The sequence below is a fragment of the Nymphaea colorata genome, chromosome 13 (assembly GCF_008831285.2).
Source record: "Nymphaea colorata isolate Beijing-Zhang1983 chromosome 13, ASM883128v2, whole genome shotgun sequence".
Taxonomy (NCBI): Eukaryota; Viridiplantae; Streptophyta; class Magnoliopsida; order Nymphaeales; family Nymphaeaceae; genus Nymphaea; species Nymphaea colorata.
The window spans coordinates 5,169,858-5,226,028 of NC_045150.1; the positions used below are offsets into that span (position 1 = coordinate 5,169,858).

Sequence of the window (56,171 nt, forward strand, 5' to 3'; positions counted from 1 at the left end):
ACAGATGCCACATATTAATGAACAATTTTGCACATGCTGAAATAAACGACATCATGTTCCGCTTTAGTAATGTGTTTGGATCTGGATCTAAAATCCAAACACATTTTCTTATCACCCTCCCTCAAGTTGTACATGGTCTTGACCATGAACAACTTGCCCTTTAGAAACTAGGATCGATGCTTCATTAATGCTTTAGTGAATAAGTCTGCCACTTGGCCAATTGATCTCTCTCTCTCTCTCTATATATATATATATATACACACACACACACACACACAAAGTTGTAATATGTCAATCTCTCTAATCTCCACCTTTTGCCTGATAAAATGCTACTCTATCTCAATATGCTTGGTCCAACTATGATGGATATAGGGTTAAAAGCAACGTTGATGGCACTTTGATGATCACACATCAATGATGAACCTTTGATCCGCTAGTAGATGTCTAATCTATATTACTTCACCTGTGTTTGCTGAGTGCTGACATAGATCTGTATTCAGCTTCAATACTGCACCTTGCCACAACCTTTTGCTTATGACTACTCTATGATATTAGATTTTGACCAATGAAAACACAAGAACTAGAAGCCGACCTCCTTTCATCCAGATCTCCTACCCAGTTAGTATCTGTTTTAGTGGTGAGCTGATGTCCTTCATCTGCCTTTTTTCTTCGACTTGTTTTGGATGTTAAACCCCAACCTGCAGCTAATGCAGGCCTATCTTATTCTTGCCTCAAGTTTTGCTAGATCTTCAGAATGAATATCTTGTCTCAGGCATTTATCTGTCTGCTTTCAGTGCAAGATGCTTGTTGCTTCTCTTCATTGATATCCTTTTGGTGTCATTGAAATTGAGAGAATCTTGTCTTTGATTTTGTTCTCTGATTTCAGGCATGTGCGAAGAGGATTCAAGGAGATGAAACAGGGCACAAACACTGTACAGGCCAATACTTTGACTACTGGAGATGCGTTGATAACTGTGTAAGACTTCATTAGTTCATTCCATCATATTCATATTTTTCCTTTTTATTCACAAATAGTCATTGCTGACTTGATTCTTCTGTATTTGAAAGACATGATGGATCCTGAAATTGGAATATAATCACGAATTGGAACTGTCAGATGGCATAAAAAATCATGGAAGAAATGAGCTTGTTTCAGCAAAACATTAATGAATAGCGAAATGGTAAAAGCATCTCTACCTATATATAAAGTTGATATCTCATGAGACCAGATTTTTAAACAGCAAGATAGTATTTTGTATGTTTTGGATATAGAAGCTGGTACACTAAAATCCAGTACCTTTTTTAACCTTTGTTTAGTGGAAAAGGTGAGCAAAATATAGCGATATATTTGTATGCAGAAGACCTTATGATGACATGAACTAGAAGTTTGGATGGAAAAAGGATGAAGTGTCAAATTTATACCAGGAAAGTATCTGAACTGCATTCAGATAAATTAGGTTGTCCAATTTAATAATCCCAAAAGCAAGGAGTATTTTCATTAATGCTATATGAAAATTTAAATTAATGTTTTTTTTTTCTCTCTTTTGCATTTTTCTGTAAATGGTTGCCTGATTAGAGAGTGGTTTTCCTTTATCCTCGAAAAATAGTTTTTTGTTCATTATTTATAGACTTTAAATACTCCAAACTGCAGGTCGCGCCAAAGCTCTTTAAGAAGCTCAAATGATTCTTGGAGGTTGCTGATGTAGTTTCACTTTTCTGATTATTCTTGATCCTTGAATTGGAATGCAATGTTATAGTTCCTGACCATCTGCATAAAACCCTTAATAGCTGTACAAGTCCCTCTATCTGAACCGGAATCAAATGAAACCAAAGATAGTTTTTTTTTGCTATCTTGGGACATTTTTTTTGTGTTTCATCAAATAAAAAGACTGTCTAAAGAGACTGTTTGTTGCTAGAGACTGTTTGTTGCTTCTGGATACGACTCTCTATGGCCGTGAAACTGCGACTTATAAAAAGTAATAATTTTGCTTGTAATCAGTTTAGGTTGCAACTAGTTACCGAGAAGTAATAATACTCCATCTTCACCTTGTGTTCGTCAATGTTTGAGGCTGCAAATGGGGATCAGATGCGGAATGTATTTTCTCTGGTCTTAATTTGAATTTGAATGTTCTGTAGCCAATCCATATCCATCTCTAATTTGAGACTTATATGTTGACCTATATGTTGATATTGGATAAGGATGTGAACAGCTTGGATCTATCCTCATATCTGTATCTATGTAGTTGGATTAAGGATATTCACATCTGATATCGTGTTAACCTCAGTTTGGGCAATATTGATGAGATTGTTTCCATTTACATTGATCTAATCCATGCCCTTGAGCGCACCCACTAATGAGCGCCCAAACAGCAGGGTTGCGTTCCTTTGAGATGGGTTGAATCCAGACGTGCTTTGTTCCGGTCAGGTGTAGCCATGAGTAGATCAGAGGAATCTGGATGGTTTGCTGTGCTCGACTTGGTCGGAATTTGGTGGATAATCATGGTAGTTTCGTACTCTTTTAAGTGCATGGTTATATGAAGCTCTTATCAAAGAGGATATATATATATATATATATATATATATATATATATATATATATATATATATATATATATATATAAAGTTTTAAACATCTATGTGATCCGCTCGTTGCGCATGATATTACGTTTTCAATTAAGGAATGAAATAGTTCCAGGATACTTTAACATGTGCCTGAATCATTCTACTATTAAAAGTCATTGTTTTAAAAATATTTGTCCTAAGTTAATTTTCTTTGTTATGGAAAGAAAAATTAAGACATATATTGCTAAATAATTCTTATATATATATATATATATATATATATATAGAGAGAGAGAGAGAGAGAGGTTGGGGGGCGCCTGCGCTTTTAACCTAGCGTCTCTTTTAGTTGAGCTTCTAGATATAATTTACACACAATCTTCATAAAGGTTTCAAGTTTTCTTGTAAGTTCCATTCTAATTGGATCTTCATTTGAGTAAAACTTTGTCTATTTTTTAATTGTATTTCTCTCTCTCTCTCTCTCTCTCGCAAAAGAGGGGACGCATTGGTGTTCATGATTCATACTTTTGAAGCATAAAGTTGCGCATATGCTAACAATTGTGAGGGAGACAAGAAAGAAGGAAAAGCAAGATCGTCACTAAAGACATGCCATCCCCACCGAAAGGTCTCTCTCTCTCTCTCTCACACACACACACTCACACGCACACACACAAAATAAGGTTGCTTCCTTCTTAAGACTATTCAAACTCGTACGGTCTCAGCATTCCTACTGGCTGATCAATGATAGTGACGTTGAATCATAAAACAGCCTAATCTACCAGCAAACGGGAGAATGGTTTTCAATTCAGCATCCAAATTCCTTCACATTCACTATTTTAGATTACTTGTTCAAATAATTGATAATCTTAACTAGGTGTCACAACCAACAATTTTTCCTCCAAAATGCAAGAAATGAATATGGTCGATATGGTTGGAGCAATGTTTGGTAGAAGGCCAGTCCCTGATTCGATTTCCATGGCATCAGCTTCCTACATAAATCGATGTATCTTCAGACCCTGGGGAAATGGGGTGTGAACCATATGTTGGATGAGTTTTTTTTTTTTTTTTTTCAATAATCCAGTACAATTTTCTTGAACAGAATGCAAATGAGGACATTATAAAATATATTAAGGAGGCATTTGGCAACAGTAGCAGTTCAATGAATATGCCCCAAAGATTGGGGTAGATTGAGATTGACAGTGTTTTAAGAATATGCCCTAAAGAAGTGGGGAGCCAGAGATTTTTCATGAGGGGGGCTGAAATATTATTTTTAAAAAAATTTATATTAGATAAATATTTTTTTTAAATTTTATATGTATTTAAAAAAAAATTGAGTGGGGCCAAGGCCCCTACCAGCCCCCCTTGCTTTCATCCCTATCCTAAAGATTATGGTAGATTCATGAAAGCAGACATGAACATAAAACCAGTAAGTAGGCTTGGAACATAAAACCAGGAGACACAGCAAAAACAGTTTAGTTTTCATGCCTTTAAATCTAGAACCTTGTTCTCTAAATTAGTATAGTAACCTCTTCCCTCTGCATGCCCAACACATACAACAACCACCAACATAAAAAGAAAAAACTAAAAGCAAAAAGAGGACTTCCTCCAATGCATGTGTGAAAGAAATCAATGCATTCAAGCTCTTTCCTCCTATCAGATTCTGGCTAAAGGAGACAATCAGGGCTTAAATAAAAAATTTCTAGAGCAATTGTAGGGCACAACTTCTTATGCTACGGATAGCACTACCAAAGCAGGCGAACAGAAGCAATTTGGAAGTAGAGCATGATCAATAGTCCAAAACACTGACTCATTAACATAACACAAGCTTTTAATCTCCATGCCACTGAATGAGAGCTTTTTCTCATAACACGGCGCAGAAAATTAACTTTGTTTTTACTTGCAGCTGCTGCATTATGTGACCTGGCATCTCATTTTAGGATATTTCTTTATTGAGAAAACCTTCGGCACATATGATGGAAACAACTCCGGAAAAATGACAGAATGCACAAAGAGCCACTGGTGGCTACCCGTTACTGATTAATCAAAGATTGATTTTACAGTAAAGTCACATTTCAAATTAGATCAGGGGCGGAGGCAGGTGTAGGTACGGTGTAGACAATTGCTCACATAGACCAACAAAAAATGCTCATTTTGGTATTGATACTTTAGGGAAGTTCTTCTCGTTTACATATTGGTGCCTCTTAAAAATTAAAAATTTTAGAATTACCGCCTTTTAACCAATATTTTCTGACTCTGCCTCTGAAATAGATAGTCCAAACATCATTATATGAAGAGCAGTTATAGATGGCACTAATGTTTATGGTGTTATGGATTTATTTCTTGGACCTAGGTTATGCTTCAGATCCAAATGTCCATTATCTTCATCATGTTAGGTCTGACTAGGTTGAAATACAACTATGACTTCCTCGAGCTAAATGTGAACAAACACATGACTTTAGGAATGATTTCGGCAGAAAAGTATGAATACAATGTGCTGTCGTAATGTGAACCAAGATAAAACCTGTAGAATGAAGCATCGAGAATCATGCACATCATAATGATGACCTAATAACACATGAATTGGCAAAGAAGGTGTATGTAGACCAAAACTAGTCTCTCCACGTAAAATGTATTTCTTTTCTTTGTTAGTGCTTTATTCTATTGTGGTATAAGAGCCTGCATAAGCCCATTTTCCACATGGCATGAGCATGCATCAGATGGTGCAACTTCCACCAACACCAACAATAATGTTGGTAGACTCATTTATATTTTCCTTTATTGCACGCAATATCCAAATAGCATTCAGAAACTGCTTTATGTCAAATTAACGGCAGAAATTGTTTAATATGGGAGTCCCAAACAACTCTGTCGATCTCATTTGACCTAGTGGGATTTGTTGATAGATCAAATCGATCATCTCCCAGGCTGAAGGATTGGAACTAGTGAGAAACGACCAATATATTAATTGGCTCCGACGAGGCCAACTCTTACTAAGCTGGATCAAGTCATCATTGTCAGAAGAAATTCACACACAAGTTATTGGCCTCAAATCTTCTTCTTCTGAAGTTTGGAATGCATTAAGGGAGTCCTATGTTGCTCATTCAAGGTCACACATAGTGCTACTTGAGTGTCAGTTGCTAGAAATGCGTATATCACTAAAGCTCAAACCATTGCTCATCAGTTGGTCATTGCATCCAAAAATATTGAAGAAGAGGACTTAATGCTTCACATTCTTAAAAGGGTGGCCAAATGAATCTCCTGCCTTCCACATCAACATGAAAACATGGAAGGAACTTTTTTCCATGAAGAAATTCATGGTCTCCTGCCCACAAAAGAGTCCAATCCAACACCCATGAACATGTCATGCCTTCCACATCAACAAGAAAACATGGAAGGAGCTTTTTTCCATGAAGAAATTCATGGTCTCTTGCCCACACAAGAGTCCAATCCAACACCCATGAACATGATTTAAGTAGCTATCGAATCCAACACCCATGAACATGATTTAACTAGCTATTGAATCCTTTACATCGGCCACCAACAAACCAACCAACCAGAGTAATTTTTCGAAGTCTGACCTATAGCAGGAACATCGGCAAAATTATCAAGGTAAGAACAAAAATTATTAAGGTAAAGAGAGGCCAACTTGTCAAATATTTGAAAAAGAGGAACATGCTACTAAAAAATTTTGGCCCTATGCCAATTTGATCAAAGGAAAGGCCAACCTCGTTATTACCAAACAATTAAGCAATACAAGAATATTTACAAACAAAGAATGAAGAATGGACTAACCTAATCCTCAACAATGCGTTGAGCCAGGGAAAATAGTCCCATTCTCTTACAGATTCAACATCCCCAATTCTTACTCGGTAGATTATTCACTTCACCATCTTCACGGGTACGATTATAGATATCCATCCTCTTTTGTACTTAAACATCAAAAGTCTCCCACATTAAAACATTCAGGTATCCAATAAGATTTCAGATTGGAAACCATGTACGCAGCACCTCGATCTTTAATATCTCTAACTGTGCAGCATCTCCATTGCTTGAAAATATAGTAGTCATTGGCTGAAATCAAATAAGAGAGGAAACCCCACGACCACTAATCATTCCAGAAATTAACCATCCCACCATCACCAAGTTTCCAATTAATCGCCCACCCAATCTCTTCCCGTCCCCATACTAAACCCTCCCACATCCAAGATCTTTCTGAATGAATTTACATGTCCACGAACTTTGTGCCTTTAGATTCTTCCTTCTTATCAATGATGCCCATCCTGAAGTTGAGGTCAAAATCTTTGAAAGCATAGAAGATCATATGTGCTTTGTTGAAAATTCTCAAATTCGAAAGGCCGATACCCTCTTCCGCTGCAGATCTGCATAAGCAAGACCGACTTATCAAATGCGTTTCCCTTACCTCGTCATTATCTCCCTTATAAATGATAAATCCGCAACATCCTTGTTCAAGGCTAGGAATGATCTCCCCTGGGAGCCGGAAAACCATCCGGCAACCAACAATCTGGTATATTACATCGTTAACCAGGCAAATCCTGCCTGCTGATGATAACAGACGTCCCTTATACGTTTGTGATGAGAGTATCACCAAATTACCAACGTTCAACTCTCATAATGGTGGGGATCGAGATCGAGAGAGAGATATCCGGGGGAAGAGGGGACAATCATATTGGTGGGGTTCGAGATCGAAGATCGAGATATATGGGGAAGAGGGAGGGACAAGAACCGATTCAGTTACTCTCCAGCACCTCTAATTTAAATTTAATACCACCAAGATAGCACTAATTAGGCGGCTATCCAAAGAGAAAGAGAGAGAAATTGGTAGGTGTTTGATGGAAAGGACCAATTTCAACTTTTCATCTTTTTCAAGGCGACGGTTGATGGATAAAATTAGCATCCCGGCGCATACCGATCTCTATCTTTACATTTATTTTATTTCAAAATTAATATCTCAATCCTTTCCAAAATTGACAACCATAGGTTTAAAAAAATTATAAAAAGTGGCTAACATTTGAGTTGTTGAACTTATGAAAGTCAACAAATAAATGCTTTATTAAAAAAAAAAAACCAAATGAACTGCATAATGTTAAAAAAATTAATTTTTGATTTGAATTAATAAAATATCTCATGTAACGAAAACTTCCCCCTCATAAAGCAAACATAATTTTGTCCTCAATTGGAGGACTTTTATAAAAAATAAATTAATTGGCTGATTTTTTAGAATCTGTCTAAAAAACATAAGCCTATTTGTTAAGTTGTAAAAGTTGGGAGAGGATTTAGTATTTACTTAAACATGATGCCATGCAGAATAAATAAATAATAAATAAGTTAATACCATAAGTTTAGAAATATAAAACTCATTCTTAAAAAATAAGCCAAAAAGGTTTGCCGATTAATATATCCGGAATTGAATATTTTGAACATGTAAAAGTAGACATTTATCTGGAATTAAATACTCTGCACGGTGCAAGTGGCAAAAGTCATTCTGTTTCTATCCTCTCCTCAAAATATTGAGATTGAATCAGCTTATAAATATCCTCATTTAAAATAAATTTCCTCAGCTAAACATTTGGGGAAGGAAATACTGCAGGCGATCTAAGCGGTATATACCAGAAACTGTTTATTTATTATCTAATCTTTTAGGAAACGTACAGATATAAATAATCAATCTTCTTTCCCCTCTGAAATCTGAAAAGAATGAAAATTGAATTCTTCTCGTTTCCTTTTTTCAAACTTCGTAGAGGTAAACCCTTCGTCTGAACTCAAATTCCTTCTCTCTCTCTCTCTCTCTCTCTCTCTCTATCTCTTTGTGTATCTCTCTCTCTTGCTCGCTCTCTCTGTTCTTCTTGGTAGAGAATATTGGATTATTTGAAGCTCGATTCTGGGTCTTTGGCATAATCTAGTGTGTGTATAATCCAGGTTCTTCTTGGCGATGATCTAGAGTTTATGGAGCTCGATTTTGGTTCTTGGTGATGTAGAACTTTGGGGCTTCTGGAGTTCGGTTTAAGTTTCCCCGGTGTGAATTCTGATGGTTCTTTGAATTCGTCCCGGTGGAAATTTTGTATCTGGTGACTTGAATTCTGGTACTAACAGTGTAAAATTGGGGAATGTGGGGTTAATTTTGATTCTTAATAGTGGAAATTGTGGGCTTATAGTCTTCGGCTCTCATCTTGTTCGCAGAAGGAGCTTGTGATGTAAGTGTGTCTTCTTATTATCAGAGTGGTTGGGCTTCTTTTCTGTAACTTTCGTTCATATTTCAAGCATTTGGTGTCTCAATGGCATCTCATGGCAACTTGAACTCGGAACCGCATAAGAGTGAGCAGATAATTACAGATTTTTTCTCGAAAACTCTGCATATCATACTAGAATCCAGGGCTCTCTTTGTCTCGTCGAGGAATTTCAGTGGTGAACAGGTGGTTTCCTCGCCCTCTTCGTCTTCTACATTGTCGCCGAGCATTAGGCCGCGGGACAGATTGTTCGGTTTGGCGCTCAGAGACTGCTTCCCAGCCATCGACAGTTTCGACGTTTGGCGCCAGAGCGGCCGAGAATTGTTGGTCATTGATATAGTCCTTGTGCAGCGGTCTGCGTGTGATTCACCCATGGAAAAGAAAACCCTTTCGAGGAACTCGTCTCTTAAGGGCCGCTTCTTCAATTGTTGCAGTGCCGGCGATGAAGACCCGTCGCTTGCCACGGAGATGGTTGCTGAGCGGTGGGTGGTTCAGTATGAGCCAAGGAAGGAGACCGGTAGAGAGATGCGTCCTGGTAGGGCCAGACATGAAGAGGGAAAGAAAGGTGGCGGTCCGAGGCTTGCCAAGGGTCGGGGACATGTGGCTTCTCCGGAAACTCAGAACTTGTACTTACCTTCGAACGAGTCACTATCTTCGGCATGCAAAAAAATGGGAAAGAGATTGAGCATACTGCTGCGGTCCCTGTATCTGACGGTTAGGCTATTACCTGCATATCGAATCTTCAAAGTTCTTAATTCATCTAGTCGCATCTATCAATTTAGTCTTCGCTATAAGGTCTTGCCATTTGCAGAGCCTTTCTCTCGGGAGGAGGAGGCTGAGATGAAGCTGTTCAGTTTTGCACCCGTTGAGACTCCTTGTGGCAGACTCTGTTTGTGTCTGTGGTATCGTCCAAGTTTGTGTGATATGAAGTTTGAAAATCCAATACCATCATCCCCACAATTGATAATGGATTATGTTGGGAGCCCAAGTGCTGATCCTTTGAAAAGGTTTGCATCTGGATCATTTAATTCATCCGGAAAGAAAGGGACAGTTGGTCTTTCATGTAATTCACCTTGTTCAAAAGTTCCGTTTGCTAGAAGGCATAGTTGGAGTAATGACCTGAACAGAGCTGTTCCTTTGCTCTACTCGAACTCACCTCCTTCTCGTGCCAGTAATACTTCTGCTTCACCATCTCCAACCGACTCAGAGTCTCGTGCATTGCCTTCTCACTCTACGGCGCATCAAATATCACTTCGTAGGCAGCTGCATCCGGATAATTCTCCATCTAGATCACCGGCTCATCCATTGGACATGCCAAAAATAACAGGCTTTGATGATTACTGGCCGTCTCCTTTCTCACTTTCTCCTTCACCTTCCCCCCCAATACATCAATATCTTTCAAGAAATCTCATCCGCTGTGAAAGTGCTCCACTCAGCAGCTCTTCAGCTAGGATTTGCAGGGGTATGGGATTACCAACACCAAATTCTCATGAGCGAAATTGTAACCTACCCCCATGTCCATCTCCCAAAAGGATAGCAATTGGTGGTCCATCTCAAGGCGAGAAAAGGTCTTCTATTAGGGCAGACGAATTGCAAGCATTAGAGGTTCATTCTACTTCACCCGCCCTCCCCACCTACTGCAGTCCGAAGGTATTGAGGAAGGAAGTTGATTATGCTTGTTCTGTATTCAGAAAATGGTTGCTCCAGTTTGATCTGCGTTTTATTGATATCACTTTGAGTTCTTAATTCTTCAGTGTCATTTTTCTATTGTCACTTATCCCCCTTGCTTTTCTGTTTCTGTTTTTAGCCTTTGTTGTATGGGAAGGAAGACTTTGGAGGCTTATATGGAGCACGGGTGTCAGGTAGTAGTTCTCCCCGTGTTTCAGTGTCAAGGAGCTCCAGCAGACTGTCCTTCCAAGAAGAATCTGACTGCGAATCTAATTGTCCTTTTGCTATAGATGATGAGTTGGCATATCCATCCAATAGGTACATTTATCACATCAACAATGGCTCTTTACTTAATTAGCTGAAAAGTTCATATGAAGTGCCTTTGATACTTAGTCACTAAGTTAATTTATGTACTCTTGGTTCAAATGTGAGTTCAAAACTATTTTTCATGAGTACGAAAGTCCAGTTTTGAACGTCTCATTATGCACAGGAGTCCCTCTGCCATTAGCATCTTTCTTAGTACTCCTTGAAGGGTTCCGGAAAACAAGAACTGCATTGCTTGAGAAGTGCCTAAGGAAGCACAACCTGTTTTCTTGTGGTTCAAATGACTACAACTCCTATCCCACCTGAAATCCTGGGAATTTTTTGAGATTTGGAGTGGATTTGTGCCCACATACCTGTTTTGCTGATATGCTTTAAAGTATTTCCATGTGCTCCTTTCCTATTTCTTCTATGTCATGGGGCTAAAACCAAGTAATCCATGTTGTTTTCCTGGTGCTTCCAATATTTCCTGTCAAACCTTCTTGTAGAAGTATTTCAAATGTTTTCGGTAATATTAGTGGATGGTATTCAAACCTTTCCTTTTTCATCCACATTAGCAAAACTTTTAGAGTAGTGTTAAAGCTAGGGTTTCTGGAAATGACAAGTGCCATCTGTCATGCTTCTGAACCACTTAGGGAAGGGCCATCTCAGAAAGGGAAGTTTGCTTCCTGAAATGAGAAGCAAGCGTCCAATATAAAGGAAGTGCTTGCAATATAAATGAAAAATAGTTCCCTGACATGTGAAGCTCATTTTCTATTTCATTGGAAGCGAGCTTTCTTCATAGGAATGGAAATTCTTAAATGGGGAATCTCACATCCCCTATGCTTCATGTTTTTCTTATATTTATTTTTATTTTACAATTTTATGTAAAAAGGGATTATATTGTTAGGAACGATAGTCAATCTCAGTGTGTTTCTCTTTTATTTGCATTGTTTGCTTCCAATTCCATCCCTTCTGGCTTCCTTTTTGCATCTTTATTCATTTCCAGTTTGCTTTATTATCTGCTTCTGGTTCAATGCCAGGTTTGTGTCTAATTTGCATTCCTCTTGCTTTGTAAGCTTTTAAGTACCTTGCTTCCCATATTGCTTCTTACTCAATAGGTTGTAACTTTAGTTAGAACAAGCTAAAAGCTCACTTTTCTATTTGTGAGAAGCTTTGGACCACTACATGCAACAGTAGGATTTTTCTTGTGGCACACCTATTCTTCTACGAACCTCTTAAGCATGATATGTATCATTTATTATGTATCTGAACAATATAGTATATTGTCTTGTCTCATTTTCTTTATCGCCTTTATGTTGTTATTCCATGAGGTGAAGTCTTTGAAAAGCCTGTTACTTTCTTCATTGGCATGTTTAATAATTTTGTGCTATTAGTAAATAGTAACTGCAATTGAAAAATTTTGGAGATCATAAATATGGGTTTCAGTAGTATGAACCACTGTCACAGATATTGCGAGATTTTCTAACTCGTGATATTTACGAGAAGAACAGATAAAATAAGAAAGAGGGAAAAAGTTGCGGTATTTGGAAAATCTCATAAAAATAAAATCTCGTTCTTTTTCGCCATCATGTGTTTTCTTGCATATTTTGAATTTTTTTTAAAAATTTACGAAGATTTTCTTGGGAAAAAATGATTTTGCCAAAAAATAACTTAGGATAAGATCGCTGATATTTTTTCGAAGATGACATTTGCGACAATGATATGAACCATGAACCTATCTTGGCTCCTGACAGATGTTGAGGTAACCAAGTTATCAAAGAGAATCTGTATGGCTTGGTAGATAATCTCATTCAATCTCATATTGTGTTATGATTTTTGTCTTCTCAAGCCTTAAGAGAACTGCATCAGGAAGGACATTGTTCCTACAACCCATAGAAAGAAGAAGAAGCTAAATAACGAAGAACATGTGCAAGATCCCTGGACCTTGTACTGAGGTCCAGGTTGCGTTTGAGCTTGAACCCTTTAACCCATTGTGCTGGGTCCTTATTCTTTGAGTTGCCTCTTGTGCTCTGAATCTTCATTTGTTAATTTCAAGAACGTTAGTCCATTATCCTGTGATGTTGTTTGGGCTGGGAAAAGATTGGTGATGGATGGCTTGTATCCCTTATTTGTGTTTGTTTTAAACTGAAATTGTCCCTGCATATATCAGTTTTTAAATTCAAAATAAAATGGTCATCCTGTTTATTTTGATTAGGGTGCTTCTGGCTGTGACATGTCTATTGGCAGGAGTAACATGAAGCTCCAAAGTTAGTGTGTCCCTTCAAGTAAAGGAGGCTGTAAAGTAGGTTTTGTCAGAGTAAAACTAGGAATTGCTAGTTGTACGTCGTGAAAATTTGTAGAATGAAAAAGATCTTGCTGCTGTGAGTTGTGGACGTTTAGTTGAGATTCAGATTTGCTAGTGTTTTGTCCTGATCGGTGTCTGAATGCCCAGAAGACTTTGACCAAGTGAAAATTCGCTTGATTTTTGGTGGCCCCTACCAGCATAAATGAAATATGAGTGTGGGTAAGTTGTCACGCCTATCCCAGATATTTTGGACCCCAGGACTTTGACTTCACCTGCTGAAAATTTGTGGGGTCCAACTTGTTTCACCTGTTGAATATTTTTCATCCCTCCAAGCTACAGTTACATGCTTAGTTGTCAAAATCACAACTAACCTGCTGACTAGTTTGACTAGTTGGTTTGAGTCGGTTGTCGATGGACTTGTGTTTCAAACATAATATCCAGTTGTCCAAACTAGTCAATTGCTCAGCATAGTTAGTCAACCAGTTAAACTCTGACCTATAAATGGATGTGATCACCCTATATATATATATATATATATATATATATATATATATTCAGCATAGTTGGTCAACCAGTTAAACTCTGACCTATAAATGGATGTGATCACCCTATATATATATATATTATATTTACTTGTACCATAGTAAAAAATCCCAACTAATCTGCTGACTAGTTTGAGTAATCAGTTTGAGTTGGTTATCAGTGGATTGTGTTTTAAAGTTCAAACTTCACAGGTAATTCCTAGTCTATGTCATATGGTTACGGCCACGGTTGCTAGACTTTGTCACATGGGTACTGTTGTAAATGTAGCGTACCCGTACCGGTCAGGTACGACACTGATACTGGTACTGTCCCGGGTACTTCTTGGGTACTGGTCAAACAGTACCAGATACGGTCAACATACCCAGGATCGTATCCGTCCAATTTAGGACTCGGTCAAAGTTGACCGAGTCCTTTCCTATCCAAAATTTAGGATTTCAGTTTTGTTCTTTACACCATTTACACTTAGGAAATGCATACAGAGCTGTGTTTACATATTTTGTTCAATAGTTTCTTCTTTAGAATCTATAATTTTTGAATCATGAATGTGTTATTTTGTTTGAATGATTATTTTATGTTATACATACATACATACATACATACATACATACATATATATATATATATATATATATATATATATATATATATATATATATATATATAGCCGTACCCCTGTATCCAAGTTTTTTGAAAATAGCCCGAACCCTTATCAGTATTTATGTGACATCATATATATATATATATATATATATATATATAAGAATTTAAAGTTCGAACAAACAAAGCAACACATTCTGATAATAAATTTGCTGTAGAGCACAAATAAATAAGGCAAAAGAGGAAGAAATAATAAAGAAACTATCAAGGAATCAAAGCGTGATTTTAATATGTTATGTTAGGATTTAAGAACTTAACAACAGCTAGATAATCTGATATTGGTAAAGGATGATCTATTCCAACGACACGGTCACACAAATTTATTTGAATTTCAAGTGAAAATAAAAACACATGATTCAGCCAAACTTCAACAAAGTGTTGACCCATTCAGCCATTTGGTGGCATGAAAACAATAAAAAATCACATATTCACAAGAAAAAAATAAATGATAGCATACCCAGTTCCACATGATGCTAAAACAACAAATAATCGACTGAAAACAACTTAACAACGAAACACACAGCCCTTTGTCAATGGGCAGAAATGTTCACTGGCAACACAGTCCCACCGGCAATGCATAGTCAGTCCCACAAAATTACATGCTTATGCTGGAACTGATAAAGAAGATAAGAAATCGACTGCCAAACTAGGGATCATTGGAGCAAGGGGAAAAATCTACTTACTGGAGAAGATACCGCTTTGCCGGAGGTCACTCAATGCTCAGGTGGATGCTGGAGACCCCACTGCCTGCTCCTCCAACCCTTCAAATTTTAGTCGAGGGTTGGAGAATCAATGTGTTTATTCACAGTGCATTAAAAAAAAGGCCCAATTTTTGGATAGTCTTGGACTCAGTCAAGTTTGACCAAGTCCAGAAATTGATTGGTTTGGCTTCAGATACATTGACCGTACCTGATACAACCTTCATTGTACCCGAGGCATACTTGAGGCTGTACCAAGGTTCAACATGGGTACTGCACCATTTCAGCAGTGCCCATGTGATATAGCTACTATTTACCAGTTTGGTCAAATGAGTCAATTGGTCAGCCTAGTTGTTGGTCAAATCTCTGACTTAAACATGTGTATGTGCATGTGCATGTGCTGTGTGTGTGTGTGTGTGTATATATATATATATATATATATATATAGGATTTTGTGAATTTCTCCATGGGTTTGGCAGAGAAATCCCCTGCCCTCTTACAATACACTGATTGTATTGGGCTCTATGTTTAATTACATCAACCCAATGCATTACATCGGGCGGCCATGATTGGATGGAGCTCAAGATGGCCTGGAGGATTTCAGCTCATATATATATATATATATATATATATATATTTATTTATTTATTTATTTGTTCATTGTCAATCGACTTGGACCAAGTAAGACCATATTTGTGACTAGTTCTAATTAGTCTTTTAAGGGTCCTGCATGACCTATTTTTGAATTCTGATTCTGGCAACTTAGCCTCCAACTATCATACAGACCCTTGTGAGACACCATCTCAATGGCCACCTTCTCCTCCGCTTGTGTTCTTTCCTAAAGCACCACATAGAAGAAATACAATTGCCTTCTTAAACAAGGTATTGTATCATTTTTAATGAAATATATCTTTTTCATTCAAACATAGGAAAAGGTTTCCTGAGAGATGACTCTTTCTAAATGCTTTTACCTTGAATATCCTACTGAAATTTTTCCTGAAATTTTTCTTAATACGTCAGATTGAATTTTCATGCATTCGAACATGGCTTAACTTTGTAAGTGATCTCTACGATGGAAAACCTTGTAGTTACATCTTAGAAAGCAGAACTCTATGAACTTTTTGCTTATGCGTTCCTAACTTCCTACTCAAATTCTGCAAAATATTTCAGTATTATTTTGCTAATATTATAATAGGAATAATATGAAAAATATCTGAGTTTGTATCTACATGTTGCAATGACTTACTCTTGTTGTTCAAAAGAGTAATAAGACTTTTTTGAAGAAGGCCTTGTATTCTCAGTGGAAATGATTGGTTAACATTTTGCCAGACAGGCTGGTGAGTGCCTGAGTGGTGACCTATGTCTCATAAATGCGGGTTTTATAAATTTATAACTGTATAAATAGACAATATATATTACATATAACATTTATAAGACTGATTAACAAAATCAGTATATACATATATAGAACTTATAATCAGCATATATATATATATGTATATATACCATATATGTTGTTGCTGTCTATAAGTTTCCTCAATTTCACAATATGTCCCCTCTCCCTCCTCCTCCATCTCCCTCCCCCTCCCTCCTCCGTCTCCCTCCACCTCTGTCTCCCTCCTCCTCAATTTCACAATATGTTTTCTTATATGTATTAATTGAATATGCGTCGATTCATCACTATTAATGTCTCTAATTCAAAACCGAACATGAAACTTTGGTTTCATTCGGCTCCTTTATGGAATGGGAGCGGAGAGGGAAACGGGAAGAGAGAGGGAGAGGGAGTCGGGGGCGGACTGCAGAGAGGGAAACGGGAAGAGAGAGGGAGAGGGAGTCGGGGGCGGACTGCGGAGAGGGAGGGGAGTCGGGGGCGGACTGCGGAGAGGGAGGGGAGCGGGGGACGGAAGCCCGAGGGCGGGGAGTCGGGCCGGGCCGGGCCGGCCCGGCGGCGGCCTGGCCCGTTGCCCAGGCTTAGCGGCAACTGCCATTAGGGTTCTGATCGATGTCATTCTAGCAACATGAGCAAATGTCTCCTTATAATCTATGTCATATTCTTAGAGCATACCCTTTAGCAACTAATCGAGCTTTATACCTTTCAAGTGACCCATCACTTCTAGTCTTAAGTCTTAACTTTATATACCCATCTACATCTTATTGTCTTTTTTCCTATGGGAAGAAAAACAATGTCCCAAGTTTGATGTGTAATTGGATGTCAAAATTGTGAGAATCTTCACTAAAACATCACCGAATCACGTCTTTCCGTCTGAAAATAAGGAGGATGGAGAATAGAGAATAGAAGAAGGCAATGAAGGTAAGAGAACCGGCGGCCAATGCAGCCACACTATGCTTGATCTCTATTATTAAAACATAAACCTAATTAGGTTACAACAAAAAGAGGAATAAAACATGAAGTAATTACAAGAGGTGCCACCACGTAGACGTGAAGACATAAAAACGAAGTGGATCGGGTCTGAACAGACCCGATCCAGACCCGATCCCTTTACATTGATGCGTACAGACTTAACAGCCCCCCTCAAGTTGTGCATGAGATTTGATCATGCACAACTTGTTTTTCAAATCCCAAAAATGCTGCCCTGTAAGACCTTTGGTAAAAAGATCCGCTATTTGTTCACTGGTGGATATATAAGTAGGCAATATCTCGGCTTCTTCAACCTTCTGACGAATGAAGTGTTGATCAATCTCAATGTGCTTGGTACGATTATGCAAAATGGGGTTGAAGGCAATTTTGATGGCGCTTTGATTGTCGCATAGCAATGAGGACTGAACAATAGATAGATGAAGCTCTCCAAGCAAATGTCGTAACCATGATGCCTCAGCTGTCCCTGCAGCCATTGCTCTATACTCTGCCTCAGTGCTAGATCGTGCAACGGCACGCTGCTTTTTACTGCTCCAACAAATGAGATTAGAATCAAGAAAAAGGCAGAAACCTGAAACTGAGCGTCGGTCATCAGGATCTCCTGCCCAGTCTGCATCAGTATAAGTATATATGCTATGTCCAAGAGAAACATTGGGACACTTTGTATAGATCAATCCATCCCCAAGAGTAGCTTTGAGATACCGTAAGATCCGCTTAGTAGCATCCATATGTCCTTCTGTGGGTGCATGCATAAATTGAGAGATCTGATTTACAGCATAGACTATGTCTGGGCGCGTAAAGGTAAGGTATTGTAACATACCAACAATGCTGCGATAGAAGGTAGGATTTGAATAGGCAGCAGTTCCATCAGAGGCAGCCAATTTAGTGTTTAGAACACTAGGAGTAGTTATGGGTTTGCAATTAATCATACCTGCCCTGTCCAAAATATCAAGAGTATACTTATGCTGCGTAAGAGTCAATCGATCATTTGCTCTATCAAGTTCAACACCCAAGAAGTACCGAAGTTCGCCGAGATCTTTCATCTTGAATTCTTGCTGCAACAGATCCTTAACATAAGATATATGAGAAGAAGAATTCCCAGTTATAACAATATCATCTACATAGATAAGTAACCAAGTGGTAGCTTCTTCGGTATGATACATAAACAAGGAATGATCTAGAGAGCTTCGTAGAAAACCAGCTTGTTGTATATGATGAGAAAACCGATCGAACCATGATCTAGAAGCTTGCTTCAGCCCATATAAAGACTTGTGTAACTTACAAACCCATTTTTGAGGATCATGAGTATTGTAGCCGGGAGGTTGCTCCATGTATACCTCTTCCTTAAGAATCCCATGTAGAAAAGCATTTTTGATATCTAACTGATAAAGAGGCCACCCATATGAGACTGCAAGAGAAATAATCACACGTATTGTGCCCATCTTGATAACCGGACTGAATGTTTCATCATAATCTTCCCCATATTGTTGTGTGAAACCACGGGCCACAAGACGTGCTTTATGTCGATCAATGCTACCGTCTGGCTTATATTTCAGTTTGTAGACCCATTTGGAGCCCACAACATTCTTATCAGTTGGACGAGGGACAATCTGCCAAGTCTGACACTCATGCAATGCTGCCATTTCCTCATTCATAGCTTCAACCCAACATTTTTCCTTACTTGCATGGTGATAGGATTTTGGTTCGACCTTCTTGCTGACTTCTGTCATAAACAACTGAAAATCTAAAGAAAAGTTGTTATAACTTACCCACCGATCAATGGGATGTCGCACACGTTGGGACTGACGTGGGGCTGCATTAGGAGCTGATCGCCTAGAGTACACAAGGCCTGAGAACCGACTATGTATAGGTGAATCATGGGGTTGTGAGGATGAGGGCATGCTGTCCAAGGAATCTCTCACAAGTGTCTCAGCCTCATTAACATCTTGCTCCTCGTGCTCAATCAAACGGTCAGTCCCTTGTCTTAGGATTTCAGCATGCAGCCAAGTATCATAAATCTCATTTTTATCCTTGAGTGTCATGCAAGTAGCCTTGGGATCTTGTAACCTGTTTTCATCGAAAACAACATGCCGTGAAATATGAACACGCCCAGTTTTAGGGTTGTAACATCTATAACCCTTGTAGTTTTCTGCATACCCTACGAATCTGCACAAAATAGCATGATCTTGAAACTTGTTACGTAAGGAAACATCAACATGCACATAGCAAACACATCCAAAAACACGCAATTCCTCATAGCGTGGCTGCTCTTGATGTAATAAAAAATATGGGGATTTGCCATCAAGCAAAGCCAATGGCAGTCGATTTATAACATGCACAGCCGTATGAAAAGCCTCAGTCCACAATGTCATGGGTAAGTCTGTGTCATGCATCATGTTGAGCGCGCTTTCAACAATATGTCTATGTTTCCGTTCAGCAATTCCATTTTGCTGAGGAGTATGTGAGCATGAAATCTGTCTAGTGATCCCATTATCTAGTAGATACTCAGTAAATATAAATTCACCACCACCATCACATTGAAAATGCACAATATTACTGGAGTATTTATTTCGAACCAAGGCATGGAATTGAGTAAACAAACGGAAAACTTCAGATTTGTGTTTCATGAAGTGTATCCAAGTATGTCGAGAATATGAATCTATAAAAATGACATAGTACCTACTCCCAGAAGAAGAGGGAATTGGAGCAGGCCCCCAAACATCAGAATATATGGTGTCAAAAATCCTTGAAGCTCTTTTATTAATTGACTGAAAAGGAAGAGCATGGCTCTTACAAAGATGACAACTCGAGCACATGCTGGACTCACTGACTGAACTCAGACTGGACTTATCTAAGAGTCCGTCTGCAACAAGACTTCGAACAAAAGACTGACTACAATGAGCTAACCGACCATGCCAAATGGATGGCTTATTATATTCTGCGACATTGACTTCATTATGACTTGAAGAACATGAATCTGGAGGGTGAGGTTTGGACAGCTTTGGAGCTTCTTCAAGGACATACATATCTCCTTTGCGAGTGCCCTCAGCGAATGTCTTCTTGGTTTGAGCATCCTTGACATAAACAGAAGATGGTGTGAATTCAACAGAGGAGTGAGTATCATCAATAAGTTTGGACACTGAGATAATATTTTTCTTGACACTTGGAACAACAAGGACATTCTTTAATGGAATGGAAGAAGAACCCATGGATATTTGTGCATTTCCAATGTGCGATATTGTGTGATGGGAACCATCTCCTGTGACTACTGAGCCTTGATCTAAATAAGGGGAAACACTAGAGAGATTACCTGTGTCACCAGTAACGTGGGCTGCTGCTCCAGAGTCCACATACCACTCTCCTTGCTCATTTTGCTTCAAGTTAAGTTTGGATAAGGCTGTCATTAGAAGTTGCTGCACGTCTGCTGAAACCTTTGAAGTTGGATTTGATCCAGACGAGGATGGAGCTGACCCCGCTACTGTCCTATTCTCGCGCCTGACCTGACTATTCTTGTTCTGAGGATTGTGCCAACATTCTGATTTTACATGCCCCTTCTTGTTGCAATAGAAGCATGTCGGGATTCTCCTAGATGTGGCAGAGGTAGTATTCATGCCTGGCGGTGTTGGGAGAATCCCTCTTCCCATGCCTGTCTGAGGAGTCCAAGAACGAGTGCGATTTCCTTGCAGTGCGTGAGTTCCTGTGATCAATACATTGTGGCTGTTGGAAGGAACCAGATTATGTCGTTGAACTCGACTAGCTTCATGTTGAAAAAGCTTGGCCTTTAGATCTTCAAAAGATGGGAGAACAGGTAAGACTTCCAAGGCTGTGCAAAAAATATCAAATTCCGTTCCCAGTCCACTCAAGGCTTGTTGGACTTTGTCTTTGTCGCTGACGGGATGTCCAATTGCAGCAAGCTGATCACTAACACTCTTGATTTCATTCAAATACTCCAAAACTGTACGCGTCCCACGCTTGATATCCTAAAATTGCCTTCTTAATTGTAGAAAACGTGCTTCCGAGACTTGAGAATATGTTGTAGCAAGGGTAGACCACAACTCTAGGGCAGTTAAATCATCATCAATACCTCCCAATACCTCTTCTGACAAGGTAGAAGTGATATAAGCAACAAGAGACTGGTCGTGAGCCAGCCAAACTTCATATTCGGGATTGCTCTCAGGAAGAGTTTCATATTCAAAACTGATTTCACTTCCAGCCGAGGCCCCAACACCTTTATCTCCCACGACTGTCTTCTTTATTTCACGGTTAACATACTTTGGAGGTGCTGGAGTAGTCCCATCGATGTGCCCATACAGTCTATGGCTCTTAATAAATGGGACAATTTGGCGTTTCCAAGTCAAATAATTACTATGGTTCAGTTTTTGAGAGATGAGTTGTGAGAGAAAACTAGAGGATAGAAGAGAGGGAGCCGGCTGGTCCATGATTGAAAAAGAGGATTAGAACAGACGATTTGGGCAGAATTTTAGAGGTCACGATAGAAATTAGGGCAAATTAGGGCAAACCGTGTGACTTAGGGCAAAAAACAGAATTTAGGGCAACAGAAATTAGGGCAAATCGTGGGATTAAGGGCAGAAACAGAGTTTGAGGATAACCACGGTAGAAAATAAGATTTAGGGCAGAATACTCCAAGCACGGCAGAAAATAAGATTTAGGGCAGAATACTCCAAGAAGAAATCACTCACCGGAGGACGATGTAACCTGGCTCTGATACCATGTGAGAATCTTCACTAAAACATCACCGAATCACGTCTCTCCGTCTGAAAATAAGGAGGATGGAGAATAGAGAATAGAAGAAGGCAATGAAGGTAAGAGAACCGGCGGCCAATGCAGCCACACTATGCTTGATCTCTATTATTAAAACATAAACCTAATTAGGTTACAACAAAAAGAGGAATAAAACATGAAGTAATTACAAGAGGTGCCACCACTTAGACGTGAAGACATAAAAACGAAGTGGATCGGGTCTGAACAGACCCGATCCAGACCCGATCCCTTTACATTGATGCGTACAGACTTAACAAAAATGGCTTCCGTTAAAAAACTTTTAGGAACATTTTTTAATTTAAGAAGAGCTCTTGTTGTTCCAAAAATATGTCTATGTTTCCTTTCGGCAATTCCATTTTGTTGGAGAGTTTTGGGATAAGACTTTTGATGTATAATTTCTTTTTCTTTTAGAAAATTTTCAAATTCATTGGAAATGAGTTCTCCCTCAGAATCACTTCTAAAAATTTTTAGGTTTGTGTTGAAGTATGTTAGATGGGTCTCGGGACCAGGTCTGGATCCGGATCCGATCCAGCTTGTAGCCCTTGTTGGGCATTATTTAAGTCGTGTAACCCTAATCCTTAAGGTGTGAATGAAAGACTAAGGAGAGAGAGAGTCTGGCGGCTAGTGGGCACCGGCTCCTCCTCATTCGTGGTTTTTTCCTTCTTGTTGAGGGTTTTCTACGTTACATCGTGATTGTTGTTTCTCTTCCTCTTCTTGTTCGTGTTTCTACATGGTATCAGACTTGTCATGAGACAATGTGGATACCATCAAGGGAATGGAGATCATACACTCTTTGTGAAGAGAAATGAGCAAAAAGTTACTATTTTGTTGGTATATGTTGATGATATGATTGTCACAGGTGATGATGAAGATGAAATAATGAAGTTAAAGAAACTGTTGGCGATCGTGTTTGATCTTAAGGACCTTGGTAAGTTGAAATACTTCCTTGGCATAGAAATTGCTAGGTCTGGGACTAGCCTTGTGCTAAATCAACGGAAGTATACTCTAGATTTGTTAAAGGAGACTGAGAAACTAGGGTGTAGACCAGCTTCTACTCCTCTAGATGCTGGCCATAAGCTAAGTCTTAGAGATGGGGAGCCACTCCGTGAAGAGGCAAAAAGAAGATATCAATGTCTTGTAGGGAAGTTAATTTATCTTACTCTCACTAGACCTGATATTACCTTTGCTGTGAATGTGATGAGCCAGTTCATGCATGCTCCCACGGATGCCCACTTGAAGGCTGTTGACAGGATCTTGTGCTACCTGAAGAGGAATCCTGGCAAAGGTCTCTTATATGTCAAGCAAGACACTCTTGGGATTGAAGGTTATTCAGATGCAGACTGGGCAAGCTGTATTGACACTAGGAGGTCCACCTTTGGCTATTGTATTTATTTGGGAGGGAATCTCATAGTGTGGAGAAGTAAAAGGCAAGATGTTTGTTCGTGTTCCAGTGCTGAAGCAGAATACAGAGCTGTTGCTATGGGAGTTTCTGAGCTTTTGTGGCTGAAAGTATTGTTGACTGATATTGGTATAAAGGTTGAAGAACCAATGAAGATGTATTGCGATAACAAGTCCGCAATTAACTTGGCCAACAACCCTGTGCTTCATGACAGAACAAAGCATGTTGAGATTGACCGGCATTTCATTCGAGAGAGAATTGATGCTAAAGATCTTGTACTTCCTTACATGAAGTCTGAAGACCAAACCGCTGATGTTTTGACGAAAGCTCTATCTTCAACTTCATTTGAGAGAAATGTATCCAAGTTGGGCATGTTTGATATGTATGCCCAACTTGAGGGGGGGTGTTGAAGTATGTTAGATGGGTCTCGGGACCGGGTCCGGATCCGGATCCGATCCAACTTGTAGCCCTTGTTGGGCATTATTTAAGTCGTGTAACCCTAATCCTTAAGGTGTGAATGAAAGACTAAGGAGAGAGAGAGTCTGGCGGCTAGTGGGCACCGGCTCCTCCTCATTCGTAGTTTTTTCCCTCTTGTTGAGGGTTTTCCATGTTACATCGTGATTGTTGTTTCTCTTCCTCTTCTTGTTCGTGTTTCTACAGTTTGCATCAAATTATGTTTTAATCATATTGTAAAACTTTTTGAAATTCGTAAAGGCTTCCGATTTGTGGTTAAGAAAATAAACCCAATTATATTGAGAATAATCATCAACAAAAACAACATAATATATTAAACCACCGTTAGAAACAGGTCTCCATACATTCGAATGCACTAATTCAAAAGTTGCTTTTGTAACAAAGTTTCTATTGCCAAAAGGTAAAGCCTTAATTTTTGCTTTGATACAATCATCATAAGAAATCATTTCTCTACATTTGTCCTCTAAAAATGTGATATAAGACATTTTTCCTAAACTTGAGTGTCCAAGTCTTTGATGCCAAATTTGAATGTCACTTTTCTTGATAATGTTGCAAGTGGGGTTGGAGAGGTTCACAAATAATCAAGATCATTTTTCCTATAACCTTCCTCCATCATCTTCTTGAAAAGATGGTCATCTATAAAAAATTTATTTTGTGAGAAGAGAATATCACATCCATAATCAGTTATTTGAGAAACTGACAAAAGATTCAACTTAAGTTTTAGAATAAATCTTACTTTTGATATTTTGAAAACTTTGAAATTAAAATTTTGATCAAGATTTCCAATGCATTTGATTTCAAGAGGAGTTTCATCGACAGTTTTAACCAAAGGGCATGATTCTTCCTTCTTGTATTTGGTAAGTAGTGAACTACAAGGGGTCATATGAAATGGGGCTCAGAATCAAGTATCAATGAGTATTTACTTGATGATGTAGATGCTACCGTTGCTCCGAAAATTGGAGAAGCCTCTCCTTTGAAAAACAGTTGAAAAACATCAATGAGCTTTGGTTGTACAAGCTTGTTTAGGTCGAAGTGGTTTCTTTCTTTACTTTCTTCATGCATTACTCCAGCCACACTTGGACATCCAGGTTTAATATGTCATTCTTTTCGACAATGAAAACATATGATTTTTTTTGTTGCTATCTTCATGATTTCGATTGAAAGGAGGAGACCTATAAGTTTTCATATGACCACGAGATCTTGAGGTGACATGAACACTTTTCATTCTTTTCCCTAGAAAAATTAAGTCTATTCTCTTCCATTTGAAGCTCCACTATGGTTTCGTTCATGGATTGAACTTTATGTCTATGAAGTAAGGAGGTTTTGACGCCATCATATTCTCGTCTAAGTCCAAGAACAAATTTATAAAATTTCTCTCTTTGAATTTGTTTTTCAATCAACACTATGTCTCTTGGATCAAATCATTCGGGTTCAAACAACACAAGTTCATCCCATAGTTACTCCTTCTCTCCAACATACTTCTTAATAGATTTATCTCCTTGTTGGTAATTTGCAATCTTCATTTGAAGGTTGCACATGTAGGCCACAACCTTCATAGTATGAGTTTTCTTGAGGAATTTTTATGCTTCATGAGTAAAGTCGTGTTTGGCTATTTGACTCATAGTTGTTGAATAATCCATGTAATGATTTTGTGGTGTCCTATCTTTCATTCTTCTTATTATTTCTCACATTCCTTCATAATTTTATCTTTTTCGATTCCATCTAGTTAATGGGTTTTTCCATCTATGGTTTTGGTTAAGACTAGTTGTGTCTCACTTTTAGTCTCATCAATTAGTCACCACAATCATTTACTTCTAATGAAGTGTTCCATAGTTCTTACCCACTGAACATAATTAGATGAAGTAAGCTTAAGGAGATGAATGAAAATAGTTCTCTCATCCATGATGTGTACCTTGTATTGATGTAATTGAGTTGTTGAGACAGTACCAAGATGAAATCAGATACAAAATCAGCTATAAGAGAGCTTGAGACAACACCAAAACAATCCACAAAATCAGCAACAACTTTAGCAAGAAGACAACTCTTCTATATGCAAAACGGCGGCCACCACTTTCATCAAACAGTTGGTGTGCTTTACAGCCAAGAAAGCAACAAGTGCTGATTCTTCAAAGCCTTGAAAATCAGCAAAAGTAGAGCCAAACCAATGCTCTGATACCATGTCATCCAGGCCTCAACTTAAGAATAAAAACACTTCAAGAGTCGCACTCTTGAAGATACCAGCTACTCCAAGATATCACACAAAGAGAAACCTCAAACTAGAGATGCAACAGTTCTAATTAGTCTCAAATAAAATACAGAACAAGCCTTAAAGCCTGTATCTAACTATGGTACAACAGTCCCTTATTTATAGAAGTTAGAAAGGAAAAGAGAGGGTGGAAGATGGCTGTTAGGCCAGTCTCCAACGGCTAGAACGTTGGGAACTCGCCAACAGCTAGAACCTCCTTTTAATAAATACAAAAAAGGTAAAAGTAAAAAAATAGAAAAAATACATAAAAAGAAAATGAAAAATACATAAGAGACCTATGCACACACACACACACACACACACACACACACATATATATATATATATACAACCATATATCAAACACCCAATGGTATATGATATGCGAAAGTATATATAAATATATATATGTATACATTAAGTAATCTAGTCTAATCCTTAAATTCTAACAATAGTTTGTGAGAACGCAACGCCTCTTAACACATTTCTCAAGTGATCACTATGCTTCTTTTCATCAGCTGTAAATTTAAAATATCACCAAAGAAGACCAGCACGGATTTGTGCAAATATAAATGAAAAACATCATTTATCAACACTTGAAATGTGGCTGGGGCATTTGTCAATTCAAAGTGCATAGCTCTAAATTCATTATGTCCTTCATGTGTCTGAAATGCTGTTTTAAATGTATCTTTGGGGCCTTTCTAATTTGATGGTACCCTGTCCTCAAATCTATTTTGGAAAAAGTAGTTGCACCATGTGGCTTGTTGAGTTGTTATTTGGTGATTGGAATTTTTAACCATCGCATTGAGGGCCCTTTAATCCACACAAAATCAACATGTTCTATCCTTCTTTATTAACAATCTAGGTGATGAATAAGGGCTTCTACTTGGTTGTGTATCACGTTTTGGTTGTGTATCTTGTTTTGGACCTTTTAGTGGATATCCCTCATCAGCTTTTCTAGTTCTCCTTTTGAAAAAAACTGTATTGGTAAGGCTTCAACTCAACTGGTTGAGCTCCTGGTTCTATTTCAATTTGATGATCAAATTGGCATATGTGAAGAAGCCCTTTTGGTGTCTCAAATACATCTGTGAAGTCTTTTGGAGTAGATTGCTGTATATCAGTCAATATTACCGTTGATTTTAGTGATGTTGGTGCTTTCCCTGCATCAACTGTTGTAAGTAGTAAATGCAGGCCTTCAGGACAGTCCTTAAGCTCATTGATTTGGTGTTTTTCCTCCTTTTGGAGCTGCTTGTATATTTCTTTCCCCTTCTTTGCCCTTAAATCTCATTTTCATCTTCACAAAGTCTCGTTCTACACTCCCTGAGTGCGGTAACCACTGCATGTCTGATACAAGATAAGCTTCTCCCATGGCTGACGTATGTCCACTGGAAAATGTTTCCTTTGTGTCTTGACTACTTGTGGGCATCTCTCTTTACAAATAAGTTGCCATTTCCAACTGTGACCTTGAAGTTAGGTTTGACTTTGAATTCAGGTAGGTCTAGCACCATTAGCAAGCTTTTGCTGTCATCTCACTTATGAAATTCTGGGTGGACCCTGAGTCTACTAATGCATTAATTATGCATACCTTACCCTCTGGTCTCATAACCTGTGGTACGTTGTCTCCAGCCAGGATGTGTAATGTGATCTCAGACATCATCTCTTTGCTTGCAATCCTGCACTTCATTATCTTCTATTTTTACTTGGGTCGTCTAATTCATCCCCAACCTCATCCACCAGGTGCATATGCAACCTCTTATGCACGTGGCCATGTGTTCACTTCTCATCACATTAGAAACAATCCTTTGCTTCTTTTCTCCTTAGTTTGTTCCAATTTTAGCTTTTTAATTAAAATTTGTCTACCGTTTGAATTCCTAGGTGCAGCAGCAGGCGTCTTACCAGTTTCCTTGTTGGAAGCATGTGACTTCTACAATAGAACCTTAAGTCCTTAACATTGTGCCCATCCCTAACACTTAATCCCAACCTTTTGCTTTTCTCTTTAGTCACACGAGCCAATTCAAACCTCTCCAGCAAGGTCTGTGAATGGGCAGTGTACACTTCAATACATGTCTCGTCATGCAGTCCTATGAATGCCCAATTAGGTCTTTGGTCTGCTACCCACGAAGCATATTGCTCATTCTTCAAACTCCTCTTGGTATTTGGTGATGGTCTCATTTTCCCAGACTTTGGACAAGTCCACATCAAAATCTAATCAAGCTGAAGGCCTAAATCTGGTTGATAGGGCCTCAACAAACTGCGCCCAATTTGCTCTACCCTGTTCAGGTTATTTACTCCTTTTGAGAAACACCATTTGAGACCCACAAACCCAGATTTGGTTGCCACCCAAGTATGCCTTAAATGGCGTTTTAGAGGCAAAACAGTATCCTTTAAAATGCCATTTTATATATTTTGAGTTCCCAATTATCTGAGAAACAAAATCTTAGAAAAACCTCAACAACAATTTTCTTGACAAACTGCCATGATCAACATTGGTGATTAGACTTTGTAAAATTTGCAATCTGTCTCACTCTCCAGTTTAGATGATCAAAAGTTCTTTCTTGATAAAATGCCAAATATCATGAACAAGCTGAAATTGCAACATGGAAAACATGATGATACTTCTTAGTTATCAGTTTTTTTAATTTAATAAAGTGATTTTTGTTATTGGAGGAGTTCCTAACTCTCTCTCTCTCACAGGATCATGTTGCAGAATTTTAAGAAGAATGTTACCCTGAAAGGAATCATGATAACAAACTTATCTGTAATTCATTTTCTGTGAGTGTGCTCCCTGAGAGCTTTATCTAATGGCGGAATGATCCATTTGTATCTTCGTTTAAGGCATTGAACATGTCTATGCTTGACCTAGGAATAGGAGGCCTGCATTACTGATAAGAATACGCTGGACGATCTGTCATGAGAATTGCCACAATGATTTGTTCAGTCATCTGCAACCAGGAGCAAGATTTACTGCACCCAAATGGGAGTTTCATTATGTGGTTGAAAATTGAGCAGATTATTGCTTTGGACAAAGATGTGTTTGTCTTTTTTCTTTAGTGGAGTTTAAACCTTGTGTGGAAAATGTAGATTAGTCTGATATATGATTTTTTTATTTTGCTTTGGCATCTGTCTCTTGCTGTCTCTCTGATATACGGAGTTGCCATTAGTAACATTCCTAAAGCATACTTTTTCATTTTCTCCAGGAATGAGTCTTTTGACAGGAAAGCAGATATTAATGAAACTTCTAAAGGTGGACAAATATTACCAGTCAGAAAGTCTAAATGTGCTGCTATAGGTGAACTTGTTGAGATGTTGCAGAATGCAGCCCCACTGAGACAGGAGGGAATTTGTTCATCCCAGCAAGCTCAAGCCTCAAACTCACAAATTTTGGACACAAAATCAAATCACACAGAAAATTCTGAAACTGGACAAGCTACCTGTACAAGTGGTGGCTCGCATTTAGGAGTCAGATCTTCGGTATTTCTTTCAAGGACCAAGGCTGATGCCATGGAAGAACTGAAGAGCTACAGTAAAATGAAAGACTTGTTGCTACAGCAAAGTGGACCTTGAGTGGTCAGATGCTAAATTTGATTCCAGTGAGATGTTTCATTTGTGTATATAATATGTATAGTTCTTCATGAATTTGGTGTTTCAGTTTGGTCCTATTATTTTAATATGCTGCCATGGTATGTTGGTTGAGGTACTAGGTACCTTTTGAGATCCTCAAAATTATACGAGATGGTATACCATGGTTTCATATTCTTAGATCCAGAATAGCTGGTTAAGCTTTATTCTTCTTTATGTATATATAATTGAACCTTTTTATTTTGGTTTCAAAAGATGTAGATAATGCAAGTCTGTCTATCTTGAGTACTTCATACATGTTGGTATATATGCAGGTCATGATGCTGACTTTGCTGGTCTAAATGTGTTTTCGAAGTTTAGTGTAAATATTTTTGTCTCCGCTGAAAGCAGAACAAAGGGATCCTCTTGATTGTAAATAATACTGATATATGTAGAGTTGAATTTCTTATATTACATTGTTGTTTTCTTTTCTTCATTCTCACATTTCCTGAGGGCGTTTTGCTTGAAATGTCGGGCTAGGTGATGCTTGTTTCCCATTTCATTTGCAGCGTCTTGTGTCTGGTCTTTCTCTGATGCAATGAATGCTCGTGCATGGTTCCATTGTTCAACTGTGGCATATGTAGGCATTCTTGAGCCTCTCCTCAAGGGGTCATTTTCGCTTCATGGAAGATGATCTGGTTTAATAATAGCAACCTGAAACGCGCACATTGAACTGTTGGTCTGCAATATGCGGACGGGCTTCCTTTCCATCAAGAGCTCCACCCGTCTTCAACTCAAAAGGACTGCCTGACGGGGAAAGGTTGAGTTTCAGTATTTGAATTTGTATTCTAGAATTTTGTTGGACTGTCTATGCCAAAAAAGGAGTATCCTTTTGGGTCTGTTTGGCAAAAGTAACAGTGTTACTGTTCGATGTATTTGCCCTAATGTGGTTCCAGGTGTTCCATGAATCTACTCCAACATTTAAGGCAAATACATAGGACGGTAACATACTTTTACCATCGCCAAACAGTGTCTTCGGAACCAAAGCTGTCCTTTATCAGAGAATCCCCATAGTGCAAGTGACAACTAATCTTTAAGTGATTGTGGAAAATGCATGTATCTGAGAAGGAAAATAATGACGTTTCTGCTTGTTTCATGCACAAATCTATGCCACTAAATGGTTTAGTGTAGCGGGAAAAAGGTCTACCATCATATGGTTGATTATTTTAATATGGTTGTCCCTCTTTTGTGCTCGCGGATTTCTGCTATGCCTTGGGGTATACAGTCCTACCTTTGGAGTTTTATCATCTTGAGGGTCGATCTACAATCTATATCTTGCCACTTTGATACCATAAAAACCGAAAGTAAACCAAGACCATGTATTTTGACCAAGTTAGAGCACACTAGCTTGAAAAGCATTTCCTTTCTCAGGAAAAGCCAGGGCAAATATGGTCATCAAATCTCCTCAGAAGATAAGTGGAAAAAGTCCATGGATATAATCCACCAGGTCTATAAATTTTGACAAAGCGAAATCACTTGTTAGAAAGAGTTTTTGTTTTAAAGAACAAGGGAAATCTGGGGCAGAAATCTCTTTTTAACTAGTAAAACCCCAGGGTTGTGCCTTCCCCATCCCAAAAGGTGCACGAGGTAGGATCCATGGGAAGTGAAGTGTTGCAGCCCACTAAGCAGCCACATCCCGCCCCTCGCCATGCCAATCCCACTGGGTCTCTACTTCAAGCACGTAAGGAGCTGGCACCCATTGAAATGGAACTATTACTCTCTGTTAGGAAGCCAACGCCCATCCTGGCCATACCAATCTAGTTGGGTCCGACTTGATGGAAAAAAAGAAGATTCGATGCGTGGTAGTTGTTTACTTCATCTACATTGTCTGCAAAGTTCAAGTATTTTATTAACTGACCTGCATTTTGATCTCTCTCTCTCTCTCTTATGTATATATGTAAGGGAATTCATTGTTGTCATGTGCCGGATACTGTTAGATGATTAAATATAGAGCAAAAAAGTCTTTTTGAGCATTCACTTTTAATTTTAATTCTCAAAGTAAATGTCACGTTACCAATTTTATTCATTTTACAATGAATAGACAATCAGTTTTTATTGAGATAACATATTAACATCATTTCTAGCCAACAATATATCGTCCACATACAAAGAGAGAATTATATAGCTTTTCCAATGTTTTGTACAAACAATGATCTTCACCAACCATGTTATATTCTTCGTCTACAATTATAACATGAAATATTAAGTACCACAATCTAGATAATAGTTGGAATCCATAAGTGGACCACTTGAGCTTGCAAACTTTATACTGTTGTCCTTTAGTGAAAACTCTCCGGTTATTCCATATAATTTTCCTCATATATTCCTTCGTTGAGAAATGCTATCTTTATATCCATGTGATATAATTCCATATTCATATATGAGATATGGCTAGTATAGGGTGATTAAAGGTCATCTTGACTATTGGACAAAAAGTTTCTTTATAGCCTATGCCTTCTATCTCTTTGTATCTTTTTTGCAACCAATCTAGTTTTGAAACTTTTGGTAGATTCTTTTGCATTTTTCTTAATATCTATAACTCATTTGATAGCTTTTCTTTTTTTTGAAAGATCAACAAGGTCTAGACCTTATTTGTTTCATCAATGTCACCTCTTTATCCATATCCTTTTGTCATTCCAGAGAACTACTTTTGAGGGTTAGATCCCCTCTTTTATTAAAACAAAACCAACAGAAATGTATACAACACAAAAATTTCAATCATAGTTTTGATCATACCCCTAGTATATCTGTTCTCAAACTGAATGCCAATCATTCTCAAGGTGGCTCCAAAGTTTACAGCTACTAGGATAGTAATAAACAGTGAGCAGTTGGATGGTCTCTGGGGCTGGCCATCCTCTTGCAATTTTGAGTATGTTCACCAGCCCACGTGAGTTTCTGCTTGCTACTAAGTTGCTCTGCCTCCATTGGATTTCGTATGTCAAATTGTTAATCCATCCAAATTGTTGGCAACGACAAAAAAATGCCCACTCTGCCCGGCATTACGGGAAATGCATTCCATGCACCTCTTAAGTTTCCAGTCCTTATCAAAGGGACATTTGCCGTCATCCTGTCATGCTAAATCAAATCTGAAACAACTTTCATTGTTCTTCATGAGAGCTACAATTCCAACTAGTCTCCCACTATGCAAATTAACAATATCGATGTCCATCCATATTAATACCCCATATCCTAGTTCCCCATAGTAGTCCCATGCAAAGCCAAATTTGGATAGAACACTTTTCCTGTTATGTAACTTTTTCAGTTCTTTGATAGAAAGTAATCATTGTAGAGATTTCAAATCCATCTCTGGTGCTTTGTCAGTCATTGCCTTCATGCTGCATATTGTTCCTCATTTTCTAAATATGTCAAAAAAATGTGCAAGCGTTTCTTCAACATTTTATAAGAATCATGTTCTTTATTTGCCTTCTGCACCACTACTCAATGGTGTCATAGTTGATTTTGGCTGAAACTTGGATTGACCAAATTTCCTTAGAATAGTGCTCCAAGTACAACTCTTCGCTTTGCTTTGATGAAAGACAAGATGGACATCAGTTTCTGTAGCCACCTTGCATAGATAGCAGTGACTATGTCTTGTTAAGGTCGATTTTGATACATACAAACTTAGCTTTTTTTTTACTTAAAATATGAATTATCTCATGACTCAGAAGAATGCTATTCTGGATGCACCTGCCCATCAAGAATGCATTTTGGTTCTTGGTTAGTATGCGACTAAGTATAGGTCTCATACAATGAACAATAATCCAAGTCATGAATTTGACAATGCTAGTGCATAGGGATATAAGACAAAATCCATAGTGCATGTTCCCATTTCCTTAAGAATTAGAACAATATGTGTTTTATTTATACTATTGACAATGTGCATCATGCAAAAAAAAAAAAAAAAGGATCTTCGATGGTAGCACTAACATAATCATGAATGATATTCCAAAACTTTTGGTAAAATTGGTTGTTGAATCCATCTGGTCTAGCTGTTGCATCTCTATTTGAGTGCAGTACATCTCATTGAATCTCATCATCAAGTATACCCTTCATAAGCATAACATTTGCTTTCTCATTGACTGTAGGGCCTATACTGACCAGAGAAGGGAAGTTACATAATGTCATATCATTACCTAGAAGGTTGTTGAAATAATTGTTCTTGGTAGCAAAAATCTCTTCTATTTCACTCGTAGTCTTAGCCTCAAGCATAACTGAGCTTATTCTATTTTTTTTTTGCCTACCTTTTACCATTGTGTGAAAAATTCTTATGTTAAGGTCTCCATGCAAGTCTATTCTCAATTTTTGTTTCTCTAGGTCCTCATCCAACTTAAGTAGATTGTGAAGCTCTTTTCTAACTTTGGCCTCACATTTCTGGCCCCAACATCTGCCTCATGTTCTCTACTCTACACCTTACCAATCTGGTTCTTTAGTCTCTCAATCATCTTTGCCAGATCATTTCGGCCACTTTTAATCTATTCACAAAGACCATACCTAACTGCTTTCTTTTTAGCAATATTGAGGTTAATCATCGCACACCATCTCACATATAACCTCTATTTGTTAGATATCCCTACTACCTTGAACTTGCTCCTAGGAAAGGTAAATATTGGATTCTTAGTGGCCTCTAAAACAATCAATTTGTGGTTGATGTCAATCGAGATAGAATGCAAATCTTCAAGGACTAACTTCTATCGTCCATCAATTTTAACAATACAAATCAATGATTTAATTTGTACATCACAGTAGCATATCATGACCTAAGTCACATGGGTATGGGTATGGGTATGGTTTGGGTACAGGTACAAAGATACAGGTATGGACATGACAACTTTAAAAAATGTGGCACGGGGGTACAACATGGTATATGTATGTATGTATGTATGCAAAATAACACAAAACAATCAAAATGAAAGCAACATTTTAGTAAACAAGTGATATAAATAAAAACATTAGTATGTTAATGAACAATAACTCTAAGAATAGATTGAAAAGTATGGTGAAAAAAATAAAAATCAAAGCAAATGTAAGCAGTTTAAATCTAAAGGTATCCGAGTGTGTCCAAGTACCCATTTTGGGTACGAGTACAACGACACGGGTACGTGGATCTTACTGAAGTAACCATGTGACTTAGATCATGACCTGTTATTGGACCAAATATACTTGCAAAATTGGTCAAAGATTTCCATGAATTCATTGTAAGAGATAAATTTTGTGAAAGTAAGGCATGACCAAAGGGCTAGTAGTCTCCCAGTCTTTTCCCATGACCCACAAGCTAAATTGAAATAACGGTGTATAACACTGAGCACTGCAATCTCCTTATTTCATTAGTAAGGTTAGTAAATTGGCTTCTTCTAATTCTTTAGTTTGGGGTGTAGATAAACCACTACTACTACAAATGCCCTTTGAGAAGCAGTATCTTTAAGCTGGATTGTGATCCGATAATGGCTTGCTTGCTAATCATGAGTAATAATCTTCTTTGTTCCATAGCTCCAGATTTTAGTCCACAAACCATTCACCTGAATATTAGAAAATGAGGTGTATCACAAGAGTTTTAAGCCTCACTCCTCAACTGTTTATTAGAAAGCTTAGTGATTGGGCGGTGCATGCTGAAACATGTCGCCATGTTGAAGTAGATTCTCTACCAGCCCATGGGCATTTCATGCAAAGATCCTCATGGCTCTATCTCTGCAGAGAGCCCTCCCCCCACATAATGTACAGCTCCTCCCTACTGCCATCTTTTTCTTTATCTTCCATCATCATCTCCACACGAATCAGTATTAGGCTTTGAGCACTTCGATCTATGGTAGCACCATTGAACAGATCAGCTTTGAAGCTTGTTTCATATGCCATGAGTTCCATCACCTCACTTTTATCATGATCCCTCTAATTAGCAATTCAATTGATTTCTGTCAGCACTTCTTTACTTTTATTATATTTTGTTGGACTGACTTCTTTCGTTGGTTGGGGAACATTAAATATTTTCTCCTCATCAGATATCACTATACTCTTCATGCACAATCTAGGATTGCGTTTTGATGTTTAAACTAATATTCACTATTTTCCATCATGGATAACATCTATCTCCACTTCAAAAAATTGCTTTTTTAGCTCCTCACAGGCAAAGGTGAAGCGGCTGGTTGCACCACATTTTATGCAGAACCGCAGTTTTGATTCATATTCAATAGTTGGTGACAAGAAGTTTTCCTCGTCAAAAGTATGTTTAACTTCAAACATTGGTTGAATGCTTAACGAGTCTGCGATCAAAATTTTAGCGAATCCTAAGCTCGTGACTTCTTTAGTGTATGAATTGGCATCAACAAAGGATCCTTTCATAAATTCTACTATCGAATGAATATTCTGGTTTTTCGAAGGTCAACTCAAAGATTCGGTAGGTGCACCCAAATATGAACCTTATTTCTGGCCACTACTTTTAGTGGCATTCCAAGGTACCACTAACTAGCAGTGAGCAATCTGCCCTTCAACTTTCCAATGACCAGGAGACGAAATCAGTTGCAGATTGGCTTCTTTTGAAGCCCATATGAGTAACAAGCCCTTGCCCACAAAGGTGAACTTTAAAAAAGGCATATCTTGTCATAAGCATTATAGTACTGAGAATGTGTTGTTGTAGTCAATCCTGCTTTGATCCGACCCTCATGCCAATGTTACAACTGCAGTGAAGTTGAATGGCTTCTTCATATGCTCATGTGCTGATTTAGAGATGCACAATACTCGTTCTCCATTAACTTCCTTGATTGTTACCTCAGGATATTCATGCTCGAGCTGCCCAAGATATCCTTCAACAATAGACGCCCACATCCCCTTGAATGTAAATGAGCCATGCCTGACTGGGAGGAAGGCTTAAGCGGTCACCAGTGCCATCATCTTCCTTGCAATGCATTCCTGATTGATCCCCTCACTGAACCACACTCCCAGAACCTTTTCCCATCACCGCCAGCCAGAAATGGCTGCCAAAGGCTCACCCTCCCCCACCCAAAACACCTTCTGGTCACCAACAACTGCTTTTTTCTCAAGAAAAGAGAAAAATTTCTGAAGGTAGTTTTTTCCATTCAAATTTTTTTGGGTGAAAAGAAGTTTGTCATATATTCTTAGGTATATCATCTTTCTGCGGTAAGAGAATAAATGTCTCACCTTTATTATCAAATCTTCGTCATGGTACCTTTGCATATTATGTCAAATTGATGAATTTAATATTGCCTTATTTTAATGCAAAAATCACTTGCACTATCTTGCACTGGTTGGGACACTTCCTCAAGTATCTCAATCACTTGAACATTTTACCATCTTTCTATTTTGAACGATCCAATTCATAAAATTGAATACCCTTCTCAATGTCTCCCACTGTAGGAAACTTATTGTCCAAAAATGTGTCATCTCTTGAGTATATTTTTATGTCTCATTCCCGTCAAGAGTATATGTACTTTTGAATATTCATAATATCTGATAAAGACATATTTTTTCCCTTGGTCTCAATTAATTTTAATTTTCCATATTTATGGGAAAGATCACAAATATAAGTTGCAAACTCTAGGGTCTTAAGTAATTTAGGTCAATTTATCTACCTATTTGCAGTGCATATGAGATGTGTGTGTGTGTGTGTGTGGCGATCAATAAACAAACTCTTCAAAAAAAAAGATTGGCATGCTTGTTTGCACTAACAGACTTAACCATCTCCATTAGATTCCTTTTTTTTTCTCTCTCTCTCTGCAATACCATTTTATTATATCATTCTAGGAGTGGTTTATTGTTCTTGAAAGCATTAGTCTTTCGGCTAGGCAGCTTCTCAACCATATTTATGAACCATTTATAACAATCCAATGCTTCATTCTTAAGAGATAAAAAAAATGTAATTGAATCGAGTGAACTCATCAATAAATGTCATAAAATAAGATGCATCATGTTTAAAGTTACATGTATTGAATTACAAATGTCTCAATGGATTAGTTATAATAGGTAAGTTGCTCTAGTTACCATAACAAATGGTTTTCTTGTAGTTTTTTCTGTATGGTAAAGTTCATATATGGGAATGTCATTGTTTGTGATTGAACCTGGAAGACCCTTTGTTGTGGGTCTTTTTGTCTTAGACCCAATACATCGAGTGCGTGTGCCATATGGATACATCCATGTACATAGGCGGAAGCAATAAACTAAAAACTATCATCAGATACATTCATGAAGTCACGTATAACTTCTAATATAAAAGTTCGTTTATTTTTATAGTGTTGTCCAATTAAATGTTCACAAATGAGTCTCCAAAAAAAATTTATTATCCGAAGTCAAAAGAGTATAAATACAAACATGATTCTTATCAGTATTCAAAGCATGCAATACATCATGCAGTATTTAATTTTATATGTTCCTAGTTATTGGGCAATGACCTAATCACTATTGCGCCTATTGTTCATTCATCAAGATGCCTAGCTGAATTTAATTCTTTAATCATACTTTTCATCTCCATAAATGCTAGCTCAAGATATTTTGAGGGGGTTCTTGGTAAGAGCCAAAATTAATAATTAATTTCTAAGTTTTCTCACAGATGTCCCACCAAACTTGCCTTTCAATATTAGCCACATTTTAGTATTTTAAAATTGCTAAAACATGTTCAAGAGTGTCGAGAGCTTGAGCCTCTCATTTATCAAAGCAGAGTACGTCACAACTATTATTGCAGCATGTAAAGCAGTTTAGTTATGAAAAATTATTTCAGACCTTTAGCAAAAACAATAAAGTTCAACCATTATCTACTGTAATAATAAATCTGTCATTACCAGGACCAAAAAACCAGTATCTGAAGCATATTGAAATTCTACATAACTACACTAATCGTGATAGAGTTAGTCACCAGTGCGCATATATTAATCAATCTTTACCACCAAACAAATTTGACTTAATTGACACTTACAAGTTAAAGGGAGGTGTTAAAATGCATTTTTTAAATGGATTTTGAACTTGAGATCCAAAGCCAAAAGAAAAATGGCAAGGACGATGGAATGAATGAGGGGATTTTGATCTTCCCAAAAAAATTGAAATTTATAAAATGCTTAGCAATTTGAAATTACAAATCCTTAAGCATTCCTTGAAGGTGATGATTATATTTATGATTCTTGAAAACATCCTCATGTAAAGCCTATATAAAAAATATGAAGGCTATTGCTTTTGTGATCTGTAAAAAGCAAATCAAAAATAGAAAAGTTCTCCTCTCCAACTTTTTTTTTCTTCTTTCTCTTCTCCTCAAAACCCAATTTAGCGTTATCATTGCTTGACAAGCCTCTTCCTTGTCTTCCCATATCTCCTTCTCAACTTTCATTTCTAAATTTATTTTTTCTCTTTACACGTCCACTTCTCCGACACATTCTAGGTCAAGATTCTCTTTTGAACAATATCCCTTAGAATCAGATGCTCCAGAGTGATGTCATGATAAGGAGATCTCTCACAAGCGATGAACCCAAAAGAATAATGGAAAGAAAAATTTTGGTAAGGGGAATTTTGTTCCTTTTGCTACTCACTCAACGTTGTCCATATGAAATCTGAGACGTTATGTTAGGATTACTTTCTTAGTTAAGCTGCTTTCATGGAAAATTTAAGATGGTTATTTTAGAATTACTTTCTTAATTAAGCCGTTTTTTTTGTGATTGTTTCAAACTTTGAGTGGTGATTTGTAAATAGTTCAATCATTTGGCAGTTTGTTTAATGTTTACTTATGAGATATAAAAACCCTAAGGCCATACCTTTATACATTTATGTCTCCAAGGTTTCGATTTGCTTTAAGGTTTGGACGAACCTATAATATACCATTCAATTCGAGTATTGAGTTCACTAATGTTTGCAACTTAGAGGAATAATACACCTGGTTGTGACAATACCATGAGATTAAAACCTCAAACCCGCCGGGTTACCACCCAAGTGTGCTATGCCCTTGAGGCAATCATTGGGCCATTGTTGATCATTTTTTCAAGAGGTTGCTCAGTCAAATGATAGCAAATGAAACCAAAACAAGCTTGTCAAAACTTAATTAATTAAGATTACTTTCAAACAATTCTCTATTTGGGAATCATGCAAATTGAGCATCATTCCAAACTCTCGCACCTATGAGTGATTTCAGACTTGTTGACCACGATTGCAGGTTTCATTGGAGACTGCCACAAGAATTCCTTCCCTTACAGCGAGTTCCTATATGCTCATTTGAGATTTGCTCACGCACCAAACTGTATTTACTAACTACTCCTTCAACCACCCGAATAGAAGAAGTCAGATTCCATTTATGTGGGCTTACCTCATATGCCGACTCATTTACCTTTCCTCGTCGCTTACACTTTGAGCCAAAAACCCTAGAGAGTTTTGGACGCTCTGTGGCACGCCGATCAAACTCAGAAGAGAGAGAGAGAGAGAGAGAGTAAAACCCTAGCAAGGGGGGAGATCACATTAAAACCAAAATCCCACTGGGATCTCTCTCCCTTGCAAACCTATTTTTGGTTGAATCCAGGATCGCCAGCACCCGGAAATTGCTCCCCTTCAACCATTTTACTATTAAACCGGCTCCTACTGTCCGACATCCTCTCTCTCTCTCTCTCTCTCTCTCTCTCGGGAGTTAAAGAGAAAAGCCGTACCCCCGGCGGAGGAAAAAAACCAAGGGTTTCTCCTCCCCCGGCCTACCGAAGTTTCTGAAATCTCGAAGTTTGATCGAAACCCTAGAACAGCCCTTTGATGGAGCGCCCATCTGATCGGCTCGACGAGAATACCAGACTCTACAACCCCTACCAGGATCTCCAGATCCCCGTGCACAACCTTTACCGGCTGCCCACGTCGCCAGAATTTTTATTTCAGGAGGAGGCGGCTGCGCAGCGGCGATCGTGGGGAGAGAACCTCCAGTACTATACCGGCTGCGGTTACCTCGGCGGGGCGGCTGGTGGCGCCGCTAAGGGGCTTTTCGATGGACTGAGAGCTGCGGAGGAGGGGGACACCCTCAAGCTGCGTGTCAATCGCGTACTGAACGCCTCCGGGCAGACTGGTCGGAAGTTTGGAAACCGGCTGGGCATCGTGGGTTTGCTCTTTGCGGGAATGGAGAGCGCGATGATTGCGGCCAGGGACAAGGACGATATCCTGAATAGTGTCTTCGCTGGGCTTGGCACGGGAGCTCTCTTTAAGGCAGCGTCAGGCCCTCGATCCGCCGCCGTCGCCGGCGCCATCGGTGGTTTGGCCGCCGGAGCAGCTGTCGCTGCTAAACAAGCAGCAAAAAGATATGTGCCCATCTAGAGTTTCTCACTTTCTCTTTTTTCTTTTTTGCGATCGCTGTGGTTTTGGAGTTTTTTTCCCTGTTTTCGTGGCAAAGGGACGTGATGACGTATAGCGGAGTTCTGTTCCTTAGTTTAGATGATTAAATGATGTAATTGATTAATCTGTCGACGTGATTTTTGTTAGAGTGGAAGAATTTGCTGTTGGCACATGCTAATATCCTGGGAAATTTTGTTTTCGATCTCAATGATCAACTCCTATCTTGGCTATTCCATATTTGTGTTGCTTATTTGTAAAAAAATTGCAGACAGTTTCATGCCTTGCCAGGAAAAGATGATCTTGTTTCTTTATCATCACGGCTTGCACAATTGCCGTCTTGTTGGTGATTATTGCACAGTTTAGCGATTATGCACATTTCAAGTTGTGATCCATTGCTTGCCTAGTTATATTAGCGATCAATGCCGCAAGCCCAGTTGCTAGTTGATTTGTTTGAATTCATTTTGTCGAACCATGGAGTGTTTTAAGGATCGGAACGGATTACATTTCAAAATTGTAAAACTGAAGTCTCAGGTCCCAACGATTTACCGGGCATGAGTTCTCGGGCTATTCTTCGGCAGGAAGAAAATTTTAAGACGATTTGAACATAGTTTGGCTTGGTTGGTGATCGGTTACTTGCTATTTCCGAGTATGTTAATCTGTAGGTCTCACCATGGCTCGTGTCCTTTGCATCCGTGTTATTAGCAGCTCCAATCTTCTGTCATTTCTGTCAGGTCAACTAGAATCTGTGCCTTCGTATAGTATTGTGTTAAATATGCCATTTGTGTGGATGAAGGCTTGGCTTTGGCCAATTATCAACCGTTTGTGATCAGTTTTGTTTTAGAGCCTTATGACAAGCTTTTTGGGCTTGATCTCTTCATGATGTCATGAAGCGCTCAAGTCCCTTGAAATCACATGTTTTCGAGATTTTGATGAAACAGATGTCTGTCTTACTGATGTAATTATACAAGTCTATTTCTTCAAGGAAGTATCACGCTGACCAGAGCTTAGCTTGAGCATGGAGTTTCTGTTTCCTATATAAGTGGTCAATTGGTTTATTCCTCCTTATGTTCGGAAGCTTCACTCGTCATAGCAACGAAGTCGAGCACATGATATTCATGGTAACGATGTCGAAGGCTTGTTTCTTGTTAACGCATGAAAATTCCTCAAACATTGCCAACAAGAGCTCCGTCCACTTGGATAGGGAAAGGTTACTTGGCCATGTCCGTCGACATAACAAAGTTTGGGAAAAGCTGCAGCATCGATCAAGAAAGCTAAATGGTCCTCCTGGTTCTTCACTAAAAGATCTAATGACAAATAGGTCGTACAGGTATATGTCTAAAGGACACATCCTCCAAGAGCAACGTCTTGGAGATCCATATATCTTGGAAGAATTTCATGGCTTCTGAATCACCGTCGTCTAATGGTCACTCCGTAATCGGTAGCAAATGTTTCTTAGGCCTCACGTGGAACGTGTACTGAATCACTTTCTCATGTTCCTGCTGATAAAAGGCGTTTCTGACAGTCCAAATGCAAGAATAATCAGATAGCTAGTGAGTTACCATATGAAGATCTCAATGATAAAACAAATCGAGTTGCACGCATAAAACTGAAATTAATTGAACCAAGACTACTTAAGTCGTGGTTTAACAACATATACTTTACTTTGCTACAAAGAGAAGAATCAATGCTTAAATGTGCAAGCCGTCCCACTCTATGGCAGCCTTGGTCTGTGTTGTTCGGCCACTCGAACAAGAGGGGACCTGATCATAATAACCTAGGGTGCCATGAAAAAAGTAGAGAATCGGGGCTTAGACCTGCCATGATTCACTAGCTATTAGTTTACCATTTTGCAAAACAGAGTGAAGAATCTTACTTAGAGCTTGAGAAAGTAAGGGGCATGATAGTTTGATCCGCTTGCCAGGAACAGTGCTTTCAGGGTTCCACACACTTTGGGGGCAAATTACACATGACGGACACATTCACTGTTGACATAGTCCGAGACTGTAGAATAAATCTGAATCGCTCCACCATGAAACCAAAGTATAGCAGTGATCAATTTGTACATATCTGATATAAATCATCAATTCTTAATTAGCCATCCACCAAGTGATTTTGACAGTTTTGGTACAAAGACTAAGAAAGTGCTGCAGAATGTTCTGAGTTAAGATTGTATCCTGGAGTGAAGAATGAAAGCGCCGACCACCATGTACCAAGACTCCAAAACCAATTGTACGAGACAATCAGCGAAGTAAAACTTGTAATCTGGAAAAAGGAAATTGTTCTGCATAGACTTTACTTATCTGGACTGACATCTTCCGCGCTATTGCATGTATAGTTCAAAATAGAAGCTGTACATGCCAATAAATCTTCGTGCCGCCAAAGGCAACATTATGGACGCCATTTCCTTTCTTACATGAACCCATTGCTCTTCGTGCACGCAATGGCGGACCTCAGTTAAAGAATGACAGACCTTAATCGACCACAATGCTGTCCAGTTTAACTCTGCTGGTCTGAACACCATCTAGGAGAAGTCTGAGACCAACTTTTAGTTCTGGAAGACCCTCCTCTAAGACTGCACAGACAGGGTAGGTGGGGACGCCCTGCACTCTTTTTTTCAGTTCTCCATAGACCTCAATTGCACCTGCCTCATCAATTTTGTTAGCAACTACAAGAGATGGCCGATTAGACAACCCAGGCTGGTGACATTCGAGCTCCATAACCAGGTCTCTTAGCTGTTCCCACGGTGGAATCCCTTTTCTTCCATCCAATGAAGCCGATAAATCTACTACATACGCAAGAATCTTTGTGCGTTCTATGTGTCGGAGAAAGGCATGCCCCAATCCTCGGTTTTCATGTGCACCTTTTATAAGTCCAGGAATGTCGGCCACCGTAGCAGAAAAAAAATCATCATAGTTCAGATTCCCCATATTGGGCCTCAGTGTCGTGAAGGCATAATGTCCTATTTCAGGTTTTGCCCTAGAAATTGCTCCAAGGAGGGTGCTTTTTCCAGCATTAGGCATGCCAACCAGACCGATATCAGCAATACTCTTGAGCTCCAAGATGAGAATGGCTTCTGAACCTGGCTTGCCTGCAGTATGTGTGGTTTCATCGTCCAAAACATTAAAATCCCTTTCATCGTCATCCTTCTTATCATGTTTATGGTTCTTAACAACCTTTCCTAAAGAAGCATTACCTAATCCCCCCTCCCCACCCTGGGCAACGATGAGTCTCTGTCCAGGTCTTATTAGTTCAGCAGCTGAATGGCACATAGTTTCTTCTTCAGTTTCTTCTTCAGTTTCTTCTTCAGATAATTCATATTGAGACATCATGCTTTCAGCTTCAGTATCAGATTGATCTGAATATGAAGAACATTCTTTGGCTTGAGCTTCAACTTCTTCATCAGCACGGAGAAGGAGTTTGTCATTTACTTTTGAAGAATTTTCTTTGGCATCATATCTGGGTGGCGACCTAGTAGTCCTTTCATGCCTTGTAATACGTTCAATAGTAGTGCCAGATTTCTTATCAGATGAGCAGTTATCAACTTCAGCATCATCAGGAATTTCCCATGGTTGCAGATCTCTATCTGGAATTGTTTCTACGATTAAAGGGCACTGGCCTCTAACTAAATGGATCACAGTGCCAACTGGTACTTGCGCCACCTGCAAGAGTAATATTCTTTGCTAATTGAAAGCTTTAAAAGCGCCACATGTCCATTCAACTAAAATTTCTTCTTACTGACAGTCAATATTGAGACAGCCACAAAGTTGATGTCAACTGATGAAACAAATGATGCATGGTTACAAGCAAATGCTTACAAATTATAACCTTGTCTGTTCCTCGGCTACCAATTTTGTTCTTGGACAATCCGTTGCCCCCTCTTTTTGCATTCTGTAATCCACGATGTGATTAAGAAGATGAAGTAGAGAGCGATCCACCCAAAAAATATGTACCAACTTAGTTTTGAAAGGCACCTCTTAGAAGCTGAGCAAGTAAACGTTCTTAAGAGAGACAATTCAGCACAGTTGAAGACTACAAAATTGAAAACAAAGAACAGAAATAAATAACTTTTCAACTGCATACCAAGTGATGCTGTAAGTTACTTAAATCCCATACTGATGCAGAGCACTCGAGAATAACATTTCCACCTTTGCCACCATTCCCTCCTATATATCAAAGATAAGATCATTACAGAAATGTCACTAGACAACAACGTAAGAAACATATCAACAGGATCTGGGACTAAAACTATTATCATTCGGCACCAAAAGAATTCCAGAACATTCTATGGTTCTACGACTTCGACAGCAGAACTTGTAGTTAACATTCGTTTGAATTGGAAAAACATGTCTATCCATCTCAGATTTTGGCGAAACAGATGCAACAAATTTTTCCCAATAAATCAAGTAACGACATCTTTCGAAACCGCGTTTCTAAGCAGAAGAAGTGACAAAGTTGAGAAGAGCCAGTTCTCTCCGACATGAATTGCTGGATTTGCCACATGAAATGCATTTCCAGGAAAACGAACGAAACAAATAATCCCCAGTGATTTATTATTACCATCAGCTCGTCCTCGGCGGTCATGTCTGCTCCGTCGAAAGCTTACACACCCATTGCCTCCCTCTCCTCCTTTCACCCATAGCTTGATCCTGTCGACCATTTTCCTCTCCTGTAAACGCAATTACCAATATCAAACGAATGCATAAGAAAAGAAAAAGAAAGTACCACTTCTCTCCGTACTCCAAGCCAACAAAAACTTACTGGGTGTCTTTGGAAGCGTTCAAATATCGAAAAAAACTAGAAATATATTGGACATTATACAAACGTGTCACAGATACAGCATCCTAAAATCAGAAGCTACAAACTCACTTGCAACGGAGCGACCTTCCCTTTCATCCTGGTGAAATCTGAATAGCGCGGAGAGGCACGAAACGGCGGATGTCTCAGTGTTTGGAGACGGGGCAGGAGACTACGGAAGAAGACCATCTTCGGCTTCTTCTTAAAGGGGCGGCGCAAACAGGGAAGTGGTTGAAGGTTTCAGAAAAATCGCGTTCTTTTAACGGCAAAATGGGTGACAACGAGGGAAGCTGCGGGTGGAAGAAGCTGTAGGAGAAGACGCGACTTGTCGATGAAAAAGGTGAAGACCCTTCATGGGAAGGACTGCAGGAAGTGGAAACGGCGAAAGAATGACGGCAAAGCACGGGGGAGAAAAATGGAAGCTGCAAGAGAAGGCAAAGAGGTCAAACGACAATCATATATCTTAATTTTTACTCATACTAAATAATATGAGAAAAATCTATAATCAAAGTATTCCCCTATGGCCCTACGTTGTTCTACTGAGATAAACCAAGAAAGTTTATAAGAGATGGAAGGAAAAATCGTATTTTTCTTATTCCTTGTTTTATAAAAAAAAGGTCATTTTCAAATATTGGAATTTTGTTTCCAGCACATTTAACGAGTCATGCTCAACATCGTTAAGTTCTAATAATTTAAATTGAACGTCAAATTAAAGAACTTGGATTAAAAGTAACATCTACAAATGAAGTCATCGTTTTCCTCTTTTACATTGGGATAGTTTGATCACAAATTATACATCTCTAATCTAGAACCAAATTATGTCATTTGGTAATCAAATGAACCCTTAGCATAAATATACTTTTTTCTTTTATATCCCTTTAAGATGATATGGATGTATTTTGAGATTTATTTTCTTGACGTTTTTTTAGATTTTTTGCATATTATTCCTTTACTTATAACCAATTGGCAACTAACTTCACAAATTCATATGAAGGATGAACAACTGCACTTTATATTTATGTCTTTCCTGATAACTTGTTTTGTGTTTTCTCTTTTCTACATAATAGGTAAGTATTTTGATATGTTATCTTTTTTTGCATTTAATGTAAAACTTGAATATTTGTATCCATACTTTTCAGGGGTTGTTTTTATTGTTTTATTGTTAGGAGTTGATTTAACCATTTGCAGAATTGTGGAATTCATATGGTATAATTCAAAGGCTGTCATTATCTCTTTGTTTTCAACTAGCAATTGACATGCCTCCGTTTTGCCTCACTAGTTGTGTCATTGCCCCAAGTGCAAAAAATCCTTTTCTCTTTATTGTTATGGGTTCCATTAAAAGGATCTTGGAAGATAGTCTCCTCACCATATTTATTAACACGGATAAAATCTTTAAACAAAAGAAGATAATAAAAAAAACAAATGAGATCTAAAAGTTTGACCGCCTAAACCACAACAATTCCAAAAACTAAATCACAAGAACACTGTACAAGCACTGGTCTATCTTTTATGAGCTTTCACAGTCACATCTTCAATCTCAACTAATATTGTTGTTAGCAGTGGAAATGATTCTAGTCGGTCTTTCGATACTATTGCAGCTGTGAGGTTTGGAGCCCTGTCGTGAGATGTGGAGAGAGAGAGAGAGAGAGAGAGAGAGAGTAGCAGCCGTAAGGCTAGGAGAAAGGAACATACTTGATTCACTAACCCTAATCTCTATTATAAAGAGATTAGGGTAGAAAGGAGATTTACATATTACACTAAACAAAAATAAGGAAAATATTAAAGAGATCTTGTAACTCTTTAATATTACAAAGAGCCACCTAGAAACATAAACTCTTCTAATTCAACACTCCCCCTCAAGCTGGAGCATACATATTAAACATGCTCAGCTCGTCATAACATCTAGAAAAATCACCAATAGGGAGAGCTTTGGTGAAGATATCTGCATCTTGATCTTTTGAAGGAACATGAATAGTGGCAATGGTTCCATCTTGAATGAGATCCCGAATATAATGGCAGTCCACTTCAATATGTTTCGTTCTCTCATGGAAAACCAGATTGTTTGCAATGTATGTAGTTGTTCGATTGTCACAATACATCTTCATGGGAAGCAGAATTGACACATTTAGGCTAGATAGCATGGATCTTGCCCAAGTCAGTTCTGCTGTAGTTTGAGCTATAACTCTGTATTCGGATTCTGCACTAGATCTTGACACCACACCTTGTTTTTTGCTTCTCCACGATATAAAGTTGCCTCCCACAAATACACAGAATTCTGTGGTAGATTTTTTGTATTCGACTGAGCCAGCATAGTCAGCATCACTATAGGCTTCCACTTCCAAGGTCTTGCCTTTTGTGAACAAAAGGCCTTTGCCAGGAGACGATTTCAGATATTTAACTACCATCAACACAACATCCCAGTAAACTTTCCTGGGTTTTTTCAAAAATTGACTTAGCTTCCCCACTGCAAAGCTAATGTCTGGTCTTGTCACAGTAACATAGAGAAGTTTTCCAATAAGAGATCTATATGATCGAGAATCCATTAATTCTTCTTGGTCATCATGAAGATGTATACGTGGATTCATAGGTAGATTAACCAGTTTAGCTCCTAGCATCCCAGTGTCCTACAATAAATCAAGAACATACTTTCGTTGAGAGAGAATGACACCATCTATATTTCGAGCAACCTTTATTCTCAAGAAATACCGTAGTGGACCAAGATCTTTTGTCACAAAGTGTTTTTGAAGAAACAACTTTGTATCAGAAATTTCTTGATCGGAGTCACCTGTCAGGATAATATCATCAATATAGACCACTAGAACGATGATACCCTGGGAAGTCTTTTTGGTAAACGAAGAATGATCAAGAGGAGATCTCGCAAAGCCACACTCTGAGACTACCTCGGAGAACTTGTGAAACCACGCACGAGGACTCTGCTTGAGTCCATAAATAGCCTTCTTTAGTTTGCACACTTTTCCACACTCAGTGAACTTTCCCGAGTTTTTTCATAAATTGACTTAGCTTCCCCACTGCAAAGCTAATGTCTGGTCTTGTCACAGTAACATAGAGAAGTTTTCCAATAAGGGATCTATATGATCGAGAATCCACTAATTCTCCTTGGTCATCATGAAAATGTATACGTGGATTCATAGGTAGATTAGCCAGTTTAGCTCCTAGCATCCCAGTGTCCTACAATAAATCAAGAACATACTTCCGTTGAGAGAGAATGACACCATCTATATTTCGAGCAACCTTTATTCTCAAGAAATACCGTAGTAGACCAAGATCTTTTGTCACAAAGTGTTTTTGAAAAAACAACTTTGTATCAGAAATTTCTTGATCGGAGTCACCTGTCAGGATAATATCATCAACATAGACCACTAGAACGATGATACCCTGGGAAGTCTTTTTGGTAAACGAAGAATGATCAAGAGGAGATCTCGCAAAGCCACACTCTGAGACTACCTCGGAGGACTTGTGAAACCACGCACGAGGACTCTGCTTGATTCCATAAATAGCCTTCTTTAGTTTGCACACTTTTCCACACTCCTCATGTTGTTCAAACCCTTGTGGTTGTTGCATATAGATAGTCTCATCGAGATCACTGTACAAAAAGGTGTTTTTGACATCAAGCTGTGCCAGTCATGGTGTACAACCACATAAATAATAAGACGAATGGTTCCCAACCGAGCAACCGGAGAGAATGTCTCAAAGAAATCCACTCCGTAGGTCTGCGTATAGCTCTTAGCAACTGACCGAACTTTGTATCGTTCGACCGACCCATCAGAATTATATTTCACTGTGAATACCCACTTAAAGCCAACAATGTCACAATCAAGAGGAGGATCAACAAGTTCTCAGGTGCCTCGCTGAACTAATGCATCCATCTCATATTGCATAGCCTGTTTCCATTGAGTATTTAATAAAGCATGCTGGTGACACGTAGGAACTGTATGAGCAGTAAGAGCTTGAATAAACTGTTGCATACTTTTACCAATATCGTCAGTAGACACAAAATGAGATATAGGATGCATAGTACATTGTCGTTTGTCTTTGTGAACAACAATAGGTAAGTCTTGACAGGGATCAGACAGACTAAGGCTACTCACTTCAGATAAACTTACCTCCTGAGAAGCGCTTGGTGAAGGATCATGAGAGGGGTCCTGTCGACGCGTGTAAATCAGCGGAGGATCACGAAATTTGGGCACTACAGCCGAAGATTCTTTAGAAGGAGATTCAAAAGGAAATGACTCCAAAGGAATAGGAGGAATAGGTAGTGGATGTGGCGACGGTGGCATCTCAGTGGAGATAGGAGAGGAGCTATAATAAGGTTTAGACTCAAAGAATGTGACATCTACACTGATATACTCCTTTTGAGTCAAGGGGTCAAAACATTTGTAGCTTTTATGGTTTCTGGAGTAGTCTATAAAGATACACTTAATAGCTTGGGCACCCAATTTATCACGTGTAGGTCCAAGTATGTGAACAAAGCATGTGCAACCAAATACTTTGAGAGCCACGGGAAACAATGGTCGTTGTGGATGCACAAGTTTAATAGGAACCTTGTGTTAAATGGAGGAGGATGGTAAACGATTGGTCAAGTAACAGGCAGTGAGAATGGCATCTTCCTAAAAGTATGCAGGTAAATTATTATGAAGCATTAGGGAACGAGCCACATTTAAAAGTTGGTGATGTTTTCGCTCAGCTACTCCATTTTGTTGGGAGGTATGAGGACATGTAAACTGAGAAGAAATGTCATTATCAGAGTATAACTTCATTAAGGTAGATGTCTTGAGCTCAAGAGTGTTATCAGTGCGAATGCTTTTAACAAGAATACCAAATTGGGTCTTTATTTCAATAATAAGGTTTTTGATAATACATACGACTTCAATCCTTTCTTTCAAATGGAAGACCCAAGTGACTCGAGAATAATCATCAACAATGACAAGGAAATAACGAAATCTTGACCTACTAGCAACTTTGTTAGGACCCCACACATCAACATGAAGAAGATCAAATAGTCCACAACTGGACTGACTCAGACTCGATGAGTAACTGCTACGGGTGTGTTTACCTAGTTGACAGGCTTCACACTGAAATGACTCTACTGAAAGATGAGGAAAAAGGTGGCGGAGCTTGTAGACAGATGGATGACCAAGTCTGAGATGCCACTGAAAGGAGGAGGACAATGAGGTGATCGATGATGTTGCAATACCCACTGGATTCGACAGAAAGTAGATGCCCTCTTTCTCATAGCCTCCACCAATCATCTTCCCAGTTTGCAAGTCCTGAAATGAACATACACCAGAGTCAAATAACACGACAATGTAAATCATTAATCAATTGTTCAACCAATAATAGATTTGTGGGAAACTTAGGAGCATATAACACATTAGGAATAGTCATAGACTGAGAGATCTTGATATCTCCATAACCCATAATAGGTGACCATCGACCATCTGCAAGTCTTACATGACGTGTCTGAGGTAATGAGTGCAGGACAATAAACATAGAAGGTCTACTACAAAAGCGTCTCGATGCTCCTGAATCAATAATCCAAGTAATACCTGTATCATGTGAGACAGTATCAATGGACATAGCACTGTCTATCATGACTGTAGAGGCCGATGGCTGGATAGATCTGTGCGCCAAAAAGTCCTCATACTCTGACTTGTTGATGCTCATAGTCATTGTCTCAGGCTGAGAAGAAGATCAAGACTCATCTACCACTGATGATGTTGCTTGGGCAGATCCAATAGAAGACTGTAAAGAGTTCTTTCCCAGCTTAGATGTAACATTTCCTTTTAATGGCGGCGCCGTGGTAGGACGGTCATGTTTATCCCAACATCTGTCTTTCAAATGCCCTATTTTCCCACAATAAGTGCACTGAAATCTCTCCTGACCTCCTCCTGACCCACGACCTATGCCTCTCCCCCTAAATGAACTGCGTCCACGACCTCCTGAGGTTGCCAAGACAGAGGCATAGAAATCACTAGAGGGTGGAGAGAGGATCACAACAAGACGACTGAGTCTGTTGTAGGCTTCAGCTAAGTCAGGGATTTCTGCTCCAGTCAACATCTGAGCCTTTGCTCCTGCATCTTCAGAGGAGAGACCCTGTACAAACTTCGCAACCATAAACTGTTCACCATGGGTCTTATGGCATGTTGGACATGAGGACGTAATGCTTTAAGTCGTTTAGATATGGACTTGAGGGAAGCAAAATACTGAGCAAGACTTTGGTCACCCTATTGCAAATTAAGTAATTCCTCCTCTACCTGCAATATCTTGTTCACATTCTTGTCATTTGAGTAAGTTTGTTTCTAGAAATCCCACATTTGTTTGGCCGAGGTATAGTATGCAATAGTTGATGCAATTTGTGGTTGCATACTATTCATGATCCACGACATGACAATATTATTATCTTCCTTCCATGAACCATATTTTTCACTCTTTTCAACAAGCTCATTTCTTCTATAGCATGCTCCTTCTGATGTCCAATCACAAACATCATAAACACACTAGACCAAATCTCATAATTAGATCAATCTAACTTTACAATAGAACCATAAGAAAATGGATTTCCTCCACTTTTAACCTCATGAGAAAAATCAGTTTTATGAATTTCAGCCATTGCATGTCTGCCCACAAATGTTCACCCACCAGCAGCAAGCGAGAATATGTATATATAGATCAATAAAGACTGCGACTAATCAACAATAACATATGTCCAACACCACACAGCACTGTTAGATGCAAAACACTTTTCCCACACAGCTTCTGAACACCCCACGATAACAAACTGTTGTCCAACTGTTGACAACAACCCTACGGCAGAAAACAGCAACCTAATGATAGTGAAAAAATCCCACGATAGACTGCTGTCCAATACTCTCACGATAGATAAAATCTAGCAATACAAATAGAAGACCAACGACACCAGCAATACAAATAGAAGACTGCTGTCCAAGAACCCCACGACAGAGAAAATCCAGCAATCCAACGCCCAAAAAAATACCACACTGCTTGCAATGTCTTTAGCAACCAACAACTTATCTATTTATGCATCTAACGTTGTTGTACCACATATTATTTTACACTAATCATGGATAGCGACAGAAAAAAAAAATTCAACATAAACCATCGCAGACTCCTACCCAGCTGCGATAAAATATAGATGTGTAGACACCCATGGCTGGAGTCTATTCACGCAGATTTCATAGCGTGAATAGACTCCTCCACACGGTTCAGTTGCTGGAAAACAGTCACTCAAACTAAACGTGTGTAGCAGGAGAAGAAAACGGAAGAGGGAGAAGGGAAGGAGATTGTGGAAGAGATAGCCTGAGGAGGAGAAGTCAACGACAGTTTTTTTCTTCACGTCGCCAGCCTGATTAACACCCCAGCCACTGCTGTCTTCACGTCGCCAGTCATGCCTGCTCTGATACCATGTTGCAGCTGTGAGGTTTGGAGCCCTGTCGTGAGATGTGGAGAGAGAGAGAGAGATAAAGAGAGTAGCAGCCGTAAGGCTAGGAGAAAGGAACATACTTGATTCACTGACCCTAATCTCTATTATAAAGAGATTAGGGTAGAAAGGAGATTTACATATTACACTAAACAGAAATAAGGGAAATATTAAAGAGATCTTGTAACTCTTTAATATTACGAAGAGCCACCTAGAAACATAAACTCTTCTAATTCAACAGATACTACTCCACCTTATTTGCCATCAAGTAGCCTTCTGAGTTTGCGACTCCAACTCTTGTTGTTGAAGGCAACCGAAAGAGTATGACCTTCCTCTTCCAACTTATCCAATCCCCATTGAAGGATGCTCATTTATGATTCATGGCCACCACAAAAACTGACTCACTTTCTTACTTGCCTTTATAAGAACTGCCATTACTACTGTACTGAAACTTATTCTGTCTTGAGAATATGCAATTTCTATCCTTCGAATTCTTGTTCATCGACCACCACAAAAGCTTCTGAAAAGGCCCATATACTTCCCTTGCAATCTCTTTAGTAGTTTGAAAGCACCCTAGTGCACCCATTGTCAATTCAGCCTCTAACCACTTTCTCATTCCCTACCTTCCACTTGACTAGGCTTCAAGTCTTCCTTAAACCCCCTCCCAGTCATTTCCTTGCCCACAAAGTCTTCTGAGGATGTTTAAGTGTAAAAAGGTTGTGTCTATTCTTTAAATGTCTATTCATTTCCAAGCAAGCCCTTGATGAGTGAGGAAGCTACACATGTGGCTTGCAAGTATCGCATCCTTCCATTTCTTAAAAGGATTTCATATGGTGAATCTTTTTGTGGGTTCCCAAGGGGGTTCACGCAGTAGCTTGGGGTAGAGACAGGTAGGTGGCCAGTTTCCATTTTGAATGTAAGGGGTATCATATACTCTGATATACTGAAAGCAAACTTTGTACTCTAAGGAGACAAGAAGTTGGGTGGGAGCTTCGACTCTTTGCCAGGTGATGGGTCTCCCTTGCTCACCTGATTCTTTTTGTGGCCATCTTGGTTCTCTACCCATAGAAAAGAGGTTGTGCTGCATTCCACCAGAGTTAAAATCATGTAGGGATCATATATATGTATAATTGCTTACATTAACAAATTTCTGGATAGCTGGACATTGTTTACAAAAGCACAATCTACTACCAAAAGAAATCCTTCAATGGGCTAGCTTACGCTCCATCTTTATTATGTTTTCTATGCAATGGGAATCCTTCACATCTCCTTCTAAAAGAGGGAGAGAGACCCAAATATTTAGTAGGAAGCCCATACATCTCCCACTTCAGCTCCTTTTCAGTTTTGCCAGGCACGGCATGGAGTGGTAGAGTGTGCACGGTAAGCGTCAGCCATTATCATAGATCAGAAGCAAAGCTGTATAGCTGGGATGACCATTAAATAGAAATTTATATGCATTACTTGAAACTATCATTACAACAGTCATGTTCACTGACTTTAGATTGAAGAGCGTCGGCCAACCACCACAAGTCCCCGGCGAGAGGCTGAGTTTTGTTTAGAGATGTTTAGGGCATGGGGGTCCTATTAGGGTGAAGTCAGGGGGGCTGCATTGACCTTGGCTTTACCTTAAAAAATTTACATATAAATTTTAAAAAAAATGTACTTGTTTTATATAAAAATTTCGAAAAATGATGTTTCAACTCAAAATTTAGACACTTTAATTCAAAAAACTTTGGCCAGTCCTATTTGTATTTAGGTTAACAAATACCACCAAACTAGCATATTTTGAGGTAGAGTAAGTCGGTTGCGTAGGACCTATATAAAGCTAAGGCTTAAAGGGATCTCATGGTTTTATTAAAGAGATCTCATGGTTTTATGTGATTGGCATGGTTTTAATAAAATTTCTTATTTTCTCTTCTCTCTCTTACTCTCGGTTTTCTTTCTTGCCCGATTCTCTCTCTATCTCTATCTCTCCCTCTGCATTTCCTTCCCCTTTCTTGAGTTTTCACCATTTCCTTTCGTTTTCCCTACTGTCCATTACATCGACCCATGATCTGCAATAATCATGAGCAAAATCAATCGAAGCTTGAAGACTGCACTAGGGACCAAGATTAGCACATGCAGCACCCATGCAGCCATACGCTTTGCGATACATTAGCCATGGAAATCAGCCATAGTCAGTCTCCCATCTGCTGCTGATCGCCCCTGCTTCATTCTAATGGTGGGCAGACTATTATTACCTAATTTACGGCACCAAACATCAATCTGTGAGTAACAGTTTTGATCAACGTCAGACCAGCCTTCTTGACCACTTCGACAGCATTTTGGGGATCCAAAATCAACAATATTGCAATATTGGAGTTCCGCATTCGGAGGCTAGTATAATCACCACGGACAGCCGTAATCTTCCTTTCTTTTGGGCGTTGAACAGGTAAGTATCCCTATCAAGACCGTCGGATACCAACATACTCATATTGGGTCCAATGCCAAGGTGGAGTTTCATACTACCTTCCAACTTAAAGGCGACTTCCCTGTCCATGCGTTTTTGTATCTGTTCAACAAATTTCCAGCAATTTATCCGATGGGAAATAAATCCCTGATCACAAATATTTACTGAAATTAAGGGTTATAGGTGGGAAAATTACTTGCTAGCTCCTGATTCTTTTCTTGCATCATACATTGACGGTTCTTTGAATGTCTTTATCCATATTGGAAGTCTGATTTTAATGTGCTCGTCATTTGCTCAAATCTTGATCTGT

General features: G+C 38.8%; 4 protein-coding genes across 8 annotated transcripts in view; 3 read left to right on the forward strand and 1 right to left on the reverse strand.

Moving 5' to 3' along the window:
- The window catches only part of LOC116267345 (cytochrome b-c1 complex subunit 6-1, mitochondrial-like), an 11,206-nt gene extending 9,291 nt beyond the window's left edge, over positions 1–1,915 (forward strand). For both annotated transcript variants that reach the window (XM_031649032.2, XM_031649033.2), the window contains exons 4-5: positions 887–976; positions 1,652–1,915. In XM_031649032.2, the coding sequence (XP_031504892.1) occupies positions 887–976; positions 1,652–1,684 (123 nt within the window). In that variant the 3' untranslated portion in view covers positions 1,685–1,915. The remainder of the gene's footprint in view (positions 1–886; positions 977–1,651) is intronic.
- Positions 1,916–8,147: 6,232 nt separating this feature from the next.
- On the forward strand, positions 8,148–30,287 carry LOC116267082 (autophagy-related protein 13b-like). Of its 4 annotated transcripts, none has more exons than XM_031648646.2 (4): positions 8,148–8,179; positions 8,497–10,454; positions 10,612–10,790; positions 29,453–30,287. In XM_031648646.2, exons 2-4 carry the CDS (start codon positions 8,853–8,855, stop codon positions 29,817–29,819), a joined length of 2,148 nt encoding a protein of 715 aa, XP_031504506.1. In that variant the 5' UTR covers positions 8,148–8,179; positions 8,497–8,852; the 3' UTR covers positions 29,820–30,287. The 4 variants fall into 4 exon arrangements, with proteins under 4 accessions (XP_031504506.1, XP_031504504.1, XP_049937181.1 ...); XM_031648644.2 differs by lacking the exon at positions 8,148–8,179 and adding an exon at positions 8,237–8,320; XM_050081224.1 differs by lacking the exon at positions 8,148–8,179 and having other exon boundaries at positions 8,334–8,660; positions 8,758–10,454.
- A 9,906-nt stretch (positions 30,288–40,193) lies between these two features.
- Positions 40,194–41,473, forward strand: LOC116266938 (mitochondrial import inner membrane translocase subunit TIM23-2-like). The gene has a single exon (XM_031648447.2). It carries the CDS (start codon positions 40,593–40,595, stop codon positions 41,139–41,141), a length of 549 nt encoding a protein of 182 aa, XP_031504307.1. The 5' UTR covers positions 40,194–40,592; the 3' UTR covers positions 41,142–41,473.
- A 1,566-nt stretch (positions 41,474–43,039) lies between these two features.
- Positions 43,040–46,373, reverse strand: LOC116267333 (probable GTP-binding protein OBGM, mitochondrial). Its single transcript, XM_031649019.2, has 5 exons — positions 46,026–46,373; positions 45,717–45,825; positions 45,240–45,322; positions 44,985–45,047; positions 43,040–44,818 (listed from the first exon to the last, which is right to left on the reverse strand). The coding sequence occupies exons 1-5, from the start codon at positions 46,140–46,142 to the stop codon at positions 43,631–43,633; spliced, it is 1,560 nt and encodes a 519-aa protein (XP_031504879.1). The 5' UTR covers positions 46,143–46,373; the 3' UTR covers positions 43,040–43,630.
- Between the last annotated feature and the right edge of the window lie 9,798 nt (positions 46,374–56,171).

What these genes read in the sequence shown, in the direction of transcription:
- LOC116267082 (XM_031648646.2), top strand. Translation starts at nt 8,853, where the DNA reads ATGGCATCTCATGGCAACTTGAACTCGGAACCGCATAAGAGTGAGCAG. An exon ending in CCACCTACTGCAGTCCGAAG is followed by an intron (nt 10,455 to 10,611) that starts GTATTGAGGAAG and finishes TTCTGTTTTTAG; the next exon opens with CCTTTGTTGTATGGGAAGGA. An exon ending in TTGGCATATCCATCCAATAG is followed by an intron (nt 10,791 to 29,452) that starts GTACATTTATCA and finishes CATTTTCTCCAG; the next exon opens with GAATGAGTCTTTTGACAGGA.
- LOC116266938 (XM_031648447.2), top strand. Translation starts at nt 40,593, where the DNA reads ATGGAGCGCCCATCTGATCGGCTCGACGAGAATACCAGACTCTACAAC.
- LOC116267333 (XM_031649019.2), bottom strand. Translation starts at nt 46,142, where the DNA reads ATGGTCTTCTTCCGTAGTCTCCTGCCCCGTCTCCAAACACTGAGACAT. An exon ending in CCGCCGAGGACGAGCTGATG is followed by an intron (nt 45,323 to 45,716) that starts GTAATAATAAAT and finishes TTTGATATATAG; the next exon opens with GAGGGAATGGTGGCAAAGGT. An exon ending in GTAGCCGAGGAACAGACAAG is followed by an intron (nt 44,819 to 44,984) that starts GTTATAATTTGT and finishes TTACTCTTGCAG; the next exon opens with GTGGCGCAAGTACCAGTTGG.